Source organism: Vicia villosa, linkage group LG4 (genome assembly GCF_029867415.1).
Source record: "Vicia villosa cultivar HV-30 ecotype Madison, WI linkage group LG4, Vvil1.0, whole genome shotgun sequence".
Lineage (NCBI taxonomy): Eukaryota > Viridiplantae > Streptophyta > Magnoliopsida > Fabales > Fabaceae > Vicia > Vicia villosa.
The window spans coordinates 6,552,324-6,624,412 of NC_081183.1; the positions used below are offsets into that span (position 1 = coordinate 6,552,324).

Consider the following 72,089-nt stretch of genomic DNA (forward strand, 5'->3'; position numbering starts at 1 on the left):
ACTAAATCAATTCTCAAAATCTCTACCAAAGATACTCAACAGACAATTTAAACACACATAAGAAGTAGAAACTAAACCCATAGCAGGTGTATCAATAACCATACTTCCATGCATACCAGATAACATAAGATTCAACCTCTTAGCACAACCCAAAGAAATAAGTGAATACGTTGCACCGATATCAATAATAGCAATCAAAGGTGTACCATTAATAAAGCACGTACCTTGGATTAGCCTATCATCGGTAGAAGCCTCCGCACCAGACAATGCAAACACTTTCCCTTTCGCTTGTTCCTTCTTCTGCTTGTCACACTTGGTACTAATGTGGCCTTGCTCTCCACATTTGTAGCAAGTCACCCTCGAACCCGCTCTACAATTAGTAGCTATGTGGCCTGGCCTGCCACACTTGGAACAAGTAGCAACCTCTTTCTTACACTCAGCAGCACGATGACCTTCAACACCACATCTGAAACACTTAAGTGGAGTAGGAGTCCCTCCCCCACTTAGCTTCTTACCAAAACCAGAAAGTTTCCTCTTGATATCATAAGGTCTACCACTGGATTGTCCTCCTCCTCGTTTCAACTTTAGAAACTCCACTTCTTTCATCCCACGCACATCATCTGGAAAATAGTTTTCCAAAAATGAATCACGAAAAAGAGTCCAAGTGACTTCAATACCTTCTCGTTCAAATCTCCGCACAGTATTACTCCACCAATCATCAGCTCCTTTCGTTAGCATGTGAGTACCCAACTGCACCTTCTGTACATCCGTACAAATCATGATTTGAAAAATCTTTTCCATTTCTCTCATCCGTGCATGTGCTTTGTCCGATCCATACTTTCCTTCAAAAGTCAATGGATTGCACCTTAGGAATTCTCCAAAAGCACAGAACTCATCCTTCCCTCCATAACCGGCATTCTCTTGCGGCACTTGTCCAATCGCACCAGTCCTCCTCATTACCGCCTCAACATTAATGTCAACATTCCTTCCTGCAGCCATTGTCCTAAGACATCCAACGACCGACAAACAAACAGTATCGATCGTGTCAGACACACAAATCCAATACAAAAGGATAGGAAAACATAAATGACCTGGCCAACTGACCGACCGTGCTCTGATACCACTACGTAACACCCCCAACTCTATACTAAACAAATAAGGCATACAATTGCGTAAATCAGAGTAAAGAAGCATGCACCTCACGAGAGCGTTACACATATTACAAAATAAAACAAACATTTTATCTTTAAACATGCAATGGTCATTTCCAAATAACATTGGATTTAAAATAACATGCAAATCACAACGGAATAGTCATCTCATTAAATAAATGGTTAAGTCGGATGATTCTCATACATCATCCACCATGTCTCAACATCTTGGCTCAAGGCCACACATTAACAAAATAATGTATTCAAATACGAAATACAATATGAGTAGACAATTGTCTCATAACGACGAGTTATAAAATATAAACCCAACCCCATGTGTTACATATGACCAGAGCACAGGCGACTACTTAGTCAAGAAATTCTACAAGAGATCTAAATCTCTAAGTTAAGCCTCCTTCGAAGTATCACTATCCGCGAAACCTGCACGTTACCAACAAAGGATAACATTCAAACAGAAGGGTGAGAATTCAAATTCTTATAGATAAACATAATATGGGAAATGTAAAACACAACAAGAATACATTTCAAGAATTCATCACTCTTCACATAAACATGCATCATATGCCATTAATCAAGATTCACATGTTCATGCCATACAACCTAGTTCATTCAATTCCACATAATCATACATGATTACTAAACAATGTACATAATCATATTTCACCAACATCTAGATTCAAAGTACATATAATTTCACATTTACATCACATATGTTTCAATCACATATATCACAATTATAACACAACAATCATTCATATCAAATGAATCACCAAATTCACTTATCACATCTCATACACACATAACAATCACATAATTGCATACGTTCAAACATCACATAACACCAATGTGACTCAATGCAAGACATGTGACTCTATGCATGTGGTACCCAATGTGAACCCAACGTTTCACCGCTTCTGAATCAATATCTAGAATCCAAGTCGCGCTCCCGATCCGGACAAGATCAAAGCCAACACGCCTATTTCCAATTAAGGATCACGTCTGCTACGCCTGTTTCCATTCATGGATCAACGTCTCTTACCATGTGAACCCAAGTTTCACCACTTCCACCATAAAGCCGACCATGCTATGAATGTATGTACAATTACTAAAAATTTATGCAAATAAGATTATCTCATCAATCTTAACTTACCGCATACCACAATAATCCAACTCTATGAATTATCCGCCAATTGTACACAACATTCACAACACAATTAACAATTACAACAAGTCATAAAAACCATCATATATCCAGTCACAATCATCATGAATATATTACCACACATCTTACCAATGGTTGTTATTCATCACACACCAAAATGTAACGCACATAAAAGCATTTACATGTATTCAATCCACATCTCAATACATACACCTTTAAATGATAATTATTTACAAGGCACATTCAAATAATATATATATTCATCCTAACATATTATGGATATCACATCACTTAACACATCTATGAATATTAGTCACAAGTCATTAATTCATCATGTACACATAAGTAAGTTAAATGTTATCCATATATTAACATCAAAATTAAACCATTCAACATCAACCAAATCTATCCTATCCCATAGATATTCTTATTAGCTTCCTAACTCTTCGAACGGCACATAAAACGGAGTTACGGATCAAAAGTTATGGTCTTTACAAAATCTGCTCAAAATTAAACCCCTAGGTCGACGCAAACATCCCCCAGGTCGACGCAAACTCCTTTAGGTCGACTCAAAACTCCTTTAGGTCAACGTAAACTGAAGAAAAATAGATTTTTGGCTTTCTGTGTTGTTTAGGTCAACTCAGATTCTGCATAGGTCGACCCAGGCTGCGTAAAAACTCAGATTTCACCATTTTTCTTCCCTAATCCCCTCATACAACACCCATTAACCCATACACCATCCATACAACATTTGAAAGCAAATTTAGCACACATGTAAGGTTCCTAAACATGTTTATAACCATGGGTCATTCATACAACACATTAAAAATGAACAAACCACAAAATCCAATTGATTTCACATAAACCCTATCATTTTCTAAATTCATGAAATAGAAGAATAGAAAGCATACACAACATTACCCAATCATATAAACCTATAAGAACTTGGATTCAAACCCTTACCTCTATTCAAACTCATTAAATCTTCAAGAATCTCACAATCCTCTTCTCTTCCTCTTCTCCTCTTTCTCTTCTCTTCTCTCTAGCCTCTTTCTCCAAAATGAATATTATGAGAACTAACCTAATTTCTCTCTTACTATCTTTCTCACATAAATGGGCTTAACCCACAATCTATTCTTTCTAACTAAATTAGGCCCATTAACTAATATCTCATAATATTACTAATAATTCAATTAATCCAATTAGCACAAAACTTAACTTAAATAATATCATACTAAATAATTGAATAACATGAATAATTAGTAAAACACCAAATAAAACTAATTAAATAAATACCTAATAAAATTGGGATGTTACAAGGAGTGGTACTTGGACTCCAGTTGTTCAACGCATAAGACGGGAAGGAAAGATTGGTTTGTGCAAATCAATCAAGTGGCAAAAAATAAGGTGAGGTTTGCGGACGATTCCACTCTCATGGCTGAAGGTGTCAGTGATGTGCTGATCGGAAAGAAGAATGGTGGACATTCTATGATCAAAGATGTGCTATATATTCCGGGTAGTAAATTTAATCTTTTGAGTATTGGCCAATTACTTGAGAAAGGTTACAATATTTTTTTAGAAGATAAGATCTTGTGGGTTGTCGATGCTAGTGGTGTGTTGATCCTTAAGGCTCCTATGGCTTCCAATAGGACTTTTAAGGTTGAGCTGAAAGTATTGCGGCATAGGTGCTTAGCTACAGCTGCAAGTAGAGAGGAGTGGTTATGGCACTATCCTCTCAGTCACTTGAATTTTCGTGATCTCAAAGCGTTGCAACAAGATGGTATGATTACCGGGCTCCACACATCAATATTCCAGCTAAGTTGTGTGAGGAATGTGTGAAGGGAAAGCAACACAAAGAGAGTTTTAGCAAGGATGCGGATCATAAGACCAAAGCACATCTTGAGGTGGTGTACTATGACGTTTGTGGGCCTATGCAAGTAGACACATTCGGTGGCAATAGATATTTTGTCACATTCATTGACGATTTTAGTAGGAAGTTGTGGACTTATATCATCAAGAGAAAGGATGAGGTGTTTGATGTATTCAAGAGGTTTAAGTCCATGGCAGAGAGGCAATGTGGTCACAAGTTAAAGATTCTCAAAACGGATGATGGAGGTGAATATACCTCGGTTGCGTTTGGGAAGTATTTTGATGATGAGGGTATAGTGCGTGAGGTTGTACCACCCTATACGCCACATCAAAATGGTATTGCCGAGAGAAAAAATCGCTCTATTATGAACATAGTTCGAAGCATGCTAAGCGGTAAAAATCTACCGAATGAACTATGGGGAGAAGCGGTCACTACAGCCACGTACTTGTTGAATTGATGTCCTATAAAGAAGCTTGAGAAGCTTACACCGAAAGAGGTTTGGTGTGCATTCAAACCGAATCTAAGTCATTTACGAGTTTTTGGTTCGGTGGCTTATAGACATAAGTCGGGTCAACTTAGTGTTGTTGGGGCTCTGTTTTGCTCGCAAATGACCCTAAACCCTAAAACCTAACAGAGCAGAATAGAGCCTGTTCTGCTCGTAAATGGCTTATAGACATGTGTCGGGTCATTTGCGAGCAGAACAGAGCCCCAACAGCACTATTTTTTGATGATCCAGTCACTCCCTAAACGGTTGCGCAGCCCCCGAATGATGTTCAAACTGAGGAAAATCGTAGAAGATCAACAAGGCAAAGGGTGTTACCCTTGAAACTCCAAGAATGCGAGATATTCCAAGATAATGAAGTCAATAATAAAGGTGATTTCGTCAATTTTGCGCTTATGGTTGAATCTGAACCGATGAACAAGGAGGGGGCTCTAAGCGATCCAGAATAGATTTTTGCAATGAAAGAGGAGCTAGAATCAATTGAGAATAATGGCACTTGGAAGTTGGTTGATCTACCTCATGGTAAGAAACCGATTGGTGTGCTTTGTGTCTATAAAGTGAAAGCAAACCCAAAAGGAGAGATAATCAAGTATAAGGCTTTATTGGTAGCGAAGGGGTTCTTGCAACGTGAAGGAATAGACTTTCAGGAGGTGTTTGCACCTGTGGCTAGGCTTGAGACCATCAGTTTGGTTGTTGGTATTGCGAACAACAACAATTGGAGCATTTATCAAATGGACGTCAAATCTGTGTTTTTGAATGGTCCACTTGATGAAGAGGTTTATGTTAGGCAGCCCCCCGGATTTGTATTGAATAATCAAGAGATGCGATACTACAAGTTGCATAAAGCTTTATATGGTTTGAAACAAGCTCCAAGAGCTTGGAACAAGCGCATAGATGTCTTTCTTGTGAATATTGGTTTCAAGCGGTGTGTCCGATAATGGCGTGTATGTGAGATCGGATGCTAATGATGGTACGATAATTCTTTGCTTATATGTGGATGATCTCTTGATTACCGGCATCTGCGAGAAGAGTATCTCAAGGTTCAAGAAGTAACTCATGAATGAGTTTAAGATGACGGACCTTGGGATCATGAGATACTTCTTTGGCATAGAGTTCCAAAGGTCAAAAATGGGACTGCTCATGCACCAAAGGAAGTATGTGTAACACCCCTTACTAACCCCGCGGCAATTTAAAACAATTATTCAGAGTACATGAAATAAGGGTGCCACAATTCATAATAAATAAACATCATTCAGTCATGTCATGCATTCACTGAGGTAATCATCATAATTTAAAACGGTTCATGTTAACACAGCGGAATTTATCAAAAACGGACTAAGTTTAACATCTTCAAAACTTATCCTTCAAAACATCAAAACATAACTAGAGTCATAATCATAAACTCTAAACAATCGCGTCCCCAGTGTTACAACTATCAGAGCATGACACCTGACGCTACTAAAACACTGACTCATGAGCTAATCCTCACCGAGTCGAACAGCCGCTATCCTCAATCTGTAAATGACAACATGTAAGGGTGAGTCTCATCATAATTAACAAATGTTATAAGGTTATAAAGCCATAACACATCACAGTTGTATCATTCACCCAATTGTTTCATAAACATACATTCACAACAAGCAAACCAAAATCAATACATCATTAATATTTACAACACTGGAATACATCCAATCATGTCATAAATTATGCATATGTATGAACTGACACTATGCATGTGGTACCAATCATCATCAAATGGGAATAACCCATGACCGATCCAACATCGTCCAAGATACGGCCCTGCCAGCACAGATTCCACACGATGGGAATCATGCCCTTCACTGATCCAACACACCCTTATGGATACAGTATCATCAATGAACATGAATGAATGCAACATATATAACATACTTATACCATCATCATCATCAATCATCAATATCATCATCATCATTCAAGTATGTTCATATATATTAACATCATTCAATTACAATTCCATAATCATCATACACAAAACATACACGTATTTGCATCAATCTTCATACTCAACAAGAATAGCATACATGTATTTTCATCATTCTAAAAACCAATCAATCATCATCATATAGATTATCCTACAGGGTTCGTTTAGCTCAAAACGGCGCATCAAACGGACCAACGGTTAAAAAGTTATGCATCTTTGAACCCTTTTCAAAATATCTCAAAACACCAACAGCACGCGGCGCCATCACCCGTTCGCGGCGCGCACTGAGCGTCCCAAAATTCATTGACTCTCTGCCAAGCTGTTCGCGGCGCAAACATCCACACGCGGCGCGTAACGAGAAAAAAGTTACGCCTTCGCGGCGCGAACGCAGGTACGCGGCGCGACTTGAGCGTATCACAACTTCCTGGCATTCTGCCCACCTGTTCGCGGCGCCTCCCTGTGCACGCGGCGCAAACCGGTAATTTCAGAAACCCCAACCTGCAGAAAACAGCATTCTATGCATTCCAAACACACCCAAACCATACCAGTACGAACCTAGAGAAATAGAATGCACAAATAACACAAAATACGTCTCATAATACACCATTTACACATCAATTGAGACCATAACGACACAGACATCATAGATTCAAACATAGAGATCAAACATCATACAATTGACTCAATCCCTAAACCTATCATATGACTCAATCGACCCGAATTCCACATCTATTCAGTATTATCAACCCCTAACCCAATAATAGATGATAATCAGATAAGTCCCCCCTTACCTTAGACAAATTCTTGATTCTTGGTCTCTCCCTCTACCGTTCTCCTTCACGTTCCTCGTTCCTCAGACTTCTGTTCTTTCACGTTCTTTCTTTCTTCCCAATTCCAATTATTTTATGAAAATAATAATAATATTAGTAAAGGGCCTTCCTATATCACACCCCCCCCCCTTTTACTATTTCCCACATGGCCCAAATGCCATAAACCATCATTTATTTATTATTTTCACAAAATCCTTAATAATTCTAATTATTAATTCAATATTCTTGATTAAATTAATATTAAAATTATACGGGCGTTACAACTCTCCCCCACTAAAAGAGTTTTCGTCCTCGAAAACATACCTCAGGTAAAGAGCTCTGGATACGAATCCTTCATCTGGCTCTCTAGCTCCCAGGTAACATTTCCTTCAGCTGGTCCTCCCCAAGCTACTCTGACTAAAGCTATTTCCTTGCCCCGAAATTGCTTCAGTCTTCTATCTTCAATCCTCACAGGTAACGTTTCAACCGTTAAGTTGTCTTTCACCTGTACATCATCCACTTGGATCACGTGGGACGGATCCGAAATGTATTTCCTCAATTGAGACACATGAAATACATCATGCAAGTTGGCAAGCATTGGCGGTAACGCACTACGATATGCCACTTCTCCCACTCTTTCTGAAATTTGGAATGGTCCAATAAAACGCGGAGTCAACTTCTTTGACTTCAAAGCTCGACCAATACCCGTCATAGGAGTAACCTTCATAAACACATGATCTCCCTCTTGAAACTCAAGTGTCTTCCTCCTCTTATCATAATAACTCTTTTGACGACTCTGAGAAGCTTTCATCTTCTCTTGAATCATCTTAATCTTCTCCGTAGTCTGTTGTACAATTTCTGGTCCAATCACAGCACTCTCACCAGCTTCGTACCAACACAATGGAGTTCTACACCTCCTACCATACAATGCCTCAAACGGAGCCATACCTATACTCGAATGAAAACTGTTGTTGTAGGTAAATTCAATCAAAGGCAGATAACTATCCCAAGCACCTCCTTTTTCTAATACACAAGCACGTAACAAGTCTTCTAACGACTGAATCGTCCTCTCCGTCTGTCCATCAGTCTGCGGATGATAAGCAGAACTCAGCCTCAGCTTAGTACCCAAAGCTTTCTGCAAACCTTCCCAGAACTTAGACGTAAATCTCGGATCTCTGTCTGACACGATACTCGAAGGAATACCATGCAGACTAACTATCTTCTCAATATATAATTGAGCCAGCTTCTCCATCGGATAATCCATTCTTACCGGTATGAAATGTGCAGACTTTGTCAATCTGTCCACCACAACCCAGATAGCTTCACAATTCTTAACAGTTCTCGGCAAACCCGAAACAAAATCCATCGATATGCTATCCCACTTCCACTCAGGAATAAACATCGGTTGCATAAATCCAAATGGCTTCTGATGTTCAACCTTTGACTTCTGATAAGTCAAACAAGAATACACAAACTCAGCAATTTCTTTCTTCATTCCAGGCCACCAAAATAGCTTTCTCAAATCATGATACATCTTGGTAGCACCAGGATGAATACTTAATCCACTACGGTGTCCTTCTTCTAAAATATTTCTTCGGAGTTCAGCAACATCCGGAACACAAACTCTGTTTCCAAACCTCAGTATACCATTCTCGTCAACTCTGAATTCACCGCTCTTGCCTTGGTTAATCAAAGTCAACTTGTCGACTAATTCGACATCAGCCTTTTGACCCTCTCTGATCTCTTCAAGAATACCACTGGTTAGCTTCAGCATTCCCAACTTAACACTAGTAGGAGTACCTTCACATACCAAACTCAAGTCTCTGAATTGTTCAATCAAATCCAATTCTTTCACCATTAACATAGACATATGCAAAGTCTTCCTACTTAAAGCATCAGCAACTACGTTTGCCTTACCCGGATGGTAATTCAAACTAAAATATTAGTCTTTAAGGAATTCCAACCACCTTCTCTACCTCATATTCAGTTCCTTCTGGTCAAAGAGATATTTCAGACTCTTATGATCACTGAACACTTCAAATCTCGACCCATACAAATAATGTCGCCACAACTTCAAGACAAAAACCACCGCTGCCAACTCCAAATCATGAGTCGAATAATTCCTCTCATGCACTTTGAGTTATCTCGACGCGTACGCGACCACTTGTTGGTTCTGCATCAATACCCCACCTAAACCCATCAGCGAAGCATCACAATAAACCACAAATGATTCTGTCAGATACGGCAAAATCAAAATAGGAGCACTAGTCAACCTCTTCTTCAGCTCTTGGAATCCTTCCTCGCATTTTACATCCCAAATGAAAGCCTAACCCTTTCTGGTTAATTTAGTTAACGGCAATGCTAACTTTGAAAATCCTTCAATGAACTTTCGGTAGTAACCTGCAAGACCAAGAAAACTACGAATCTTTGACACTGACTTCGGAGCTTCCCACTGAGACACAGCTTCTATCTTTGTAGGATCAACAGCAATACCATTCTTAGAAATCACATGTCCCAGAAAACCAACTTCCTCTAACCAGAATTCACACTTCGACAGTTTGGCAAAAAGTTACTTCTCTTTCAACAGCTCTAACACAGTTCTGAGATGTCCTGCATGTTCTTCCTTACTCTTAGAATATATTAGGATATCATCTATAAACACCACCACGAACTTATCGAGATAAGGATGAAATATCCTATTCATATACTCCATAAATACACCAGGTGCGTTAGTAACTCCAAATGGCATTACCGAATACTCGTAATGTCCATACCTTGTCCTGAAAGCGGTCTTCTGAATATCATCGCCTTTCACACGAATCTGGTGATACCCAGACCTCAGATCAATCTTACTAAACACACATGCTCCAACCAACTGATCCATCAAATCATCAATCCTCGACAAGGGATACCGATTCTTGATAGTAACCTTGTTCAATTGTCTGTAATCCACACACAGCCTCATTGAACCCTCCTTCTTCTTCACTAGCAACACAGGTGCACCCCACGGAGAGACACTAGGACGAATGAATTTCTTCTCCAGTAATTCTTCCAACTGCCTCTTCAGTTCTGTCAGCTCAGACGGTGACATACGGTATGGTGCTACTGACACTAGGCTAGTTCCCGGAATTAAATCAATAGAAAACTCCACTTCTCTTTCCGGTGGTAATTCATTCACTTCTTCCGCAAAAACTTCTGGAAATTCACACACCACAGGTAATTCGCTACTCGCCACTTTTTCTTTCACATTCATCAATGCGAACAACATAAACACTGTTGCACCATCCTTGATAGCTTCACCCACTTGTCTAGCCGTCATCTCCAGATCATCAGAATGAACTTCTTCAGGAAAGATTACTGTCTTCGAAAAACAGTTGATGTGAACACGGTTAAATTCTAACCAGTTCATCCCCAGGATTACATCGAGTTGTTTCAATGGAAGGCACACTAAGTCCATCCCGAATTCCCTACCAAAAATATCAACCGGGCAATTCAAGCATGCAGACGAAGTAGTTACTGACCCCGACGCTGGAGTATCAATAACCATACTTCCATTTATTTCAGATATTTCCAAATTCAACCTCTCAGCACAATCCAAAGAAATAAAAGAATGAGTTGCTCCAGTATCAATAATCGCAACTAAAGGTGTGCCATGAATAAAACACGTACCTTTAATTAGTCTATCCTCCGGAGTGGTTTCCGATCCAGACAAAGCAAAGACCTTCCCTCCAGCTTGGTTCTTCTTCGGTTTAGGACACTGTGGGCTAATGTGACCCTCCTCACCACAATTGTAACAAGTCACAATCTTCTTCTTACAATCAGCGGCAACATGCCCCACCTCTTCACACTTGAAGCACTTCTTCTGATTCAGCTTGCACTCATTCCTACGGTGCCTGACCTCACCACAGTTGTAGCACCTGACAAAAGCACTGGAGTCTCCCCCACTAGGCTTCTTCCAACCACCAGTCTTTGGATTACCTCTACCATATGGCTTACCCTTATCCATAGGCTTCTTCCCTTTCCTGTCAACTAACTCGCGAGAGTGAGATGACTTCAGCTTGAGATTATCTTCCTCGAAGATCCTACTACAGTCCACCAAGTCTACAAATCTCCGGATTCTCTGATATCTGATACCCTGCTTAATCTCATCGCGGAGACCGTTCTCGAACTTGACGCACTTCGAGAATTCACTAGCTTCATCATTGTTGTACTGAACGTAGTACTTTGCCAATTCAACGAACTTCGAAGCGTACTCTGGCACTGTCATGCTACCTTGAACTAGTTCCAGAAATTCAATTTCCTTTCGACCCCCTACGTCTTCAGGAAAGTACCTTCTCAAAAACTCTCTCTTGAACACAACCCAAGAAATAGCCACACCATCAGCTTCCAGTTCAGTCCTGGTAGTCAGCCACCAGTCGTCAGCCTCTTCAGACAACATGTGAGTACCATACCTCACTTCCAGATCCTCAGCACAATCGATGACTCTGAAGATTCTCTCGATCTCCTTAAGCCACTTCTGAGCACCTTCAGGATCATGCGATCTCCTTGAGCCGATTGGTGTGCTTTGTGTCTATAAAGTGAAAGCAAACCCAAAAGGAGAGATAATCAAGTATAAGGCTTTATTGGTAGCGAAGGGGTTCTTGCAACGTGAAGGAATAGACTTTCAGGAGGTGTTTGCACCTGTGGCTAGGCTTGAGACCATCAGTTTGGTTGTTGGTATTGCGAACAACAACAATTGGAGCGTTTATCAAATGGACGTCAAATCTGTGTTTTTGAATGGTCCACTTGATGAAGAGGTTTATGTTATGCAGCCCCCCGGATTTGTACTAAATAATCAAGAGATGCGATACTACAAGTTGCATAAAGCTTTATATGGTTTGAAACAAGCTCCAAGAGCTTGGAACAAGCGCATAGATGGCTTTCTTGTGAATATTGGTTTCAAACGGTGTGTCCGATAATGGCGTGTATGTGAGATCGGATGCTAATGATGGTACGATAATTCTTTGCTTATATGTGGATGATCTCTTGATTACCGGCATCTGCGAGAAGAGTATCTCAAGGTTCAAGAAGTAACTCATGAGTGAGTTTGAGATGACGGACCTTGGGATCATGAGATACTTCTTTGGCATAGAGTTCCAAAGGTCAAAAATGGGACTGCTCATGCACCAAAGGAAGTATGTGTAACACCCCTTACTAACCCCGCGGCAATTTAAAACAATTATTCAGAGTACATGAAATAAGGGTGCCACAATTCATAATAAATAAACATCATTCAGTCATGTCATGCATTCACTGAGGTAATCATCATAATTTAAAACGGTTCATGTTAACACAGCGGAATTTATCAAAAACGGACTAAGTTTAACATCTTCAAAACTTATCCTTCAAAACATCAAAACATAACTAGAGTCATAATCATAAACTCTAAACAATCGCGTCCCCAGTGTTACAACTATCAGAGCATGACACCTGACGCTACTAAAACACTGACTCATGAGCTAATCCTCACCGAGTCGAACAGCCGCTATCCTCAATCTGAAAATGACAACATGTAAGGGTGAGTCTCATCATAATTAACAAATGTTATAAGGTTATAAAGCCATAACACATCACAGTTGTATCATTCACCCAATTGTTTCATAAACAGACATTCACAACAAGCAAACCAAAATCAATACATCATTAATATTTACAACACTGGAATACATCCAATCATGTCATAAATTATGCATATGTATGAACTGACACTATGCATGTGGTACCAATCATCATCAAATGGGAATAACCCATGACCGATCCAACATCGTCCAAGATACGGCCCTGCCAGCACAGATTCCACACGATGGGAATCATGCCCTTCACTGATCCAACACACCCTTATGGATACAGTATCATCAATGAACATGAATGAATGCAACATATATAACATACTTATACCATCATCATCATCAATCATCAATATCATCATCATCATTCAAGTATGTTCATATATATTAACATCATTCAATTACAATTCCATAATCATCATACACAAAACATACACGTATTTGCATCAATCTTCATACTCAACAAGAATAGCATACATGTATTTTCATCATTCTAAAAACCAATCAATCATCATCATATAGATTATCCTACAGGGTTCGTTTAGCTCAAAACGGCGCATCAAACGGACCAACGGTTAAAAAGTTATGCATCTTTGAACCCTTTTCAAAATATCTCAAAACACCAACAGCACGCGGCGCCATCACCCGTTCGCGGCGCGCACTGAGCGTCCCAAAATTCATTGACTCTCTGCCAAGCTGTTCGCGGCGCAAACATCCACACGCGGCGCGAAACGAGAAAAAAGTTACGCCTTCGCGGCGCGAACGCAGGTACGCGGCGCGACCTGAGCGTATCATAACTTCCTGGCATTCTGCCCACCTGTTCGCGGCGCCTCCCTGTGCACGCGGCGCGAACCGGTAATTTCAGAAACCCCAACCTGCAGAAAACAGCATTCTATGCATTCCAAACACACCCAAACCATACCAGTACGAACCTAGAGAAATAGAATGCACAAACAACACAAAATACGTCTCATAATACACCATTTACACATCAATTGAGACCATAACGACACAGACATCATAGATTCAAACATAGAGATCAAACATCATACAATTGACTCAATCCCTAAACCTATCATATGACTCAATCGACCCGAATTCCACATCTATTCAGTATTATCAACCCCTAACCCGATAATAGATGATAATCAGATAAGTCCCCCCTTACCTTAGACAAATTCTTGATTCTTGGTCTCTCCCTCTACCGTTCTCCTTCACGTTCCTCGTTCCTCAGACTTCTGTTCTTTCATGTTCTTTCTTTCTTCCCAATTCCAATTATTTTATGAAAATAATAATAATATTAGTAAAGGGCGTTCCTATATCACACCCCCCCCCCCCCCTTTTACTATTTCCCACATGGCCCAAATGCCATAAACCATCATTTATTTATTATTTTCACAAAATCCTTAATAATTCTAATTATTAATTCAATATTCTTGATTAAATTAATATTAAAATTATACGGGCGTTACAGTATGCACTTGAGATCTTAAAGAGGTGTGAAATGGAGCATTGTAATGTTGCCATTACACCATGTGAAGCAAGGCCACAACTGTCCAAGAGTGAGGATGAGCAAGATGTTGATCCAACTCAATATCGGAGATTGATTGGATCAATGCGGTATTTGTGCAATACGCGACCGGACTTGGCATTTAGTGTCGGTATTACGACTATATTCATGGAGAGACCTAAGGTATCTCATATGGCAACAGTCAAGAGGATCCTTAGATATGTTAAAGGAACTCTTGGTTGTGGAATTCTCTTTCCGGCATCAGATACGGGCCGAAAGTGTAATTTACTTGGTTTCACCGATTCCAATTGGTGTGGTGTTAAAGATGATAGAAATTCGACGGCTGGATACATCTTTATGTTTGGTAGGACACCAATCTCTTGGTGTTCGAAAAAGGAACCGGTGGTAGCTGTAACACCCCTCTAATAACCCGCGGCAATTAAACAATTATTAAATCAGAGTAAGCATGCAAGAGGTGTCACAATTCATAAGTAAGGAAAATCACATTGGTATATGTCATGCATTTACTGAAACGTCTGAAATTATAACTCATTAACCAAAGTCATGTTTTGCACAGCAGAATTAATTCATCAAGTCAACATTCATCATTTAATGTATAAGACTTCAAATAACAAAACAAAATAGATTTATAATCCAAAACTCCAAAACAACGCGTTCCCAGTGTTACAACTACCAGAGCATGACACCGACTCGATAACTAATAACCGACTTATGAGCTAATCCTCACCAAGTCATGCCGCTATCCTCAATCTGAAAATGACAACAAGTAAGGATGAGTCTCATCACAGTTAACCAATGTTATTGCATCATAAATAATAACATATCATAGTTATATCATTCACCCAATTGTTTCATATTCAGACAAATCATCATTCACACATCCACAGATAAACAGACAAGTCGTCATATAACATATATCATCATATTAAAACAAGTCATGCACATGTATGAAACTGACACTATGCATGTGGTACCAACATCACCAGTGGAAATCATCCACCGACCGATCTATCATCATCCAGATACGGCCCTGCCAGCACAGATTCCACACAATGGGAATCTTGCCCTTCACTGTATCCTCTCATCATTAAGATACAGCCCTCATCAAATGACTATGAATGCATGCAAACATATATATAACATACTTTCATCATTACCATTCTATGAGTAGCATCATCTATACTCATTTCATCATCATCATCACTAAGCATGTTCATATATACATTAACATCATTCAATACAATCAATCATCAGTAAACCACAAAATCACATCACAGGGTTTACACAGTCTCAAACAGCATACAAAATAGGCCTACAGATCGAAAGTTACACATCATTGAACCTTCCAGAAAAATCACAAAACAGAAATTTCACATACAGAAGCCATACGCGTATCATCAAGTCCATACGCGTCCATACGCGTATCACCATCCCTCATACGCGTATCATACGCATTTCCTCAGAGTCAAAAATGGCCTAAAAACAACCTCATACGCGTATCAGCCTTGCCATACGCGTATCATCAGATCAACTTCCTCTTTTAAAAATTCCATACGCGTATGAGCATCCTCATACGCTCTCATACGCAATTCACCAGCACAAGGTACTTTGGGACAGGGCAGCTGCGTATCATACGCGTATAGCCCTTGGGGAATGTCCCTCATACGCATATGACCTCATCCCATACGCGTATGGAACTGTTTCATACGCGAAACACCAGAAAAATTTGTCCAGAACCTGCAACTTCGTAACAGTCCAAAACCCATTCGTTTTTACTCATACCACTCCACGATTTTGAGTCTAAAAACCAGAAAATTCACATCTAAACAACATACGAATTCATCCACAACCACAGTATATGATTCCATAATCAATTTCATTCATCATACCCTAAATCTATCAGTTATTAGGGATTAACAGTCCAAATTTCAATGATGAACACAAATAACAATTCAGAATATATAATCAATGGATCCAACCATCCTAATCCATACTATCACCTATAATACGATAAAAGAGATTAAACGGAGAGTCTCCCCTTACCTCGGATAAAAGTCTTGGTTCTTGGTCTCTCCCTCTACAGTTCTCCGTCACGTTCCTCGTTCCAACTTCTATTCTTTCACGTTCTTTCTTCCCAATTCCTAATTATTTTATGAAAAATAATAATATTGAGATTAGTGAAAGTTTTACTAAACCACACCCCCATCTTTACTATTTCCTCATATGGCCCAAATGCCATAAACCATTATTTATTCATTATTTTCACAAAATCCCTATAATTCTAATTATTAATTCAATATTCCAATTAAATTAATATTAAAATTATACGGGTGTTACAGTAGCACTCTCGTCTTATGAGGCCGAGTATATTGCAGCGTCGTTGTGTGCTTGTCAAGCCATGTGGCTTATGAATCTATTTAAGGAGCTTAGTAGCAATGAGGGTGAGGCTATTACACTCCTTGTTGGTAATGTTTCTGCGATTAATATTGCGAAGAATCCGATTGCAAACGGAAGGAGCAAGCATATAGAGATGCGGTTTCATTATTTGAGGGAGTTAGTGAGCGATGGAAAGTTACGATTGGGATATTGTCGAAGCGAAGACCAAGTGGCTGATTTGTTGACAAGGGTGTGACAAATGAAGTGTTCAAGAGGTTGAAGATGAGCTTGAGCGTGCTTGACTCTGACCAACTGAAGTGAGGTGGTGTGTTGAAACTGCTGTTCTTTTACACTTCAGTTGGCGTAACCGATTACGCTGTTTGCCGTAACCGGTTACGAACCCGTGAAACAGATTTATTGGTGCTGGTGTAGTAGCGTAACCGGTTACGCTGTTTGCCGTAACCAGATACACTGAAGCTTAGTTGTTTTTCATTTTCTGTTTTGGCGGTTATGTTAGTTCCAATCATTTTGTAACTTTGTACTATATAAGGAGCTCACTACTCCCATTGTGGTTAATGTCAATTTGTCCACTCACCCTCAATTACTCTCTCTCTCTTATTTTCTCTCAATTTCTTTAATCTTCATCTTCTTCAATTGTTCATTTTTTCCATTGATAAACCTTAATTTAATTTGTATGTTCTAACAGACTTGATAGAAAAACATTGAATTATTGGAATGAAATACATAGTTGGCTTTTATAACCAATTGAAATAAATAATTAATATTTATTATGTATATACCATTAATTTTCATGTAAATGTAATGTGTACATGTGTTTTTTTAAAAGATACTACTATGATAAAATAGTGATCTATGAGCATTGATACTTTAGACTTTTAAAGAGACATTCTCAACAAAACACCAAGTCATTCCTTACTTTACTATAGAGCTTAGAACCTCTTCTACTTGTACATAAAAAAAGTATATAAATATTGATCAATAAATAACATTAACAGCACCAAGCATACACACTCATCACTTAGAAAAAAAACTTTACATGGCACACAACACATCATCTGATTCTGATAATGAAATTTCTGCAACAAGAACTAATCTCTTCCAACATGAAAAACCTGTACATGAAATTCTTGGAGGAGGAAAAGGTACCACTAAATTCAACTTCATGCTATGTTATTTATATTATATTGCACATTATCACACTGAATTTTAATTCCATTATGAATTGATTATGATAAATTGGAAACTTCATTTACAGTGGCAGATATATTATTATGGAGGAACAGAAATGAATCTGCTGCACTTTTCCTTGGGATGACAGTTATATGGTTTCTATTCGAGATCCTCGAGTACAATTTTGTGACGGTCATTTCTCGTTTTTCCATCACCATAATGCTTGGACTATTCATTTGGTTCAAAGTTGCTGATATATTAAAATGGTATATATATCTAACTTACAAAATGGTTAAATTATTTCGTTTACGATAAGATAATGTTTTTGATTCTCTTTGAATATATAAATTCAGGAAAGAACCTCAGATACCAGAAATTATTTTGCAAGAGTCTTTCCTAGAGAATCTTGCTTTCAGCCTTGACAAACTATTCAACCAGTTATTACCAATGATTTTCCATATTTCATGTGGAAGAGACCTACCACTCTTTCTTATGGTATAACTATCACCAAACCCTTCATAAAATTTCAATTCTCATAAACCAATAAGTAAATTTCTGAACTAATTTTGCCATAACAATTTCAGATCATTGTTTTCCTCTATATAGTCTCGGTGATCGGAAGCTACTTCAGTTTTATTAATCTTTTATACATTGGTAACCATTTCTTCGGCTTCTTTCTATTCGATTTCACACTAATGATTAAGTTTACTAATTAAATTTTTTTTGTTGTTGATGGTTTATTCATGAATAAGGCTTTGTCTTCTTGCAAACATTGCCGCTTGTGTTTGAACGATACGACGAAGAAATTAACATTCTGTTTGAAGATATCATGTTGGTACTCAAGAAAATTTATAGGAAGTTTGAAAAGAATTATCTTAAGAAAATTCCTAGAGGACCAATGAAGGACAAAAAAGTTCAATGATTTACTTCCAAGAACAAAACTAATAACTGATATGACAGATATGTAGTGAAGGTCATCACCAAGTTTGATTAAGACTTGCAGTATAAGAACTTATCATACAAGTGCTTATGTGTAAGCTATTTTATTTTTTCAATGAAACAGATAAAATAAAATAAAATTGCTTTTATACAATTTATTTTCATTTTTGAAGAATTTATCAAAATAAGCTAAATATAATTTATGAACATATAATAAATTGTTTATGTAAACTCTCCAAATAGTATCTTAAGTATTTATGTCAGTAAAATCCAAACATGCCCTAGTTTTCTTTACAAGAAAAGGAAGTCCTACAATGTAATAATTTTATCTATGAAACATGTATAAGTGTGACTCCAAGGGATTTACATGCAATAAATAGATGACGAGTAACTTTATTTTATACTATCACTTAATTCCATTAGTTCCACATGTTAGTTTTCTTCATCAAATAAATGTAGGTGGAGTATATGACTTCAGAGAATCTGAGGTCATAATGCAGAAAAAAGTGTTTTTTTTTTATAAATTTTATTCATTAAATTTAGCATATTGACTTTGGCTTATACAAGAAGCTAATATATAGAGATAGAGTTAGGTTTGATACCCGCACGAATAACGGAGTTGGAGAAAGAACTATGGATATTTGCATTCGCTGTCGAGACTTAATGTTGTTGTATTAATTAATAGGACGAGAGATCGTCTATTTGATAATACAATTGGTTTTACGTCGTTGAGTTAGTGTATGAGGAAGAAGAGTGAAGTGAAATTGAGTTTGACACTTGTTACCTCAATTTGGCGTCTTTTCTATATATCAAGAGAGGAAAATAAGGAACTTGATATTTCTTAGGAGTGGATTGAGGAGATCTTTTGGATGTACTTGCAGTTGAGATCTTTTGTGATTGACAAGGTGATAATTATCGTTTATTGATAAGATTCTGGAAGGAGTAAGATCTCTTCATGGTGGTCGGTCAGGGTCAATATGACTGGCCCATAACAGTTGGCCCCTAAGCCCCTACATATGTGTAGCAGGGGGGACTTATTATATCATCCTCTGGTGCCGACAGCTCTTTCAATCACCTTCGCACGGGCGATAAAAATGTTTCAATTTCATGGGGATTTTTGCATTTAATGCCCCATGCTTCCAAATGTCTTTTCGGAAGCATAATCATTACGACTCTTGGAAACCAAAACTCTTGAGTATTTCGTGCGAGTGATTTAACATGTTTGGTGGAGTCTTTTTGCATGCTAAATCATAATCTTTGAAGAGTCAATATTATTTTCTTGGAGCCATTCCTTAGTTTAATAACTACCTTCTTCTTTGGCATTTTACTTTCCTGCATCTGAAAAGTTAGCGCATTATAGGCAAGAAATAAAAAAAAGTACTCACGATTCCCAGAAAAATACTTCATCTTCATGGGTGAATGTTGTTTATTCTTCCACTATTTCTGCTTCCACTAAAGTGGGTGGTCTTGACGAATCTTTTACCAAAGTTGGTCCACCTCCCTACTGGGAAATCTTGAATGTACTTTCTCCGTCATGGGCCTTCATCTTCCCTTCATTGCCTTTGAGATAGACGTTCTGAAGCACATGACAATGACTACTTTACAACTTCATCCTACAAGTTAGGAGTATGTAAAGGTATACAAATATTAGTGCAAATATTTGAATGGAAAGCCTTTTACGACCCTTTTCTTTCACCTCTTTAAAAGCCAACGTAGTACTGTGGCTCGGGGGCGTGGCAGAGGGTTAGTTTTCTTAGACCCACCCATGTGTGGCTTAGGGCCTCTTTTTGAGCAATAATGTTTAGAAGATTGATTCTTTCTGGTCGTCCATGTCGACCCTGAAGTTCATACCATGATATGCGTAATTGGAGACAAAGTGAATAGAAGGTGTGATGAGATGTTGCCTAAGTATTGAACTGAGAGTCATTTCCTTTAGGGAAATAATTTTTATATATATAAAGAGGAGGAATTTTGTGATGAAGTTAGGTATCAAAAGAAACAGTTGATGAACTTCATCAGTAGCCTGGGTTAATGTGGAGGAGGTACCCCCGTGGAAGAGGCTGAGAATAAACGCTTGCAGCACCTCATTGATGTACGGTAGCTTATAAAGGCCCGTTCCTAGGAACATATGAAGGTTATTTTTGGTAAGCTTGGGAACTTTAGAGCACTTTGTTTTTAATTCAACTGTTCCTGGTGTATTTGCTTTACTAATAATTATGTGCAAATCATATGAAAGATGAAGTGGAACTCCAACTTATAAGACGGAGAATACAGCCAGTCGAGAGTGATGGAGTTTTGGAGGCCTCGACGACTTTCACCAGTATCCCAAGTCTGACTATCCTTCCACTGTTGATGACGTCTAGTTCTTGTTCTGATGAAGGTTGTCGAATCCCTCCTTTAGAAGAAGGCAACTCTTATTTGGATCATCTGCCCAGACCTGCTTTGGAGGAAGAACTAGCTACTTTGGCGTGGTATACCTAGCGTGCCTCTGCTGCTTTGGTTCTTGGTGGAGCTAGCCACTAGTAAGCCTTTTGGTATGATAAGCACCATGTTGAAAATCAATAGCTGGAGGAGAGTGTTTGCGACCTGAAGCTTCGGCGGAATGAATGTTTGCAGGATATAAAGAAGGCTTTTACCTCTCTTACTAGGGTGAGGAATGTTTTGCTTCCTCTGAATCTTAATGGTCCTCTCTCTGACCAAGTGACTCATCTGGTGAATACCTTGGCGAAGAAGGACCATACTTTGACTTCTATTTAGGGTAGTTTGTCATACACTCAGGGTAGATGCACCAGTGAGTCGACGACATCCATCAAGGCTGCAAAAGGTCTTCCTAAGATGTAGTTGTAGACGCTCTTGTAAGGGACAATAAGGAATTAGGAATTTACCTTTAAGGTGTCTTTCTCGTCGTCCATAGAGACGACCAAGTCAACATAACTCCAAGGAAGGGTAGTTGTTCCATTTAACACCTGGAGGTCAGAGCCTTCGTACAACCATAAGCTGCTTCTATCAAGGTCCTTCTTCTCTAACAATTCTGAGTATATCATGTCGTAGGAGCTACCGACATCGATGAGGATTCAGGAGACTTAAAACTGACCGACTCTAGTCATGATTACCAAGGGGAAGATTTTGTTGGGGGCACCTTTGGCCTTCTCTGAGTACCAGAACCCCAACATGGGCCGATCACGAACCATGGTCGATGTGTTTGCATCCTTCATGTAGACAACCATCATCTCGGCGATGTTCCTCTTCATAGTCCCTTTGAAAGGAGATTTTCTAGAGACGCACCTCCAGTAATTGCATTAATGTGCTAGAACTTTCCCTTGCTAGCTTCTTTGCTTTCGCAGCTAGTCCCGACATCTACAGTCTTCAAGGGCATTTGTCTTTAGGCGATTATTCCGAATCTCTTTTATGGACCTTAACGAATTTAGTCAGTCAGACCTATTTAATCACCCTCAGAATGGCATCCTTCAGTTGGATGCAATCATCAGTGTTATGGTCGTAACTCTTGTGGAAATAGCAGTATTTCGATTTATCCGTGCGAGATGTCTCCTGGATGAGATAAGGATGTTGGATTCCTACCTTATGAGTGTGGGTGCAATCCTGATAAATCTTCTCCCGAGAAATAGTCAAGGGGTGTAGCTATCGTACCTTCTCTATATACCCCAATCAAGCTGGGAAACTAGAGTGAGTTTCGACTTATGCAACATTTCCAATCCATTTATTTTAAAATTCAATGGTTCTGATTTATTCTCACATTCTCATATAAAGATGTCATTCTCATATGATATGTCATATATATATATATATATATATATATATATATATATATATATATATATATATATATATATATATATATATATATATATATATATAAATATATATATATATATATATATATATATATATATATAAAATAAATGACTAAACACAAAATTATATTATGTTGTACACTATATATAACTCAATAATTTAAAAAAAAAAAAAATCGAATCAACCAAACCAACACAAACCAAATTGGTTTGGTTTGATTCAATTTTATTTCTAAAAACTAACCGAATTAAACTGAATCGCACATTTTTTCTTACGATTCGAATGATTTTTAACATCAAAACCGCTCGAACCGCACCGCAAACATCCCCCTCCTCGTAACCGCTTTTTTATAAAGTATGTTTTGCATTAAAAATCCACAAAATTAGTTACTGAGACGGAGTGAGTAAGATAAAAGACTAGTCTATGAGTATTGATACTTTATACTTTTAAAGAGGCATCCTCAACAAAACACCAAGTCATTCCTTACTTTACTGCACAGCATAGAACCTCTTCTTCTTGTACATAAAAATATTTATCAATAAATGCCACCACCAAGCAAAAAACACTCAAAAAACTTTACATGGCACCTACAACAATTACACTCTTTGAACATGATAAATCTGTACATGAAAATCTTGGAGGAGGAAAAGGTACCACTAAATTCAATTTCATGCATTAACACATTGAATTTTCCATTATGAATTGATTATGATAAATTGGAAACTTCATTTACAGTGGCAGATATATTATTATGGAGGAACAGAAAGGAATCTGCTGCACTTTTTCTTTGGATGACAGTGATATGGTTTCTATTCGAGATCCTCGAGTACAATTTAGTAACAATCATTTCTCGTTTTTTCATCGCCGTCATGCTTGTGCTATACATATGGTTCCTAGTTGCAAATATATTTGAATGGTATATGACTATATATCTAACATGTACTTAAATTAACCCTACACAATGGTTACATTTAATTTCATTTTCTATAAGGTAATGTTTTTGATTCTCTTTGAACATATATATTCAGGAAAAATCCTCATGTACCGGAAATCATTTTACAAGAGTCTTTCTTCAATGATCTTGCTTTCATCATCTACCGAAGATTCAACTCGATATTACCAACACTTTTCTTGCTTACGTGTATACCGGATCTACCATACTTTTTTATGGTATCACCAATATTATTTAACACTGCATAAGATTTCAGTTTTCATGAACCCTAATTAAATTTCTGAACTAATTTGTCATAACAAGTTCAGATCATTGTTTTCCTGCTCTATGTAGTCTCGGTGATTGGAAGTTACTTCAGCTTTATTAATCTTCTATACATTGGTAACAATTTCATTATTTTTTTCTCGAGTCGATTTAAGACTAAAGATTAAGTGTACTAATCAAGTTATATTGGCTTGTTAAATGAACAAGGCTATATCTGCATGCAAACATTGGCACTTATGTTTGAACGGTACGGCGAAGAAATTAACAATCTGTTTGGAGATATCATGCTGGTAATCAAGAAAATGTATAGGAAGTTTGACGAAAATTATCTCAGAAAAATTCTTAGAGGACCATTGAAGGAAAAAAAAGGTGAATGATTTACTAGTTTGAAGAAAACTAGTAACTGATATGACAGATATATAGTGAAGGGCATCAACAAAAAAACACAAAGACTAATATGAGAAGTTTGATAAAGACTTACAATATAAGCACTTATCATACAAGTGCTTATGTATGAATTATTTTTAACAAAAATAAAATGAAATATCTTTTCTACAAATTATTTTCATATAGTGAACAAATCAAACTGAACTCAAGTTCTTGAGCTCATTCAGTTGCAGCCTACTTATTCATAGCAAAAACTGAAACTGAACTCTATCAACTTTGTTTTCTGAAACACATACATTAAACACAAACCTGAGTTTAATTGAAATCTTAATCACGGTCCGAAAATGAAGAATAATCTGCAAACACCTTATTTTTCCGTCCATAACAAGACCACCGCCACCCTCGCCTCAGCGTTTGATGACAGATTCTATAAGATGGTTTGATGAAACAACATAGTGGACAACACACACATAGCAAGCAACAACTACAAAGGAACTCAATCAATTTTTCCTTTCTTTTGTTTGGACCTTGAATTTGAGATGAATTTACCATCTTATATGTATTTGTTGAAGATGAAAAATACTTGCAATACTAATAACGACTTATAGGATTGGTATGATGCAGTATTAAAATGTTTCTTTTTCTCCTATATTGCATCATTCTTTAGTTTTGGGCATTTAGCTATCTAGGAATTTTGTAGTTGCAATTGCAAAGGGTGCTTTTCACATTCTAGATTCGGAAATATGGTAAAGAGAATGTTTGCTATTGGTGACACTAGAGGCAAGTGCAATAGAACTTGCCTAAAGTTATTCTTCCAATATTAATGTATCCAATGTTTTGCATTTTTCTTTCTAAAAGTCGGGACCATAACTTTGAAGGATATTATTGGCAGAGACCTCATGTTTTCAACCAAAATGCAAATTGGCCATTTTTTTTCCTTAGCATCCGACTAGTGTTATTGTGTGATTATATCGTGGTGGACAATCTAATACATTCACGCGGTCGATATATTAGTGACAGTCGAATCAATATTAACTAACAGTTTAATTTCGATCAAGCGAACACTAACGAGATGACTTGCAAAGCAATCACATTGACTTGCTTCCATACTTATTCAACTCTAGACAATATAATAGGTTTCTTTAATCTATGCTACAAATACATTTGGCAGATGCAAGTTCGTTCGTTCTTTCATCACTTCACCTTAGTCTTTCCTTCATTGGCTCCAATCTTTGATTTAACACCTAGATTTAAATCTTCTTCCTCTTCAAAATCAGTTTCACTCGTTCCCTCCAAATCAGAATCAGAATCGAACTCATCTTCGTCTTCCTCATCGTCATCTTTTGCCACTGTCCCCTTCCCTAGAATCTCCCTCATCAAATCTTGGTCAGCATCTATAGGTTTCCCTGTCAAATATCTTTGCAATACTGCCTCAAACACAGCTGGAATCGCGTCATCATCACCTTCCTTAAGCCTAGCAACACGCCTCTTCAATTCTTTAACATGAACACACAAAAATCAAAATTAAAACTTCACATCAATTTTATAAAACCCAAAAAGGATAATGCAGTATATTTGAATACTTGAAATGGTTTTTTTAAGACATTGCTTAAAAACTGAAGCCACACAAGCAACTGCGGATAGTGAAAATTGAACCTGCATCTTCTCCTTGGCAAAGAGAAATTTTACCATTCAACTATATTCACATTTGTTTTTTTATTGTTGTGAAAATCACAGAAGCATTATACCAAAGTAGTCCTCTTCAACATGAACTCAAAGTAAATCTCAAAACATAACCAATTTTAAAAACACAGAAACTTATTCAATATATTAGCGAGTATTTGGTGAAGAAAATTGATTTTAAGTGAATTAATTCTACAAAATTGATTTTGTCTAAAAGTTTGTCGAAAGTAAAGTGATTCATATTTGGATAAATTACTGCAAAAGTGAGCTGAACACTAAATTTCAGTATAAAAATCACGTTTAGACTCAAAATTTACTAATTCTAGCTTCAAGGATAGTCGATTCTGGAAAGCATAATCAACTATACTTGAGAGCAATCAAAAACAAATTAAAATCAATTCTATGTATCGAGAATCAACTTTTGGTGCTCCAAAATCCAAACATAAAACCAAACATATGCTTAGAATATTCCAATTGGGGTTTCAAAATATTGCTTTATAAACCAAGTTAAGTTGTGAAATTATGCCTCTTCAACACGAACACAGAAAGTAAAAATAAAAAACAAAACTTTCACACCAATTATGAAAATCCCGAAGAGGCTACTTCAATATATTAAACTATGACATAAGGCATAGTGCAAGTTCAAAACAGGGTTTTAAAACCAATGCTTGAAAACCAAGTTATGGATGAAAATTCAGAGAAGCATTACATCAAACAGGTGGAGGACACACAAAAATTAGAAGAATAAAGAACCAAATCACAATAAGGAATTTGTAGTTTTACCTTCGTTGCTTATTTCTTCTATATCTAGTGGTTTTTGCTGTTTGTTGTCATGGGTACTTGGGATATAAGGAGGTGGGTCAGTATCACTGCGAGAAGAGAAGAACGAGGTGGGTTGGGAAAGAGAGAGAATGGAAGGTGAAGATTTGTAGGGATAAGAGAGACGAATACGGCGTGCGTGGTATGAGATGTTTCTTAGGAGAATTGTGTTCATTGTGTTTGTTTCAAAGAGGTTGTTATTGTTGTTTCTGCTACGTTGTATGATCACGAAAACGGTAACCACGGTGTCTAGAAAGTAGAAACACAGTTTACTTACTACAGAGAATTTTTTAAGTGAAAAAAATATAATAAAAAGTTAATTTCGTTTTAAATTTTGAAAATAAAATGGGATAATTTACTTTATACTTTTATTATAATTCCTTTTTAAGTTCGAACTGTTTGTAATACCCAATCACAGTCCAATACGAAGGACGTATGAAAAAAAAAATTAGTGAGACTCAGTCAAACATAAAGTATGTGATCTTGACATTTGGTCTATCTTCTATAATCAGATCTAACTGAACGACGATCCACACAATACATTGGATTAAACAATAGTCGTTTGACCATTCACCCTATATACGATTCACATGTACAAGTTTCAAATATCATTTTTAATTTCACTCTATAAGTTGCTTCTCGAATATTTCATTGATCTGGGCATTGGAGTATTAATCTTGCATGGTCATCCCACTTCGATGTATCGGAAGCATTCATTGTCGTACCGGAAGATCTCGTTATGATCTCATTCCATATTATTGGTTCTATAACATGAAATTGGAGTTGTCTTGGGAAACATCTAATTCCCTCGAACCTCCACATGAAATCACAATTTTCTATCACAATTTAGAGAAAATTGATCTTTCTATTCGAACAATCGATCAGTCTCGTGAAATTCATGGCAACATCGAAATATACTTAATTAGCTACCTAACACAACATTGTCGCTGAAGCTTTCAAAACAGATAACACTCATGATCTCGAGATCGAGGTTCCAATTCCTTCTATAGTCGAGGACGATTTGGTCCTTGTTACTTCTCTTTTTGCTCCTACCCCCTCTAATCCAGTTCCTTCGACGACCGAACATGCACGTTTCAAGTTCTACCAGCCTTTAAGTCTTCCCAATAACTGCCCCAAACCAAACCTCAAAGCCTCCAAAAACAGTAAGACTACTTACACATGAAAGGGACTAAAGATCTATTCATCATTGTTTACAACTTGGTGCAACGGGAGAATCTATGCTTCTTGACCGAGAGACTGCTCCACACTGAAGAAAACCTATAGTACGCTCCATCTATCGACCATTCCATACATGAAGCATATAGTTGAACCAAAACCAATCTATGTTGTTAACATTTCCTTGCATGAAGGAGCCCCTAGATCATTAGATCGTATCAAGCATTGAGAACACCAAACTCTTCCACATGATTTCGCATGGAAATACAGTAGTCACATTCAACTGGGGAGTCTTCTCCCCTACGGGTCATTGTCACACCAAAGTATAAGTCTTGTTTAGAGGAAGATCTCGCTCTTTGGACGAATCCTCAACAATAGAATCCTAAAGTTCCTCGAGAAACCTCCAAAGTTGGACAACTACAATGGAACGGGAGATCCCAATGAACACATTGAACACTTAGATACCATGCTTGACTACCCTGCCCATGGAGCTGTAAATTGTAAGTTGTATATATTGACTCTTAAAAGAGTTGTTATGATGTGGCTTAAGACCTTGTCTAACAGTTTCATAGGTTCCTGGAAGAAGCTTTGTGACTCCTTTACTTCCCAGTTCACTTCTCAAAAGTGGCAACCCACTTTAATATTCTAACTTAGTGGGATCCAACAAAAGAAAGAAGAAACATTGCTTTAAAAATCACATATCTTTACAGGGTGCGCCAAAGTGTTGATATCTACATTCAACAAACCTTGTATCAGCCTGATTATTATGATGGTGCTATTGATAATGTTGATGAGGGGCATGTTGATATTGTAGATGAGGTGGAAGAGTTTCTTAATAAACTGCATGTTGACATTGTAGATAAATGGAATGATGCTAATGTTGAAGCAAAGGATGTTAATATTGGATTGAAGGATGGCAATGTTGGAGTGAACTCAGCCAATGTTAGAGTGAAGGTTGTCAATGTTGGAGTGGAATCAGACAATGTTAGAGTGAAGGATGTCAATGTTGGAGTGGAATCAGATAATGTTGGAGTGAAGGATATCAATGTTGGAGTGGAATCATACAATGTTAGTGAGGTGCATGATGAGTATAGTTTTGATGACAGTGAGGATGACAACTACAAGTATAATTATGCTCTTGAAGTAGCTTTTGACAATTTTCAGATTACACTAATCTCCTTTTTAATCCGAAAATCTAATTCTCTTTAATTGATTATCACTATTATGCACTCACTCAACTCTATATTCTTCATAACACACTTATCAACTCTAATTCTATTTATTTTATTTTTTATTCTAATAATTCAACTTCCCACAAATTACTACTATTTTCCTTATTTTCTCATTATTCTCTACAACTCTATTTTCCATTCAACCAATATTTTTCTTATTTATTTTAATAATTCCACTCAACTTAAAATTAATTAAAAATCTACGTTATTTCTATCATTTTTCATAACTCCCACCAACAGCCGCCAAAACACGTATATTCATCGAATAATTTAGATAAAACATATAATTACTTAATTAATTAAATAAACATACAACTAAATTTAATTGAATTCGAGGTGTTACAAAATGTCTCAAAGAAGTTTGGATGATAAAAATGTGCTGGTGAACAAGAATCTAAAAGTAGTTGTTGCAAACCAGACTCTCTTTTCCACTTAACAAACGATTCATTTACAGATGGTGAGTTTAATCAATCTCGAACGCTTGTTTAATCGAACTGTGTGATCCAAAGTTAAAGAAATGATCTGTAACTGGATAGATTTAAAGATTGTGGCTCCTGAACTCACTTCTCATTTGTGGAATAAATTTGCTTAGTTGTTATTGAAAAAAATTACAAGTGTAAGTAGTGTAGGGGGAGTCCCACATTGGTTAGAAATATGAAGACTTGAACATTTATAAGTGGGAGAACTCACACATTTATCATCTTAATGTTTTAGGTGAGTATGTGGTGTGTCTCTCACAAAAGTGTGTTGTACAAAAGGAAATGCTCCAAAGTGTAAAATTGCTCCCTCGTTTTGACACCCCCAATTGTCCAAACAAATAGTATCAGAGTCTGGTTTTGAGTGAAGGAACCGACTTACTTGTATCGGAAGTACTTTCCATATGGTAGTGGGTAAGAGGTGTCCCGTTGAAATGTGTCAACGATAATACAACTGTATGTGAAGGAAAGATTTTCTACTTGAAGGGGAGCATTGTGGATAGACTCACACTTGAGAGGGAGTATTAAAAAATAATTACAAGTGTGAGTAGTAAGAATGTGGAGACTTACAAGTGTGAGTAGTAAGAATGTGGAGACTTGTGGTGTGTCTCTCACAAAAGTGTGTAGCTCAAAAAAAAAATGCTTCATCGTATTTACCCCGTGAGTTAAACCAACAGTTGTTTGAATTAAATAATAGGATTGGTATTGGTTTCTAATTTTTCTATGTTTATTGATGTCCATATCTTGGTTGACATAGTTATTATTTTTGTTTTTAGAATATAGATGGAAAATGTCCTAACAAAATGTTTTTCACTATGCTTGAAACTTTTTTTTTATCTAATGATTGGTGTTACAATAAAGCCCATATAAATTAATGGAGCTAATAAGTTGTATTAAAGCTTCAAAGTATTCAATAACACATATTTTTAACATACTTTTTATTTATTAACAAATTCAAGTAAGCTCCACTAATTTATTTTTTTAGAATCCACATTATTTAGTAAAATATATCAAAGCTCTAGCAAAAAAAGAAAGACACTTTAGAAAATGTAAAATTTAATCAAGTGCATGAAACTTAGAGCAACATTCCTTTACTTAGAAGGCTCTTTTGACATCAAAATTCAAGACACACCACATGATAACATCAACAATTTATGTTGAGGAGCTGGTAAATAAATGATGACCATGATGTTATAGTACACAATGCATTTATGACTTTTGACCTCGTGATATCTATGTGGCACCATTTTCAAATATGTTCCACTCTAACTTCGAAGTTTGAAAATTTCTTTACCCACCTCCCTATGGGGTCACCCCCAGCGAAAATTCCATTTTACTCCGCTTCGAAAATGTATTTCCGAAATATTTTTTTTTTAAATTTTTCCAGACTTCGGAAGTGTATTTCCAAAAAAATCCCAAAATTTGAGATTTTGACTAATTCGGAGATGCATCTCCGAAAAAAAAAAATTAAAAAAATCCCAAAAATTAATTTTAGGATATTAATTAATTCACATATCATAAATTTGATATGATTTATGAGTAATGAATAATAATAATTATTTATTTTGATATAATTTATGAGTTATGAATAATAGTTATTATATATTTCTATCCTGATTCATATTTTAAAATTTAAAATAATTTTAATTTAAAAAATTAAAATAATTTCACTTACAAAATAAGTTATAATTTTTTATTTATATATTCATAATAATTATTATATATTTATAAAAAAATTAAAAAAATGAGTGTTTTAATTTATATATTTATATAATAATTATAATAATTATTATATATTTATAAAAATTATTATATATTTATATAATAATTATAAAAAAAAATGAGTGTTTTAATTTATAATAATAATTATATATTTATATATTTATATATTTCACTTATAAAATTAATAATTATGATTATATATTTATATATTTCTATTCTGATTCATAATTAAAAATTAAAAATGACTTATAATTTTTTATTTAGTTTAAAAAAATTAAAAAAAGATTTTGTCTTAATTTTATTTAATGAATAAATTTTATATTTAATTTTATATAATTCAAAATTTACTTATGAAATTAAGATGTTTTTGATTTATATAAGTTAGTAAAATAATTTTTAACTTTTAAAATTGTTTAGGAAATTTTGATTCACCTTGATTTTATTGATTCACCTTCATTTTATTGATTCACTTTCATTTTATACCTATTAATTGTATTGATTCACCTTGATTTTAATTTTTTTAATAATTATTGAATTCTTTCGGAAGTGTATACCCGAAACATTTCAATACCAATTTGGTCTTGGAATATTTCGGATATGCATCTCCGAAAACACCCCCTCTCCCAAAAAGGGTGTTTTCGGAAATGCATCTCCGAAAACTCAAAAGGTGGTGTTTTCGGAAATGCATCTCCGAAAACACCTTTTTTTTCGTGTTTTCGGAAGTGCATTTCCGAAAACACTTTTTTTTCAATAAAAGTACGTTTTCGGAAATATATTTCCGAAACAAGGGGTATTTTGGTAAATTCGCCAGAGGTGACTAAGAAGGTTAGGAGGTGGGTAAAGAAATTCTCCCAAGTTTTTACTTTTTAATTAAGTAATTGAAGTTAATAAACTTTCATTAAAAACAAATTACTTAAAAAATTATAGTTAAAATTCACACTAAAATAATCTTTTGAGTGAAGTTTTTTTCTCATAAATATTTTGGAATGTTAAAAAAAATTAAAATTACTCTTCGGATTTCTATTATAAATTTTTTTAAAAAGCTTAATAAATAATTAAATAATAAATTATATACATTAAATATTCAATAATTTTTAAAAATATTTTTTTTCTTATAATCGAAACTAGAAAAAATATATTTAATTTGTCACATAAGACTAATGAAGTTATTAAATGGATTTAAATAAGATTATTATTTTTTTACAATCTCTTATATATAATCCTCATAAAAATAATTGTCCTTTTTTTAATATTCTTTTTGTATTTTTAATTTAATTGATTATCCATTTATCAACTTACCCTTATTTATTTTATAGTATTTTTTTTACAACAACAATAAATATTTTCATAAAAATTTGAACTAGCTCTCTTTCTTAACAAACTTGTAAAGACAAAATTTATCACCAAAAAATCTAATAACAACTTCAACTTTTTAAATTCGGATAATTTAAATGAGTTTTAGAAAATAATATTATAAACTAATGCGGCTTCTAAAATATCTATAAAAAAAAGCCAAAAATGAATTTTACCACAATTTATTTATATCAATCATATTTTAGATTATTTATCTGAAATATGTATAGTGTTAAAAACACTAAAGCAAATTTTTTACAATTTTTTTTGCTAAAAATAAACACATTTTTTTTAATATTTACTTAGGTGTATTTATCAAGTAAAATACAAGTGTGGTTTTTACTTTAAACATTAATTTCATATAAAGTGACGAAACTCGCCTATGTTTTATCCAATTAAAATAAGTGTTACTAGTGAAAGTGTCTTAAAAAGAGTGTTTTTAAGGCTCCTTAACAAAAAAATTAAGACAAAACATACTATGACTTTTGTTTTATATTAACTTAATTGATTACATGACCCTTGCATTATCCCTCCTACTACCTCTTTTCAACCTCACTTAAAGCCACAATCCAAACCACAAAACTCCAAGGACACAATGAAAGAGAGTTTTCAAAATTTATTATGATAGGTAGCATCCAATTTTTAGGGTTATAAAAAAGCACAAAAAGAAGCAAAAGTTAGTCACAAGATTCCATTGCTATTGATTGGAATTAAATAGCAATATATGCCCACAATTCCAACAACATGACAAATTAGAGCCCACCTAACAAACAACCCTCTATGGAAAGCAACCTCTCAATATTTTAAATTTATTCTTTCAAAACTAATCAAATCATATTCTCAACTTTCACCAAAAAAGAATGCACTCACTTAAAGAAAAATTAACATCTCTCCATTCTTGTTAAAACCATTCATTTAACATACCAATATTTTGAATATTGGACCTAAAAAATTTAACATGAAATTATGTAGCTCAACTAATTCAATCATAGTTGAATTAAATGATAAATAAATCAAAATAGCCAAAAAAAAAATTTAAAAAAGAAGTAAGAATGGATTGAACCAACTCGTTTAATAATGATTTAACCTAATTCAAATCCAATAAATTAAAATTTAATTGAAATAAAATCAAATTGATAAATTTCCTAACCTCCATTTCTTTGCGTTCAATTGATTAATTTATTATTATTTTTAACATATTATAATTTTATGGTGCTGTCAACCAATCGTCCGTATATCTCTATTAAAAATATATTGTTTTTTTAATCTAATGCACAATAATCAATTATACTATAAGGTTGAAAATAGAAAGTTCTATTAAAAAATCGTATTGTCCGAAAAACAAAAACAAAAAATAATAATATATTTTTTTACTTATAGACGCTCGATCACATATAAAAATATGATTAATTCAATTAAATACATGTTTAGTTTAATTTATAATAAAAATTAAATAAATGTAGCATATCAATTAGTTAAATAAGTGTAAATATGTGATCTGGCGACAATATTTATGTATTAAGGTAAATAAATATTAAATAAATGGTTAACATTTATAAGTCATTAATTTTTTTAGCATATATTAAATTAATTATCTATTAAAAATTTTCAATTTAATTGAACTAATTACAAATATCTACTAATGTAAAAAAAAAAAAATAGCTTAATTATATTCCTTCCTTTCTACAACTAAAGTTTCATTCTTGTTTTTTCAATATCTTACTAACAGTTAATAAATTCTCCATATATCTCTCTCACACTTACAGTCTTTCTCTCTCTAAAATCTAAACCATGCCTGTTCTCACAAGACGCATGAAATGGAGAACAACCATTTCAGAAACTGATCCAACTTCACAAATTTCTCCCATAATCCAATCCATTTCTTGCAAATCCACAATCTGCACCCTCTTTTCCACTATCTCCAACAATGAAACCACACATGACAGTAACAAAAACAAGACAAAAAACAACAAGAAAAACAGCAACAATGTTAATAACACCAGTACAAAGTTTTCTGCAGCATCGACCCTCAGAGGACTCGGTTGCACCGCCGGTGCATCGCAACAGGTGTCTGTACCGGCGGTGATTCGGTCCTCTGAAGATTGGCAGAAGAATAGAAAAAAGAAGAAAACAAGGAACAGTAACAGTAACATTAACAGAAACAAAACATGTCATGGTGTTGTTGTTGTTGATGATGATGTTCCTTTTCAGGAAGTTTGGTGTGGACCTGGAATTGGGTTCTCATCTGATGCTGCTGTTGTTTCTGTTTCTGAAGATAGTGTTGTGACAACAAGAAAGAATGTTTCTTCAAGAGGAAAACTTGATAATGGGGAAAGAATATTACATAGAGAGGTATATTTGTCATTTCTTACTTACCATGATCCTTTCTATTTTTCATTTTAATTTGTTGAAACTTGAAAAGTTTTTTTTTTTTTTTTATAAATGTGTCTAATTTTGTAAACTTAGAAAGTTTGATTAATTGATTCTTTATGCATTATAGGTCATATGTTGCAATCAATAGTAATAAGCATTTCAATTTTTTTTGTTTATAAATTTGAGTGGATGTGTCATCTTTGTAGGGAAAGTCTAATGTAGATGTGACGATTCAAATAGGTGAATGAATGCATTGAATTCAAATCAGAAAAGAAAGAAAAATAATTTTTTTATTCAATTTAAGTTTTATTTTGTGTTTTTCCGATTGAATTATTTGAATTTATTTAAGGAAATAAATATTTGTGCAACTTTTAGAAATTAAAACGACTTTGGCCCGTCTCATATTTTGCGAACACATGCATCAACATGAAGTTTCACAACTTCTAAATTTTATGAGTGCAATTTAAAGTCAATCGAGCCCACCTCACCTTCATTTTTTGGCGGAATAGACTAAGGTTTTAGTTGCATATCGTCTATTAAGTTTTTCTGTTTTACTTTTTTCGGGTTTTTACAAGACAACATTTTTGTCAACCCTAACTCTAGCATTAATAGAATTTCTGCAAATAGACGTTAAAGTTCATCTCTCAAATTAGTATGTTTGAATAGCCGAAGGAAAAAAAAAACTAGTGTGATAAGGTGTGTACTTTTATTAACATAGAGAATTTGGATCCCTAGGAGAGTTTATATATAAAAAATTACTAAGATATATTTATAAGCTCTCAAACAACTTGTGTAAAAATTGTTTTCTATATAAGCTCTCAAACAATTTGTGTAAAAATTGCTTTCTATATAAAAAAAACTTATATGTTATTAGTTTATCCTTATAGTTATTAAATGTTTTGTTGTGATCAACATCATCATATATATTACAATCTCCTTATGCGTCACGCTTTCAATTTCTAAATGTTGAGTATTTTCTTAATTAATTTATTGTGGACCCCTTGAAAATAAGTCTAGTGTAGTGATCAAAGACTTTGAAATAAAGGATGTCGACACACATGACAATGTATCACTATAGCTTTTTGTTTTATTATACAAGACATATACATGTTAATGATAACTTATAGTTTTCTAATCATTTATGTTTATGTTTAAGTTTCGTGATTGTTTTGGTTACTTCTTGTTCTTATATATGTTCTAACTATATAGTATATTTATTAGCAGCGTTCTTCTTATTTTGGAAGACACAGTTTAAATCAAGAAACTTTATCATATTTGAATGATGATGATGATAATTCTGATGTTTTCACAACACGTCATGGATTAGAGTCTTTTGGTAATGGTAGATTCTATCGAAATTCCGAGGTTGGTTCTTCTGAGTCTTGTCTCATTTTCATGTTCGTTTGTTTGAGACATTTTCATGTTCATGTGCATGTTCTGTTGTTGTTTCTTTGAAGATAATGATAATTCAAGGAAAACGATTCATGGGAGGACGAATGAACTCGCGCGACCAATTTAGAGATTGGAGACTCGATGTTGATAATATGTCGTACGAGGTTTGTTCTTTTCTATTAATGTTGCAATGATTATTATTGAGGTGAGTTCTTTTTCGATAATATTTATTCGGTTTTTTTTTTGTTTTACAGCAATTGCTTGAGCTCGGAGAAAGAATCGGCTATGTGAAAACTGGACTTAAAGAAGATGAGATGAGACATAACATAAAGAAAATTAAGGTTTTGGTTTCGAATGATATATCAAAGAATCAAATAGACAAAAAGTGCACCATTTGTCAAGTAAGTTTATAAAATTTAAATTAGGTTTCATATTTGATTAACATCATTAACACTTGATGTATCTAATGTCTCTGCACAACTATCATTTGAGTTGGTTTAACGAAATTTAACACTTCATGTATTTGATGTCTCTACACAACTATCAATTGAGCTGGTTTAACGAAATTTAACGCTTCATGTATCTGATGTCTCTGCACAATTATCAATTGAGCTGGTTTAACGAAATTTAACACTTCATGTATCTGATGTCTCTGCACAACTATCAATTGAGTTGATTTAACGAAATTTAACACTTGTTGTATCTGATGTCTCTGCACAACTATCAACTGAGTTGCTTTAACGAAATTTAACACTTGATGTATAATATGATGTTAATGCATGAATCTTTTTCATGTTTTCAGGAAGAATATGAATTAGATGATGAATTGGGGATGTTAAATTGTGAACACTGCTATCACTTTCAGTGTATAAAACAATGGCTTGTGCATAAAAATTTCTGTCCGATTTGTAAGCAAGAAGTCGCGGTTCGACATTGACTCTAGTGGCGCGAATCCATTGTTTATTTTCTTTTGAAATTGATGTATATAGTTTTTCATATGCAATCTTTTATTAAATCTTTTGAAACCTTTGGTTTTATAGTGAAGAATTGAAACACATGTGTTATATTTGGTAATGATCTTGCTTGTGAGAAAATTATTCTTTTCTTTCTTCTTTTACTTTTTGTCATGAAATTGGTGTTTGAATGCTCTTCAATGTGTTTTTCTACTTTATTTCATGCTTTGTTTTGAAATTTGAGTAAAGGGGAAAATAAAGGAGCACTTGATAATATATTCCTTTTTCACTTTGCACTTCTAGTTACAACTTTTATATTTTTAATGGGAACATTCATGCATCTAATTTGAGACAACAACAACAAAAGTAATAAAAGCATTGCTCTACTTTAAAGTAGGGTTAACAAATTATTCTTTAACAAAGATTGGTGGCTCGACTCAAGTGGTCTGATAGCAGGTGGCGTGACTCAAATAATCTGTTAGGAGATTGTCTGATGATCTCAGATAGACTTTAATATTATCTTAAAATTTGAATTGATTCTATAAAACCAATTTTAAAGTGAATATTTCTTCCATTTATAAACTGGAACTCTTAACAATATTAATAAAAAAATATATTTAAATGATAAGTAAATAATTGGTGTATTCTATAAAACTAACAAATGAGTAAATAAAACAAATTTGATTACAACATCACTTCCTACTAAGTTTGCAAAAAGTCTTGCAATTTATTTACAAACAGAGGCTAATTCCTAATACATGCTTTCTTAGCACTATAGTAAAAATCAGGATAATTTAGTATAGCTATCAAAGAATCTGTGCAGAATACTTGAGATAACTGTGACCTTGTATATTCTATTTACAGTTACATGAGTAAATGGATTAAACCATGTCATGACGAATGAGGAATTCGGTTATACATGGATACAGTTGATCTGCAGCCTGCAATTGGAAGGTAAAAGTAATAAGTTACGAAAACGCATTTGCTTATCTAGATGATATTTTTATTTCAAGAGATGACCATGATGGTATCCAAAATCTCCAACAGAATTTGTTTCGACATTTTCAAACTATATGTTGACCACTTGCTTCGTCAATTTAAATAATCAAATGACAGAAGCCTCTATTATTCATCGAGAGGTCCTCGAATCAATCAATCAATCATATATATATATATAGTATATTTTCTCAGGAGCAGAATAATTGAAAAAAAACATACCGATCGGCCACCCACTAAGTCATAGTGGGCATAGTGTGGACCTCCAAACTCCCCGAAGACTTTGTATGTAACCAGTTCCTCGGGAATAAGCTTCACCGTTTCTGCTTAAAATTTATGATTATGTTATGGTCATCATAAAAAAGTAATTTTTGTTTTAAATTTATAAAATAAAAAAGAGATTTGAGCATTTAATGGATTAGTTAGTTAAGTTTTAATACCGTATACAGCTTCTGGGGGGCAGATTAAGTCCTGGTCACCAGCAATCGCTAAAACAGGAACTTTACTTTTGCAGAGATGATCCTTGTAGAAGAACGTTCCACTCCTGTCGCGTAAACCGCCGTTCTGTAACACTGTTTTTAACTGCAAGAGAAGCTTAGAAGGCACAGTACCTGCCAATCACGGTCCAGTCGTCAATCACGAATCAATCAATAGTTGAGAAGAGAAATGTTTTGCGAGTAATTGCAAGACTTAAACCAAGTTAACTTGTTAGAGTCTGTTTGAATTGATTTATTTGAACTGTTTTCATAAGCTGTATTTTTTAGCTTAGATAGGTTATGAAAACAGCTTATAGTTTATGTGAGAATATTCACTTTAATTTGTCTTTGTTATAGAAATAGCTTATGCATAAGCTTTTTAAGCACTTACAGAAGTTATTCAAAACAAGTTTCTCAAACAATTTTTGATCCATCATGTCTTGAGCTGAAATCTGAGAATTTAGCCAAGATAAAACATACGGAGGATTTATCGCAAGAGGGTATGCAGAAGCAATTAGTGGTCCAACTGGAATAACCGGTACGTTTAATGCCTGAACAGGTTCTACCTGCAAACAAACAAGTAGACAGCATATATCACCGCACGCACGGAATAAAATAAATAACTTTTTCTTTTCCAAATCAGTTCTTATAATCACTTGCCAGTGGTAAGAGCCATTTGAGTGATGATCTTGAAGGTGTATAGTCGAGCGATGATGCCAACGTAACAACTGATGCGAATGAAGAATCCTTTTCATCAAAACCTGTCATAGAATTTATAGAGAATAATATGAAATATCGTTCATGAAATGATACTGAAATACATAAGCATTGATGATCGAAGTTGTAAACAAGCCTCGTGAACTCGGAAGTTGTAGAAGGAATAAATAACATATTACTTGGACTTACAACACCGTGAGAGCATTGCATACAACAAGATACCGCCCATTGAGTGGCCAATCGCCAGCAATTTTCCATCCCTTGGTTGGCATTGAGCCTTTATATATTCCATCTAATGTACAAAGGTTTAACAAAATAATTCAGAAACAAATTTAATGATATGAATTTGAAATTCATTTACCGATACTCTTCAAGAACGTCCACCTCACCGCAGCAGGTACATCCTCTTCGAGATAATGATCAAAGTCCCAATCATATTTGACAATCAACTCAACCTGTTTCTGAAATTCTTCTAAAGTCGTATTAAAACGGTCTGGCAACTCTAAAATCTGCGGTGGGAAAATTTGTTGACCTTTGATTAGAGTTTGAAGTCTCCGATGGAAATCCTTGATCTGACTAACAATTGCAGAGTTGTGTCTCCCTTCCGACAAATCTTAAAAAAAACATCTTTTACTTTGTTAGTGTATATATAATGATAATGATACTCCTACATTGTAAAAAATGACAAGCTCTCGAGTTTAGTAGCTAACCGTTACCGAGAAAGCTTAAAAGCCTTTCAGACATCCCTGTAAGAACCTCCATCAACCTCACCGTTGGCCGTGATTCCTCAAATTTTGCTTCTGATTCAAAGGAAGCACCCAGGTTCTTAAATTCCAATGCTCTTTCAAAATCACTACTTTTACTGTCATTAATTGCAGAATCTATCTCAGGCGAATTCGTGAGACATTCCTCGTCTTTCTCCAAGCTGTCTCCATACGTGCTCAACCCTGCACCTCGAACCTCAAGAGTCCATGTATCAAATCCTTGTGCCGACATGTACCGAGCAAATGAAGACTGAACACAAACAACATACAATTAACAACATCGATCCCATAAACAACATGCAGTTAGCAACATCGATCATAGATAAAACTAGACTATTGTCAACGATAAACATGCTTCAGAGTTATGAATGCAGCATCAAAGTTTTTGAAGTGCCACTGCATTGGCTGCTTTCGTCCATAATTTTCTTATGTGTCATGGATCAGGAAGTAACGTAACCGCGAAGTCTATGCTACTGCATTGCAATTTAAAATGAAAGTAGGATACTATGGTTATGCTAAACTCACAACAACCCAAACAAGAACTTAGCATGTGTTTGGTTCTGCGGTGAAGAAAATTGATTGAGTAATTTGTTTCTATAAAATTGATTTGGAATAAGAGTGAGTTGAAGGTTAAGTGATTTATGTTTGGATAAATTTCTGCAAAAATGAGTGGAACCCGAAATTTCAAAATCATGTATAGACTTAGTCTATGTTTGGTTTCACGTTTGAGATATCCATAACTGATTCTGGACGTCTAGACATGATTTTGACGTGTTTGGTCGATCTCGAGCAAAATTGATTATGCTTTCAAGAATTGATTCTACCTGAAGCTAGGATTTGTAGCTTTTGATCAAACGTGATTTTTACACTAGAATTTATTGTTCAACTCACTTTTCCAAGAATTTCTCCAAGCATAAATCACTTTACCTTCAAATCACTTCCACCGCAGAACGAAACACACGCTACAAATTCTAGCTTCAAGGAGAATCAATTCTAAAAAGTATAATCAATTCTACTCGAGAGCAACCAAACGTGTCAAATCTACACACATCAATTTTGGATGCTCCAAACTTGAAACCAAACATCTATCTCTAATGATCAAGAAAATCACGGCAAGAACTCAAAGTCAACAAGAAGCTACACTTTGTAACTTCTCAAAATCACGGAAGAAATGACTTTAAACACACGGTAGTGGCGGGCCACCGAGTTACCAAAATCTTAGTCATTCTCAAAAAAATAACAACAAAAGTTATATTGCTTTTTCAATGAAAGAAACACAGTGATCTCACCTCAGGAGAGAGATCATAACCAATAGCATTGGTAGCCACCCCTGACAACAACAAAAGCGGATGATTCCTCAAAGGAGCCTGCACAACATACATAACACAAAAGATTACAACTTTAACAAAAACCTTAACACATTCACCTTAGAATTTCAAAATGCATAACGCAATATTGCAACAAAAAAACACTATTTTTATATGAAATACTATGTGAACAACGAAATTGAAAAAAACCCAGAAGATATATCATTGCATTGTCAAAAGGGTATCCAAAAAAACCGTAAAGTTGAAAGCTTTGAGAACCTTGGGAGAAGGAAGGTAGCGCCAGAGAGCAAGTTTCCAATCGGAGTTTGGAACAGTGACACGGTGAAGCTCATCGGCGGTGCATATTGATTGTCGCTTCACGTTTCTCTTCTCCCAATGTAGCTTCGCCGGAGACGGTGGAGGATCACGCCGGCAATGAAAGATGAATCGGGTTTTATGTTTCGGGTCGGGTCGTGGTGGTTGGATGCAACAGAATGATGATGCACCAATGTTGTTGAGAAGCATTTTTTTTTTTCAATTTATTTTTTATTTTCAATTTTCTTTGAAGAGGGTGTTATGTACTTATGTTACGTAGGTTGTTTAGCTATTTCTGTTAAACAATTTAATTACAATTTTGTTATATAAGAAATTTTAGATTAAGGAGACACGTTTATTTTTCCAAAATTTTAGAATAAGATATTTAATTAAAGTTGGTTAAACATTTAGAAATTGTTTTGTGAGAAATTAACATTTCTTGTCGTGAGAAAATCATTCACATCATTTTTCCAATCTTCAAATACACCTTGTCAAACACATCCAATTTAAAATTATTTACTTCCTCCGTTTCATAATAAGTGTCTCATTTGCATTTTTTTCTTGTCTCAAATTAATTGTTCATTTACAATTCCAATGCATCAATCATTATTATTTTTCCACTATTATACCGCTATTTATTAACTTTCACGTTATTCAACTACTATTAATAGGGGTATTCTAGTAAATGATATTAACTTTTTTACTAAAACCAACACATCCAATAATTTTTTTAAAAACCGCGGATTGCTCAAATAAGATATTTATTATGAGACGGAGGGAGTATAATCGTACGAGAGTTTGTTATCAGATGATTCATCATATTTATTTCTACAATTTAAATATTCAATTCTAAGATACCGTTTGATTGAATTTTTTTTATTGTAAAAATTATTTTTAAGTTGAAATTGAAAATAAGATTTTTATAAATAACGTTAAAGTTGTATGATAATATTTATAATTTTTTAATTTAAAAAATATAGATGAAATAATTTAAAAAGTGAGAAAATGAATAGTTTATCCTATATATGCGTGAATAAATGTATACTCTACTTGATGATAGGAAGAACAAGACGTACACAAAATGAGTATACAAAACAATTTTGATAAGCATTTTCTTTTATAGAAGAGAGATTTATCACTTTAACTTTTAAATTAAAAGTTTTATTTAGTAGATAAACTCGTTTAAAATTGTATGTGAGTATGTGGATGCCCGTAAACATACCGTATACGTACGTTTAAAAGAAAGATGTGTGTCATTAGGTATTGAAAATTTAAAATGGAGCATTCAAATGTGAATATTCTTACATACTTATTAGGTTTTAAAATTTATGTTCAATTTGGTAATAGCTTTCATAAGTGATTTATTTCAAATAATTACATAGCTTTAAAAGAAATATTATTTTATACTTTAAAAATAAATTGTAAGAGATTTTTTAAAAATAATAGAAGGTTTTTAAACTCATTTTTTTTATTAATTAAAAGAGTGATTTTAGTATTAATTAAGTTAAATATTTATCATTAAATTTTTTAATATAAGCAAAATCATGTATATTTCAAAATTAATTTTTCTTTTACGAAAAACTATTCAAGATAAATTTGAATTTAAGTAAATAATTCTTTATTCTAATTTATCATATGAATTGCTCTTGATTCTTTATATTTATATCATTACATCTTATTAGTATTGAAAATCACTTCGACTTGCCAAAACCTACACTTTTTATATTAGCAATATAAACATTCTTGAGCAAAGTCACCTCACAACCCCAATGTCCTGGGTGGAGTTCGAACCGGCAAAGGTTTCAACGACTTTTTTTTTTTTTTTTGACAAAAACAAACTTAACGACTTTCATTCCTCAAACAAAGTTCAATACAAGGAGTATATTTTACAACTAAGTATATTTTATATTTAGCAATATAAACAATCTTTCAATAACATTTATTTCAATTGTATTATTTATCATTAGTTCTCAAACACAATCTAAATCGACTCACTCAAATTTATAAATAAGCAAAAATCATTATACATAAATAATAAATAATAATAAAAAATGTTTATCACTAAAATGAATGAGTCGATTTAGATTGTCATCAGCATATATTTGTTTCTAAGATCCTAAAACCTTCTTCGAGTCCATAGTTGGAAGAATGACGTATGTGGTCTGACATCACCGACCCGACGTCACAAAGAGATTCTTATTTTTCATCGAACAATCCTCAATCTTCATGACAAAAAAAAAGTAATATGGTTTATCTGTTATGGGTCAACTAATTTGTAAGATCATAAAATACGGGGGCTAGTCCACCTTATATGCTCTCCTCCACCATAATAAAAATTCATAATTGTCCCTAGCGTTCGTAGATGCATCTTCGGACACACTTTTTTCATACACCTTAGATGAAATTGATGAGAAACTCTTATTCTGTTAAAATTTAGTCTGGAGATACATCTCTATATGCTTTAAAGGTTAATCCGGAGATGAATCTCTGTAACCCCTTAGTTCAATGTTCAGTGAGTTTTTCGGAGATGTAACTCTAGAATATGCTATGTTAGTTCAAACTAGAAACAAGAAGGAACAATGGCAGAATAGAAAAACAACGTAAATTAACATAAAAAATAAACATTACATAGATAATTGTCAATGTTAACATGAATTTAATATTACATGTCATTACAAATGAGTGGTTCATGATGTTGCAACATCCTTATAATATATTCAGTTGATCATACAATCGTCGCATCCACTTCAATCAGACCATTTGTCGAGTAACGATAAAAGATATTTCACATAACCTTTAAATCATCGTTTGTCTTCAGTTCAAGCATGATGAACCATATCTTCTTTTCATTGTTAATCGAGGGTGAATGATACTCGAATTTGACAATTCTCTGATTTTTTAGATATCGCAAGAGTATTTAGTTTAGATATAGAGTGGTGACTACATTGGATTTAATTCCCATGTAGACGTGCTGTAATGGAAGGAATTTTTTAAAAAAGTTTTTTATTACATTTTCCTTTTTATTTTTACAAGAAAAAAATTGTATTTTTAAATATATTTGTATGATTTTTTAAACAATTTTAGTATTATTTATTTTATTAATTATTATGTACATATTAAATATAATCTAATATAACATTAATTTATTAAATTAATAAATATCGCATCATATTTAAATATTTAAATATGACACAACGGTAATTTTAAAATATAAAATTTACTTTTAAAAATTGATAAAGTAGGAGAACAAAAATCTAAAAATTAATTAAAAATAAAAAGATAAAAGTTACGAATTTGAAAATAGAAAGACCTAATTTTATAAATTGGTAAATACCTAAAATTATAGTTAAACCAATATTCTTTCATGTCATATTTCATAATGACTAAACATTGATTTTTATAAATTTATTTTTAAATACATTTTGATTATTTCTAACTTTCTAATTATTTGATCAATGCAAAAGAACAAGTTTTTAATTAGTTTTAGATAAAATGGCTAGAAAAGACAAAATGTCTTCGCACTTAAGAAATGTGGTTGGGCCTAACTCAACCCTACAAAACCGGCTTGTAGGGTGAGGATTGCCCCCACTTATAAGGACATGTTCAAGCCATATATTGTCCGATGTAGGACTCTTAACACACCCCCTCGTGAACATATATTGTCCGATGTAGGACTCTTAACACACCCCCTCACGCCCAGGACTAGACAACTGGAGCGTGGAAATAAATGTAGGACTCTTAACACACCCCCTCACGCCCAGGACTAGACAACTGGAGCGTGGAAATAAATGGCATGTGGCCCGATAGCGGAAACCATAGAAGGTGGCCCACCGGATCTTAAACCAGGCTCTGATACCATTTTAAGAAATGTGGTTGGGCCTAACTCAACCCTACAAAACCGGCTTGTAGGGTGAGGATTGCCCCCACTTATAAGGACATGTTCAAGCCATATATTGTCCGATGTGGGACTCTTAACACACACTTTTAAGAAATGTGAGTGAAAGTTGCACGTTTTAATCTGTAGATGTTAGATATTCTTAATATTCGGCCAGATCAAAGACACACTCCATCCATGTTCATTGATTCCATTTTGTTTTGTATACTACTTCTAAACTTGATAAATCATGCTTCTAGAAAATAGAGAAAATCTTAATTTCAATTCTACATCAATTGAACAATGAAAAAATAAAACCAAATAAAATGTCTTTACATAAGGCTAATGGCAACAACTTGTTTTATTCAAAATATGATCTTACATGTCATTCATCTTCATAAGTTCATATAAACAAAAATAAAATTAAACTATGCTTATTTTTCATGTAGAAAACTAGGCTCCAAATTTGTGACTGCAGTGAATCAAGATCCGATTTAAACCGGCTGCGAAGTTCTATTTGATTGCTGAACATTATCTGCAGGAAACTGATTTGAAGCATCAGATAATGCTGCAGCAGCAGCTGCAGGGGTCATGGATTGGTACTGAGTAACCAAAGGAGCATTAGTTGTTTGTTGAGTATAGTACACTTGACCTTCCACATTGCCACCATACTCATAACCATAGTTAGTACCACTAGAAGGAGCTACATTGATTGGATGTTGTGGTTGATGATGGAATTGAGGCAAACCAACAAATTGTTGTTGAAATTGATTTGAAGGAACTTGAACAAATGTTGAATTGGATGGCACATTAGGGTTAGGTGATTTATTAGGGTAAATTGGTGGAGTTCCACTTTGAGGTATTAGTGGCCTAATAGAGGTCACAACATTAGGGTCACTTAGAGAATGTTGCAATGTCATGTTGTATGGTTGTTGTTGTGTGGTTCCAATTGGCATTACATAGATTGGATATTGTTGTTGAGCAATTGGATTGTGAAGCTGTTGTTGTTGTGATTGTGGGGGATAGACTTGGTAGTATGATGGGATTGGAACTTGATTTGTGGATGTAGGGTGGTGGATATAGTGAGTGTTGGAATGAACAAATTGTTGTTGTTGTTGTGGTGGTTGGAGTTGTTGGTTTTGATCCACTTGTTGAGGTAACATGTAACTAGAATCTTGAGGTTGAGGTTTGGTGTCTATGTTTGTAGGTTGGATTTGGACTTGTTCTTGATGATAAATGATTTTGGAGAAAGAATTTGTAGATGCAATACTACTAGTATCACTGAAAAAATACATTAACCACAAAAATTTGTAAGTACTTTTTTATTTCAATATATCCAGATTTCAATAATGAAAAACACATATTGTACGAATCTCGTTCGGATGTCAAAGTCAGATGCAGAGATGCACTAGAGCAGTGTTTGAAAATGTGCAAGATGGATTACCGTACAGAGTCTCAAATTTGTCTGGTTAAACTATAGTTAAATAAATTAGGTTAAATCATGAATAAATAAGACTTTTATCTGTATTGCCGTAGTTAAACGGTGGTTAATCTACTTAATCTGGACATGATCTCTAAAAATTTGATACGCTATCAGATGCGTAAAACTTTGAAACAAAAGCAAAAGAAGTAGGAAAGAACTATGACATGAAAAATGAACCAAAGAAAAAGGGCAATATAGCAAGCACAATTCATAATAATACCTTGTGACTGAATCTGGTGATGGAAGACTCAAACCACCACTAGTCCTCGGCTGAACAAGCTGCAACGGTAAAGGCGGTTTTCGAGCTCCAATGACTCCTCCATACTCTAATCTCTCATCATCAGAAACAACCCTATTCACATTAACATCACTAGTAACAGCAGTAGTAACAACACCAGCTGAAGCCATAGTCAATGTTGCAGGAATTGCAGCCATAGCCACATTAGCAGAAGATACAACAAATCCATCATCTTGCTTCATTGCAACTTTATTCTCTTGTTGAAGCCTACTACCAACGGTTTCGTCAACACGGACACGAATCGGAGGCAAATTCGCCATTGAAGTAGACAGAGAAGATGAAGATGGACTATTTTCCAGCATTGGTGAACCAGGTGTTGAGTTCACAACATTAACAACATCAAAAACATTCTTAACATTGTTGTTGCTGCTGCTGCTGTTTTCGAGAAGGTTCAATGTCTCTACTGCTGTTCCAACACCTTGTGCTTCCAAGTTATTGCTTGAATCGCTAGCAGGAACATTATCAAGATTCACGAAAGAATCTCCTGCTGAATCCGAGACACCCCTCGAGAGAATCCCCGAGTTGTTGAGTGCATCAACAAACCATGTCTCGGATTTCGCATCATCAAGGAGTGATCCCATTGAGAGTGTTGACTCTGGTTTTGTGAAGAACAGAAACACTCTGAGTCTCGAAGAAGATTTCATGGTCGAAGATGAAGATGATATTCGATCATACTCTTCGATCATGTTGTCGAGATCTTCATCTGTCGTGACAGTGATGAGGCTGTCAAGGTCTTCATTTGGAAGCTGGTACTTGAGAGTAAAAGGTCTTCCATTAAGAATTGTCCGCGAAAGGCGCGAACATAGGTCTTTCAACGAAGAGCTACGGTCGATCACCACTATTCGAGTATCACCACCAACATAAAGTAGGGATTTATCGTGAGGACGCGGCATTATATGGCCTCCGTAGCTGCACATAAGACGAAGCTTGGCGTTTGGGACATTAGCTAGAGGCTCATCGTTCATCGGTTCTCGTGATCGTGGTGGTGGTTGTGATCGTGGTGATAAAGACTCTAACGAGTCAGGATAATTCGGTTGGATGAAATTCGATGCGGATATGGAGATAAGTGGTGGATCCATTAGAATCGTGGTTTTTGAAATGAAATAGAACGGAGCAGAATGAAGCGGAACAGAGGTTTCTGGCCACTCTGCTTAATTTGGTGCAGAGTTAAAACAGAGGAGAAACAGAGGGAAATAAGGAGAAAAACAGAGTGAAAACAGAGAAGAAACAGAGTTAGTGGAAATTGCAAGTGGGAGTTATATTCCTCTTTTTCTCTATTGATTGTGGCTTTATTACCTTTGAAAAGAAATGAAAATGAGATACATTATAAGGAGATAAAGATTCTCTCAATTTGTTACAACTTGTTTGTGGCTGTATTTGGCACTATCCAGCTTTTGTCTTAGTTTACCAATACAAGTTTTAAAGGATAAAAAGAAAAGAAAAGAAAAAAATCAGATTGAGACTCAAATAAGTAAAGTGACTCAAGATTATTTTAATTCAACTTTTACATTCCCAATGCTGAAATTTTGGTTTTGGAGTATTGTGTCATTATTTTATTTCATGATTACATGGATGAATGTTAGGTTTTCTTAAGAAGGGATGAAAGTTAGTTGATGAAATAAGTAGCTTAAATTGAGGCTTGTGGAGATTATTTAATTAATTAGTTTGTCATGGAGTGAATAGTCCAATATTGGGAAAATAACACTTGTGGGTTTTAAATACTAAATCAACTCTTATAATAATTTTTAAATATATGCATTCGTTTGTTTAATATTTCTTGTAATACATATGTGTATCTGAGTGTGAATAAGATCTAATTTGGGTTAATTTTAAGAAAAATCTTACAAATGTTTACAGATTTTTAATATATTTATTTTAGACACTAATACTTTTACTTTTTTGACTTTTAATATATTTTTTTCTAAAACTATTTTGATTAATGAAATATTAAAACTTGATTAATACGGTTTAAAGTTTGGTTAATATATACGATATCGATTTTGATTAATCGTATTTATAAAATTGATTAATACAGTTTATAACTTGATTAATGAGTTCTAAATATAAAAGAATATTAAATCGTAAAATAAAATTGATTAATGGAGTGTAAATATTGGTTATAGTATGTATTTTATTGGTTAATGAAGTAGTGAAAGTGGTTAATAAATTATAAGTAAAATAATTAATTAATAATTTATATTTTTATGGTTAATATAGTTGTGAAATTGGTTAATGACACAATCTTATATTTATATTAAAAATAAATTTTAAAAATAAATATTTTTTAAAAAAATAATATTATTCTATTAAAAAACATTGTTCACCACCACCGTATAAATACGGTGAATAATATATACTGTAATATTGGTATACAAGTTAATAATTATTGTTCAGTGTTTAGATAACTTTTCTTTCCTCATAAAAAAAATGATAATTAAATCAACACTCAATATGTCAACCAAAATAAAAACTACAAGTATTAGCACAAATTATTAAAAGAAAAATAATTTTCACTGAAAAATGAAAATGACAACTTGATGCATACTGCCATCATATAATATATTTATAAACAATAATGTACTCCCTCCGTCCCAAAATATAAGAGAAAAAAATGCATTTTTCTTGTCCCAAAATATAAGAGAAGAAATCATCTTTTATTTCTTTCAAGGTAAAATTAAATGCAAATTGTATTTAACTTACATTCTCTCTCATCATTTCTATAACCAACAACCAATTAGAATTTTTTTTACATTTTTCAAAACAATTTATTTCAAGAAAACCATAAATTAAATGATTGTGTTTTTACTTTTCTTATTAAACATGATTTTGTTTTTTCCTCTTATAATTTAGGACGGAGGGAGTACATAACTATACACGATGCTTTTAAAAAGAGAGTTCAATAGTTTCTCATAATTAAAACATTAGTTATAACAAATGGTAGAGACAAGAATTTAACTTAAAGGTTGACCTTAAGTCTTACTCAAAAGTGGTATAGTTACATAAATCAATTTTTGTCCTAATGTATCAAAGATTATCCTTCTAATATAAATAGTTAATCTCTAGATTTTTTTTAATAAATTTTTTATATGGTCTCCAACTTCCATTTCTAAGTTAGAAATGTTTTTTTTAACTTACATTTCATATTTTTCGTCTTATTTTTCTTAGGCAAAAGCCATGCATTTTTAAAATTCGTCTCCATCTCTAATCTCTCATTTAAATTTTTCTTTGATTCTCCAAAAATATATTCTTAAAGTATTCAAAATACAATTATATAAGTGTGTGTTTAGATTGACGATAGACAGAATTGAGTTTGGTAAAATTGATTTTAATAGAATTGAGTTTAGCATAATTGATTTAAGTTTTGATACATTTATGTAACAGTGAGTTGAACAACAAATTTCGATGTAAAAATCACGTTTAAACTCAAAAGCTACAAATTTTAACTTTAAGTAGAATTAATTACAGAAGCAGAATCAATTCTATTTTAAAAGAATCAAACACTTCAAAATCACTTCAGAATCAATTATACACGTTTAAAATTGTTTTCTCTTATACAAGATTAGATTGAGTCTTCCTTACAATACTATGTGGAATCCTTGAAAAAACGACGAAACAACGAGTCCCTCTAATGAGACTAAGTTGAGTCCCTCAAACAAGACTAAATTAAGTCTCTTAGACAAAACTATATCAAATCTCCTTAACGAAGTTGTGTTGAGTTCCTCAAACAAGAATATCTCGAATCTTCTTGACGAAAAAATGTTTAGTCCTTCAAACAAAATTATATTGAATCCTTCACTATGTGTTTTTTATGTTGCTTTATCTTTGAAAAAACATGAAAATAAAATATATTATAAATAAATAAAAATATCTCAGTTTATTTCAAATTGTTGTGGCTGTATTTAGTACACCCTCCGGTCACTATTATAAGCAAAAAAAATGGTCTAATTCTTGGTCACTATTATAAGCAAAAATCAATTATTACTAAATCATTTAATGCTGTAATTCCTAAGATACCCCTATATTTCATTTTCCAATACTTCATTAAATTTAATAAAGAGGATATTATAGTAAATTTAATCAATGTTTTCTCCAAAATCTAAAAAGTTAACTACACTTAATTGAATTTCTTAATAATCGTAAAAATCATTTTTTTTGCTTATAAATGTGACCGGAGGGTGTACTATCCAACATTTGTCTATTTTTTGGATCAATTATTTAGATGTTGTCTTAGTTTACCAATAGAGGTTTTAAAGGACAAAAAAATGTGAAAAAATTAATGGAAGAAAATATTTAATAAGCTTGAGACTCAAAGAAGTAAAGTGACTCTAGATTACTTGAATTCAACTTTTGGCTTGGATTTAAGGGATAGAGTTCTTCATTTACATTTTCAATGCTGAAATTTTGGTTTTGGACTATTGTAGTATTAATTTTTTTATTAGATGGATGAAAGTTAATCTCTGTTTATCGAAAGGATGAAAGTTAGTTGATGTATTAATTAACACAAATTGAAATTTTATTGACAATATTTAATTGATGCATGTCTGGTTTCACGTTTGATATTCATAATTAATTCTAAAATTTTATAATGAATTTTGGTTTTTAGATTTGATTTTATTTAAAATTAGAATTTGTATTGTTTGAATTTCAATATAATTTTGACACTAAAATTTAATGTCAAATTACTTTTAAAAGAATTTATCCATATATAAATTACTTTGCTTTTAAATTACTTTTAATTAGAATCAATTTTTCTAAAAATCAATTTACTTAAAATCAATTTACCGCATAAACAAATACCCCTTTAATTGGTTTGTGGTGAAGTGATGAATATTAGTTTATCACCTTCAATAAGAAGTAAGGACTTAGAAAAAAGAACACTAGTGAATTATATTGCCTTCATTTGATAGGAATTTATGGCTTAAAGCCTTAAATTTAAGTCAACTTTGATAATAATTTTCAAATTCATTTATTTATTATTTAATATAATAGTCATAGATGCATTTGAGTGTGAATGAGATCTAATTTAATTTGTTATCCATTTCTCTAGATTTTTAGATAACTTTTATTTCACTCATCATAAAAACTTATAATTAAAACAACACTCAATATGTCAACCAAAATAAAAACTACAAATATTAGCACAAATTATTAAAAGAAAAATAATTTTCACTAAAAGATAATCCTTCATATTCTATGAATTGGATACTCCAAATACCACACCGATACTGATATGCAGCGATATTGATAATAATTTTAAAAATAAATAAATTAAATATAATTATAAATATAATCTCTGACACTAACACTTCTTTTTTTTAAAATGTCTATACATATCATATTAACCTGTAAATATTAATCATCAAAAAAGTATATGAATAATTTGGCTCAATAACATGGTTAACCAAAAAATCATAGTTGTAATTCATTTTCTGACTCTCATTCATGACAATAGTTGTCTCCTTATACTCTTATTACAGTTTTGCTTATTTGGATATTCCATTTTTTGATGTAGTAAGAGAATTGAACCAGCTAGCACATGCATATGTCGTTTGTTCTATTGGTACTTGTGCATACACTGCATATTTACAGCTTGAATTGGCTGGTTTATAAACGCAATACAAAGTGTTATTGGAGTTGTTGACTTGTTGTCCTTTTGAGTTGGCATACCCTCATGCACGAGGGGGTGCTTAAGATGAGCACAACCCAAGAGAGCAACTATAGGAAAGTAACATGGTCAAGTCAACACAAAACTAGCCTTTTTGATAGCATTAGTGCGTCCTTTTTATATTTATTTAAATTTAAATTAGTACTATCCCACTTAATTAAAGATGATTGAACAAATCAAATACTCTCTCATTGACAAAATACTCTTACATATATGATAATACGTGAATGTCTTGTTTTGTTTTATAAAATGATTATAGTAAAATGTTGAATATTTTGATTAAAAATAAATTATGTTATTATGAAAATAAAAATAAAAGGAGGTAATTGATATCACTACGGCTGTGATAATCAATCGTAGTAAAAATACATATATTTTTAATTTAAAAATAAATAAAAGAAGAAATGTGCCATTATAATATTAAAGAAATGTTAGAAAATATAAGTTTCAATCGAATGGACCGAGGCTGAAATCGTGAATGAAATCACTTTCTTTATAATATTTCAAGCACTTTCGAATGTCTTAGAGTTTCGATGCAGGAATACCCAGGATAATTCAGCCTTATCGAGTTTGCGCAAGACCGGCGAAAACTCGAAATGCAGTGAAGAATGCTCTGGAATTTTTAGAGGAATTTCGGTTTGGTGATGTGACATTTTGAATCCGGAATCATGTTTTTATAGGCCAAAATAATATTTTCATAAGGTTGCGACCCTTAGTGAAACAATATAATTTTCAAAAGTTATGACTGTTGGCACTTACACTGATTCATGTACCATTTGCATGGTTTCACTTCTGCATTATTTCGTGAACAGTTGCCAACTTTCTGAATTCAAAATTCAAATCACGGACACAGAGCAAAATGTAACAGGCCGGTCGTCGCCTGCCGGAGCTGCCTCATTAACGTAGCCCGATCGCTCCGATGCAGGTGCTCAAGTGTCGTCTCATGCCCACGGATCCGGAGTCGGAGCCGGAGCCGATGTCGCCGATGGCGACACCGGCGAGTCGTTGTAGGATTGGGACAAGTGGCATAATATTTGGGACCACCACATTTGTCAATGTGGCACTTTATCCGCTTTTGTCCTTTTGTTCAATTAATGGTATTAACTCTTTATAAAGACTTTCAAAGTGAGTGAATCTTCCAATATGAGACTTTATTACATGCATTTATTAGCATTTACTCACTTTCACCATTTTGTCATTTTAGAACACAACTTATAATTTTCATTGAATTAATTACAACAAGAAATCCTAAAATCGTTGCACTAAAATTTGAATACATGTAATTTAGGAATTTTTACCATAGTTGTATCATTTAACCATGGTAATATGTAAACTATTTTTATTTAAAAAATAAATAAAAATGATGGCGCCTGATCGTAAAGATGATATCATTAGGGGTATTCAAAACTGAACCGGCCCAATAAAAAACTACAAAATCGAACCGAACTAAAACGAAACTACAAAAAATTGCATTTGGTTCAGATGTGTTTGGTCCATTTTCTAACAAAACCGTATGGTTCAGTTAGGTTTGCGTTTGTTTTTTTGAAACCAAATCAAACCAAACCAAACTGCATTATGTTACAAAATCTTACTAACCAATATATATTTCTTTATTCTTTAGAGAAATCAACAAGTATTGTGTGTATATTTTATCATATTATTTGTAAGACATTTATTTTTATTTATATATCAACATACAAAAACTAAAATTATAACAACAATTATTCATTTATAAATACTTGACTATATATATATATATATATATATATATATATATATATATATATATATATATATATATATATTATTGTATTCCTTGGATAATATTTATTTAAGAATGCAATTTCATGTATATAATCATTTAAACTTAAGATAAACTTGTAAGACACAATTTTATATATCAAATTTTAAATTTATTTCGACAATTATAAGTTTTTTTATCGAAATGTATGAATGATAAAACACCAAATTATATTTTTTATATGTGTATGTATAGCTCAATATTTTTTTTTTAAAAACCGAACAAATCCAAATTGCATTAGCTTGGTTTGGTTTTATTTTTAAAAGTCAACCGAACCAAACAAAACCTCACGTTGTTTTTTGCGGTTCAGATAATTTTTAACGTCAAAACTGCATCGCAAACACACCGAGTCACCGTGGTAGTGACATAACCATTAATTCATTGTTCGACTATTTCTTCTTATGCAAGTTGTATGAAATATTGAAAGCCCGTACTCGTGGAAAGAAGCTTAAAATGTAGAGCATTAGAAAGGACTCAGACTCAGACATATTTAGCTTGGTTTGATTTTATTTTTAAAAGTCAACCGAACCAAATCAAATCCCAGGTTTTTTTTTGCGGTTCAGATAATTTTTAACGTCAAAACTGCATCGCAAACACCCCTAGTCACCGTGGTAGTGACATAACCATTAATTCATTGTTCGACTATTTCTCCTTATGCAAGTTGTATGAAATATTGAAAGCCCGTACTCATGAAAAGAAGCTTAAAATGTAGAGCATTAGAAAGGACTCAAACTCAGACATATGAACCTCAAGTTGCTCTCTATAGCCTTTTAAGAAATGGCAAATTGTTCGTCAATAAATTTCAACAAATAACCCACATTCTCATGCTAATTGACATAACCACATGATAATCAAGTTGTTATCTTATTTTTTAGGAAGATCACACTAAGCATGTTAGATCTCTCACCATTGATATAGTACAAATGCAACTTGAGTATTTTTATCTCATCCAAACTCAATAATGTCACATCAGATATTAGAAAAATCAGGAGGCTAAGAAATAGTAAAGATCAAAGCCATGAGTTAAATTCAAGACATTTCTTAACTAAAGTTTATGTATTAGGGATGTTCAAAATCAAACCAGCCCAATAGAAAACTACAAAATCAAACCAAACCAAATCGAAATCGCAAAAAATTACATTTGGTTCAGATGTGTTTGAGCCATTTTTAACAAACCGCGCCGTTCGATTCGGTTTGCGTTTTGTATTTTACAAACCGAACCAAACCGCATTATGTTACAACCCCTCAAACTTCAATTAACTTATATCTAATCCAAACTCAAATCTATTGTGCTTTAGTCTTACGATTACAATGATTTTCTCTTCCTCACACTTAAGATTTCAGTTTAAGTCTTCTCAAATTTCTCCTAACGGTATTGCACCTTCTTCTCATCGTCTTTTCCAAATACATATCACATATTCTTTTCTATTATTTCATCTCTTAAGATCTTTCTTTTTCATCTTATTATTTTTATTCTATTGTTCTCTCTTTCAATTACGTTTTAATGTCCCTCTTCTTATCTAATCACATCTCTTCAGCTATTTCTTTTTCATCTTCTCTAATATTTCATCTCCTCTATTTTGCTATTTATAATGTTTTTGATATTATTTTATGCTACTATTTTATGTTTTTATTCTACTTTTATCTAATATTATTTTTGTATATTAAATGAAAAGTTGTTATTCAAATATGATGAATTTTATTGTTATTTGATAACGCATAAATGACTAAATACAAAGTTATGTTGTCATCAATATGTGTATGTATGGCTCAATAAATTTTTGTAAGAAAAAAAATCGAACTAACGGAACTAATCCAAATCGCTTTGGTTTGGTTTGGTTCGGTTTTATTTCTAAAAGTCAACCGAACCAAATGGAACCGCACACTTTTTCTTCTTGCGATTCAGATGATTTTTTACGTCAAAACCGCACCGCAAATACCCCTATTATATATTACCAATGTAAACATACTGCAACATAAATCTTATAACATAAAATCGAATGTGGGCTAAATTTCAATGTAATACGACTTGTTTAAATTTTGCGATAGATTTTTACAATTACATATCCAATTTCATATTTTATTCATTTAAAATAATTTATTTTTCTATTGAAAAATTTTATTTTATGGTAAAACTATTAAATTTACACTAATTCATAATTTTTTTCAGCAAACTATTAAAATAATTTGATATTATATCCTAATTAATTATACAAATATAATAAAAACTACAATAGGATATAACTCATATACCACATACAATTAATCATAACAAATTTATAGAGTTATTTGTGGAAAGGGAAAATAATTATTAAAATAAAGGACAATTTTGTAAGTTAAAGTTGTTTGTGGAAGATATAAGTCTAATGGAGGGGTATGAAGTTAATTGTTTTAAAACAAAACTGGAATGATTGTTTAAGATGGCTTAGTGATAAAATGGGCTAGTTGGGTCTACAACAATAAGTAAGCCTCAAAAAAATTTCGAACTATCCCAAACAAATTTGATTGGCCAATGTTTCATATAGGTATATTTAGTCACGAAGTTACTTAATTTAATTTAATGTTCCCTTTGAATTAATTAAAAAAAACTACAAGTCAATCCTTTAACTTCACTTTGGTTATCTTATTTTGGTTACGTCCGTCAATTTATAAAAAAAAAAGGTTAAGTTCGGGTAATGTGAATGTATAACAAAACTCGAAGTCCAAATGTGACTCATTACTTGTACTATAAAGTAGGATTTCCACTTATTAAGTGCCATAAAGATGGTCACAATAAGGCTACATTAAATAGAAACCCTATTTTATAGTACAAGTGATGAGTCGTATTTGGACTTTGAGCCTAACTGTATATCTACGGCACCAGAACATAACACTTGTTTTTTTTCAAGAAATTGATGGAAAAGACCAAATAAAATAGTAGAAGTGAAGTTAAGGGATTAACATGCAACATTTTTTAATTAAAAAACTAAAACGGAATATTAAATTAAATTAAGAGATATATTTTAGCCTTCCATATCATTGTATCTTATAAAACGAGAATTTTTTGTCTAGAATACATATAAAATCATGATTTTAATATTTAGTAGACAACAATCATATTAATAATAAGTTTTTCCGATATCTAATTTTTATGGACAAATAAATATTAGTTTCACTATATTTTGATCTATTTTAAAAAAATCTCTAAATATTTTATCTTGATTTTATAATGTTTATCTCAATATATTAAATTAATTAACCACACCGCAAGATTTTGTGTGGTTGTACAAATATTATTTGTTCTTATAAAATATAGTAGTTTAATATTGTATATATGGTGATGTTCCCCTGCCAAATTGTTTTGAGTTGTAGATATTTTTCGTTTGTGTTTTGGGCGGAGTTCCGTTGTCTATTTAAAAATAAATAAATAAATAAATAAATAAAGTTTAGAGAGAGAATGAATCCAAATTTTTGAACTAAACTTATTTTCAATTGACATTAATGGTGTCATCAATATTTCTGCCATCCTTTACAAAACCAATATTGTGAAACCATACTCACCATGTAAACATATCCCCTCCTGCTTTTTCACCATACATTCCACTCATACTATCAAAACCAACCTTAATCGGACCACAAAAAACCACCAACAAATCAACCTTCGTTTGTGTCTCAAACATCCATAACAAACATGCAGGTTTTAACTTTTGAGAATTTCTTCACCCACCTCCCAACCTTCTTGGCCACCTCCGGTGAATTTACCACAATACCCCTTGTTTCGGAAGTTCATTTCCGAAACTGTACTTTTTTTCTTGAAAAAGGTGTTTTCGGAAATGAACTTCCGAAAACGTGTTTTTTTTAATATAAAATATTGATTTCGGAGATGCATCTCCGAAATAAAGTGACTTTTTCAGAAAATGTGGTGTTTCGGAAGTTCATCTCCGAACGCACCCCCCTGGGGAATTCGGAAATGAACTTCCGAAAATATGTCTGGACAGAATAAAATGAAAAACAACAACAATTCGCTTTATTTAATCGGGTGAAGATTACAACGATAATATTACATAAAATTAAAGTTACATATTGTTCAACACAGGTAAGTGGGGATGAGAGAGTGGTGGGGAGAAAAAAAGACTTCCAACGAAAATTAAAGTTACAATTCGCTTTATTTAATCGGGTGAAGATTACAACGATAATATTATCATCTTAGTTTTTGGAAGTGGTAACCCGGGCCGGAACATATGACGGAGGAGGTGGATGTCCGGAGGAAGAAGAACCGGAGGTACGTCCACTGCGACACAAAGGAGCCAATCAATGTAAGCTATAGTTTATCATTATCATCAGGGGACGTCATTACAAAAAATTGGGAAAAAAATCTTATTATTTTTAATCTTGATTTTTTAGAAATGACGTCCCCAGATGATAATGATAAACTATAGCTTACATTGATTGGCTCATTTGTCTCGCGGTGGACGTACCTCCGGTTCTTCTTCCTCCGGACATCCACCTCCTCCGTCATATGTTCCAGCCCCGGTTACCACTTCCAAAAACTAAGATGATAAATCCAATACAAAAACATTATTCGATACAATCCGAAATCAGAACAAAACAAGACACGTCAAACAAGACAAAAGCATGTTATTCTGCCCGACGAGCGTTACAAAATGCACATCAAACAAAATAAAAACACGTTATTCTTCCCGACGAGCGAACTCCTCCGAATGAAGATAATTATACCAATCCTCATCCCACTCAGTATCAGAACCATCAGCGTTGATCACGCCTGAAGGCTGCGAAGCAGAACCAGTCAAAAGCTTCTTCTTCTCCTTCTTCTCCTTCACCTCCTTCACCTCCTTCACCTCTTTCACCTCTTTCACCTCTTTCACCTCCTTCTTTGAAGAACCCTTTCTTCCCTTAGCGTCAGTCCTGCGTGATGGTTGGTTGCCTGACATGTTCCTGTAAACAATTGAAATTGATTAATATGAGAGACAAAATAAAAAACAAAAAAATTTGAACTTCTGATACATTTTGGAAGTTCATTTCCGAAAACTGGGATGGAGGTGTTTTCGGAAATGAACTTCCGAAACACCCCTGCGATGGAATTTTCTGCAACTTCCATGGCAGACCCCTAAACCAAACTTCACAACCTAAATACTACTAACAACCTAACCATATATCATTTATACAATTAAAACCCTAAATAACATGCATTTGAATAATAGATCTAAAAATTTCAAAACTTACAAAGTGTTAGGATTGAGGGCTTTTGAATGTTGTTTAGCAGTGTGATTGGAGCCTTGATGGAGCTTTGGAATTATGTTTGCACAAATTTTCGCTTTTGCCACTTTTTGTTTTGATTTAGGGTAAATGATTGGGGGAGGGGGGTGTTTTGATAAATCTGCAGAAATCACAGTATTTCGGAAGTGCACTTCCGAAATGCTGTTTTCGAAAATGAACTTCCGAATTAAGGAAATTTTTTTAAAAAAAAAGCGCTTCGGAAGTTCATTTCCGAAGCAGGGGTATTTTGGGATTTTCGCTGGGGTGACCTCCATAGGGAGGTGGCTAAAGAAATTTTCTTAACTTTTTGGGAGAGTTCAATATAACATTTATGAGTAATTAATTACATTATGGTTTATTTAGAGAGCAATGTTAGATTGAAATCACTTACAGATAATTTGTCACACTTTTTGATACTTGAAAAGTTCAATGTAGAATTCAATTTTTAGATTTATGGCTTTTTCAAAAGTATACTAATATACAAGCTGTCACCTACGGTTAATTTAATGAACTTTTATTGAAATGTATGTAACACAAAGTAATGTAGTACATGTGTAAGTAGTTGGAAATGGCTGGAAAAGGAAACATAAATGATTCCATTTAATTAATTATCATGCAGCGTATGGCATAGGTCTTTACTTAAATGCCAACTAACCTTCTGCTGTGGTAGTTAGATTCACCAAAACTAAAATTTCTGTCTTTCAATATAAATATTATTTTCAAAAATATTTTTAGATATATGTTGTTTTCAAAACTATTATATGTATATATCGGGTTCTTTTTATAAAAATATATAGAAAATGTAGTTTTTTTTTCCTTTCATTGTTTAGCTAAAATAGTAGCATTATTCAATAGGTTTCGGGTCATCTCAAACAATTTAAAGAATTTTAATTTTAAGATTTAGGTACTAATAAAATGAAGCACAAAATATTTAAATTTCAAATGACATTGAAAAATTTTGCGGTGTGGTTTGAATTTTTTTCGTGTTAGAATTAGAATTGTGTTTGATTTGTGATGATGGATTCTGGATGCAATGATGTTGATCTTCAATGCGGCGGTGTAGGATGGACATGCAATGTTAACACTTCAACGTCCGAGTTAATTACAAAGTTCAAAATGAATGAAGTGAAATTATGAGATCAAGAAAAATGTGCCTTAGGTCTCAGGTGTGCCATTTATATATGATGAATAATTCTATGTGGACTTTTGATTGTTGTGTTGGATGTTTGGACTTGATTCGTATTGGACCTTTGGCCGACCCATAACACTTGCCTCCAAGGCTTGCGGAGTGTTTTATCAGCCGAGAAGTCTTTTAGAAGGTACGACTGACATCTTATTACCAAAGTTGATTATCAAAAGAAGTGGGAAAACCATGAGACAACTAAAGAAGTAGTGGGAAAAAAGCTCATTAAATACATCTCCTATCATTGAGACGTTTTTCCTACTTTTCAAGCACATGGCCTTAGGTTCGCAGCAAAGGGTGTGGAGCCGATCCCTAAGGCCTTCGAGTGCACTTGAGTTCGTTTGTGTTCTCAAGAAATGATCGAATTGTCACTCTTTGTCTTCTCATTTTCTTATAATCTGGACAGCTGGTAGTGATTCGTTCTACTATTAAGTGGCGGATTAGTTTTCACATGTTCTTTTAGCTTCATTTGCCACTTGAAATCCGTCTTTTTATTTGAGCTCGTTCTCTGTTTGCGAGTTCCTGTGATTCTAACCACTTAATATTATAGAGAGAGAGAGAGGTTTAAATGAGAAAAGAATGATAGAAGTTTAAATTTTGATGTGAATAAGAGTGAGAAGGCGCCCTATGTATATAGAAGAAATTGTCGCTAACAAAGGAAAATGATTTGTGGTCCTTTTAATGCTCATGATTGATTATATCATAGGGATAATCAAATATAATCCCTAATAATCGATTATGAGGCGTTACAATTGAGATAATTAACTAGACCTAATGGATAAGTGCTAAAATTACATAAAAGACATAGACACGTATTAACTTATTTTAAAATTCATCAATAGAAAAACCCTCATTTATCAATGAAAACTTATAGAACACCTGTTTTGACATTTTAACAGCATATCAACCAAAAATAAGTAAAATGACTGAGAAACCACCAGAAAACACACAAAGACCTTTCTAAGACATTTTCTTACAAGCAAGAATCGTTAAGCCAAGATCATAGGCGCACTTAGCAAGCACAAATGACCAAGAAGACTTGATGGCTAAGTAACCTCAAGGTTAAGTAATTAGCCTCGCTAAGCCTAAAGCACACGTGGGTTTAGCGAGCAAAGGCAGTTCATGATTTCAAGGCTAAATTACTTCAAGGTGAAGGAAGGGTTTGTGTGCTAGTGTTAGTTACCAATTTGTGTAAATATCTTAGGTAATTTTTGGTAACTCTCAAGTCTTTTTGTGGTTAATAAGTAGTATTTTATTGTCATTTGGTATATATTTATTCTTATATTTATATTATTGTTGAATAGTTCTTATCTTTGCAATCTATGTTGGATTTTGTAGTTTTTATAGATAATTGGAAGCTTGGACCATGGAAAAAGCACTTTGAAGATGTTCCAAGACCAAAGCCAAGGATTGCTGAAAAGAGGTAGCGCGCTAAGCGAGGTTGAGCCCGCTAAGCGCGCTTTTGAAGAAAAGTAGGAAGTTCTGGCAGAGAGTTCCGCGCTAAGCGAGGTCTGGAGCCCGCTTAGCGCGATTGGGCGGTTTGAGCAATTATTGATAGCGCGCTTAGCGGGCTGCACCGCGCTAAGCGCGGTCTGCGAAACTTTGTTTATTTGTTTATGGGCCAGATCACTTTTTAAGGGTGTGGGAGATATTTTAGAGAGAAACAAGAGCAATATACACTGTAGCAAACCAAGAGCTGAAGATTGAAAGCCTTGATCGTCGATTAATCGCCATTTGATGCTTGTTGATCTTCATCCTTACCTTCTTGTGCAAGCTACCATTCTCATGGATAGCTAAACCCCTTTTGTATCAAGATAAGATGTAATCTTCCTAGCCTTTTGTATGTTTTTCTTGTGAATATATGTGTATGAACAAGTGATGATCAATATAGATGGTTTAGTTTGTTTATTAAAGCTTTTCCTTTGGTATAAATGTTTGAGACATCAATGTTTGTATCTAGACCTAACTAATCATCTTTCAAACTATAAGTTGCAGACATGGATTTAGAGTTTGATGTTTACTAAGTATCGGTTCTTAAAACGTTATTTGTCTTGTTTGAACGGTGGAGAAATCGTCGGTTAAACAATACGGTAAATCTAACTATATCGTTGCGGACACGGACGATATAGGTGTCGATACGTAATTATATTGATCGTTAGCAAGTTCATAAGCATCTATTTATAAGGAAACATACAAATTTAGGTCGATGAAATCGAATCTTGATACATTTTCTTTAACTTAGAACTTTCATTAATTTACTCTTTGCTACTAAAAGAATTAAATGATCTTTTGCAAACCTAAAACTAAAGTAACATTAACTCAAGACAAAATAGGCTATAGAACGGCGGTGATATCGCAATAATCCCTGTGGATACGATATAAACGAAAAGTACACCACAATACTCTTTCAACAAAATGGCGCCGTTGCCGGGGATTGTTGTTTAGATATTGCAAGCATTGCAATAGTTTGTTTTGTATTGAGTCTTATAATTAATATCTTGTTTCTAAATTTATTTTCCTTGTGTTTGTTAATTTGCTTGGTTAGTTTTTCAGATTACAGTTTATGCGAGGACGTGTACCTGCAGATCAACTCCTTTTTGATCCTGAGATTGAGAGGACTGCTCGTAGAGAGAATAGCAAAACTCGTAGGAGGAGACAACTAGCTAGGGAAAGAAGACAGCAACAAGAGGCATCTTCTTCTTCAACTCCTGTTGAAAACTTGGTTGAGGAAGAAATGGCTGCGGATCCTCCAGCTCGAGGGCCATGTGTTAACAGCCCTCGTCTCAATGCACAATTTGCTCGTGATCAGGCCAATGGAAGAAACTCCGAAATGAAGACGGGGTTACTTCAATTATTATACCAAAATCCGTTCACAGGGGCAGATCACGAGGATCCATTTACTCATCTAACAAAGTTCTACGAGATCGCCGGAACAATTGGTGCTCCGGAAGACCAAGAAGAACAGGTGTTCAGGAGACTTTTTCCTCATTCCTTAATTGGAAAAGCTAAGGAATGGTACCTTGATCAACCTAATAATGTCATGACAAATTGGAACGAGTTAGAAGAGAAGTTCTTGGATCGGTTCTTTCCTCACAATAGGTTCATGGAAGCGAAAACTTCTATTGCGGTGTTCTCTCAAGGTTCGAATGAATCTCTCAATGAAGCATGGGAGAGGTTCAAGTCCATGGTTAGAAAGTGCAAAGGTCATGGGTTTGATGAATTGTCTCAAATCCATATCTTTAGAAATGGACTCCAACCTCAACCAAAAACTCTTTTAGATGCTACCGCGGGTGGTTCGTTGATGTCAAAAACTGCTGCAGAAGCGATTGCTATCATTGATAGAATGGCTTTGAACGATCATCAAGGGCAACACAACCGTAGTGCATTGCAAAGAAAACCGGGAGTTCTTGAATTGAATACTAGTGATGCAATACTTGCTCAAAACAAGTTATTGACACAACAAGTAGAATTGCTCACTCAACAAATGTCAAAACTCCCTCAACAAATCAAAGAGATAAATGGGAGCCCTTCTAAAAATCAACATGTGATGTGTTGTGAATTGTGTAGGGGTGACCATCAAACTGGTTTTTGTCCTCCACCGGGTGAAGAGGTGAATTATGTGTCTAATCCTAATCAAGGATATGGTGGAAGACAACAACAACAACCTTACAACAATAACCAAGGTTACCAACAAAGAGGTAATCAAGGTTATCAACAAGGATGGAGGCCGGAAGCGGGCCCATCGAATCGTCAAAATCCTTATCAAGGCGGTTACAATCAACAACCTCAACAAACAAAGCTTTCTATCGAGGACACTCTTAGCCAATTCATGCAATTGCAAATTGCAAGCCAAAAGAGTACGGATGCCGCAATTAAGAACCTTGAAACTCAAGTCGGGCAATTGTCAAAGCAACTTGCCGATCAAAACAAAGGTCCTTTTCCGGCTACTACACAAGAAAATCCTCGTGAGCATTGTAAGTCAATTCTAACTCGTAGCGGTAGAAATATTGATATGGGTGTAGGAGAAATAGTTGAGGAGGAAATTGTTGAGAGTGAAAAAGATAGGGTGATTGAAGTAGAAAAAAATGTTGAGGGTGATTTAGTTGAAAATGAGAAAGAGAAAGAATTAGTGGAAAAAGAAACTCTTGAGAAAGTTGTAGAAAAAGAGAGAAAAAAATTGAGTGTGAGTGAAAAGGGAAAGAAGAAGGTGGATGATTCTATACAAGTGAAGAAATTACCTTACCCTCCCGGTCCGTCAAAGAAAGAAGATGCAAAGCACTATGCTCGGTTCTTGGACATTTTTAGCAAGTTGCAAATCAATGTTCCTTTTTCCGAAGCATTAGAGCAAATGCCGATGTATGCAAAATTCATCAAAGACATCATCACTAAGAAGAGAAGATTCTTGGATCCGGAGGTAGTAACGGTGAGCTCTTGTTGTAATGCGTTAATTCAACGCACTACTCCGATAAAATCAAATGATCCTGGGCGGGTAACCTTACCGGTGTCTATTGGAAATGTCCACATAGGCAAAGGTTTGGTAGATACCGGTTCTAGCATTAATTTGATCCCTTTGTCAATGGTGAGAAGATTAGGAATCAATGATTTGAAACCGACAAGAATGACGTTATCATTAGCAGATAAATCCACAGCTCATCCTCATGGAGTTGCGGAAGACTTGCTTGTCAAGGTTGACAAATTTTGGTATCCTGTTGATTTTATCGTCATAGACATGGAAGAAGATCCTGAGATTCCATTGATCTTAGGAAGGCCTTTTATGAAGACGGCCCGAATGATGATAGATATTGATGATGGCTTAATGAAATTAAGGTACCAAGATGAAGAATTATGTCTTGATCTCTTTGAAGCCATCAAGCATCCTAATGATGAGGATGATTGTTTTAGAATCGATGCTACCGAAAGAGCTATTATGAAAGTGGAGAATCAAATGCACTTGTCAAATCCTCTTGAGAAGACTTTAATGGAAGCTCTCGAAGTTCTCACCAAAGATCAAGAGAAGGAAATTGAAGATTGCTTGAGAAATTTAGAGGCTTGTGAGGAGATGAATCCATTTGAAACTCAAATTGAAGAGTTGAAGGATGAACCTAAAGTTGAAGAGCAAAAGGTGGAGTTGAATGTGTTACCGTCTCACTTGAAATACGTGTTTCTCGGTGACAATTCTACTAAGCCGGTTATCATTAATAGTGGTTTGTCTAACAAGGAAGAGCATCGATTGAAGGAAGTGTTGACAAAGAATCAAGAAGCAATAGGATGGGTTTTATCCGACTTGAAGGGTATTAGTCCGGCCTATTGTATGCATAAGATTATGTTAGAAGATGATTTTCGGCCCGTGGCACAACCTCAAAGGCGATTGAATCCAACCATGAAAGAAGTTGTTAGAAAAGAGGTTGTGAAGTTATTAGAGGCGGGGATGATTTATCCCATCTCCGATAGCGAATGGGTGAGCCCGGTGCATGTGGTTCCTAAGAAGGGTGGATTGACAGTTGTGAGAAATGAGAAAAACGAGTTGATTCCTTCGAGAGCGGTGACCGGGTGGCGAATGTGTATTGATTATAGGAGGTTGAACCAAGCAACAAGAAAAGATCACTTTCCATTACCTTTTATGGATCAAATGTTAGAGAGGTTAGCCGGAAGAAATTTCTATTGTTTCTTGGATGGTTATTCGGGATACAATCAAATATCAGTGAATCCGGCGGACCACGAGAAAACTGCTTTTACATGTCCTTTTGGCGTTTTTGCATACCGAAGAATGCCATTTGGACTATGTAATGCTCCTGCAACATTTCAAAGGTGCATGCAAGCTATCTTCTCAGATTTGATCGAAAAAAGCATTGAGGTGTTCATGGATGATTTTTCTGTGTACGGGTCATCATTTGACTTGTGCTTGAAGAACCTTGATGTGGTGATGGAGAGATGCATTGAAACAAATTTGGTTCTCAACTGGGAGAAATGCACTTTCATGGTGACGGATGGGATTGTTCTTGGCCACAAGGTTTCTTCAAAGGGGCTTGAGGTCGATCCGGCAAAAATTGAAGTTATTGAAAAGCTTCCCCCTCCGGTGAATGTGAAAGGCATAAGGAGCTTCTTGGGACATGCTGGGTTCTATAGAAGATTCATCAAGGATTTCTCCAAGGTTGCAAAGCCTTTGAGTAATTTGCTCAACAAAGGTATGGAATTTAATTTTGATGAATCATGTCTAAAAGCTTTCCTAGAACTTAAAGCAAATTTGACCACCACACCCATAATTGTCGCTCCTAATTGGTCGCTTGAGTTTGAACTCATGTGCGATGCGAGTGACTATGCGGTTGGTGCGGTCTTAGGCCAAAGGAAGAACAAACAATTCCATGCTATACATTATGCGAGCAAAGTTTTAAATGAGGCACAGGTTAACTATGCCACCACAGAAAAAGAATTGCTCGCAATTGTATTTGCATTGGAAAAGTTTCGTCCTTACCTCATTGGTTCTAAAGTTGTGTGTTATACTGATCATGCCGCAATCAAATATCTTCTCACCAAGCCTGATTCAAAACAGAGGCTTATTCGGTGGATTCTTTTGCTTCAAGAATTCGATCTTGAAGTGAAAGATAAGAAAGGTACAGAAAATTTGATTGCGGATCATTTGTCTCGGTTAGTGAATACCGAGGTGACAAACAATGAAAAAGAGGTGAGGGAAGAATTCCCCGATGAAAAACTGTACATGGTACAAGAAGTTAGACCCTGGTTCGCAGATATGGCTAATCACAAAGCATCTGGCTGGATACCGGAGGATCTAACTTGGAATCAAAGAAAAAAGTTTTTAAACGATGCTAATTTTTATGTTTGGGACGATCCTCACTTGTTTAAGTTGAGTAGTGACAATCTTTTGAGAAGATGTGTCGCAGATGAGGAGACAAAAAGCATTTTGTGGCATTGCCACAATTCGCCTTATGGTGGTCATTTTAATGGTTTGCGTACGGCCACAAAAGTCCTTCAATCGGGATTTTGGTGGCCAACTTTGTTCAAAGATGCTTACCACCATGTTGCCTCATGCGACAGTTGTCAAAGAACTGGTGGAATAGGGAAAAGAGAGGAAATGCCCCTCCAAAGTATTGTAGAAGTTGAGGTATTTGATTGTTGGGGTATTGACTTTGTTGGACCATTCCCTTCCTCAATGTCAAATGAATACATCTTGGTAGCTGTGGATTACGTGTCTAAGTGGGTGGAAGCGATTGCTTCACCCAAAGCGGATGGTAAGACCGTGATAAAGTTTTTGAAGAAAAATATATTTTCGCGGTTTGGCTCGCCAAGAGTATTAATTAGTGATGGTGGATCTCATTTTTGTAATGCCCCGCTTGAGAAAGTGTTGGAGCAATATGGAGTAAAGCACAAGGTGGCTACTCCATATCATCCACAAACTAATGGGCAAGTTGAGAGGACCAATCGAGAGATTAAGAGAATTCTTGAGAAAACTGTGTCTAGTTCTAGGAAGGATTGGTCAATGAAGCTTGATGAAACCTTGTGGGCTTATCGGACCGCTTTCAAAGCACCGATCGGTCTTACACCATTCCAAATGGTGTATGGTAAAAGCTGTCACCTTCCCGTAGAACTAGAACATAAGGCATATTGGGCCTTGAAGCTTTTGAATTTTGACCCCAAGTTGTGTGGAGAGAGAAGAAAAATCCAACTTAATGAGTTGGAAGAGATGAGATTGCATGCCTATAAGTCTAATTCGATTTACAAGGAAAAGACCAAATTCTATCATGATAGTAAGGTTAGAATGAAGGACTTTAAGGTAGGGCAATTAGTTTTACTTTTCAATTCCCGGTTAAGACTTTTTCCGGGAAAGTTGAAGTCTAAATGGTCCGGACCGTTTTTGGTCAAAGAGGTTAGAAGCCATGGGGCTATTGTGATAGAGGACCAAAAATCAAAGCAAGAATGGGTAGTTAATGGTCAGAGGTTGAAGGTTTATCGAGGATGCGATTTTAATCGTGAAACTTGTGTTTTATCGTTTGGTGATCCTTGATTGCCTTTGACCGTCGAGCTGACCGACGTTAAACAAAGCGCTTATTGGGAGGCACCCGAATTTGTAAATATTCAGCTTGTTTTATGTGTTTTTTACCGTTTTTGTTTTTTGCGTTCTGGTCGAGCCAAAATCAGTCTACCGGTAAAGTTACACTTGCTGGTAGAAGAAATTTTTTTCTGTGTTCTGTCAAGCCCGCTTAGCGCGCTCTAGCCCGCTTAGCGCGCTTTGAAGATTTTTGAACCCTTAGTTCCAGAGAGGAGCCCGCTTAGCGCGCTCCTAAGCCCGCTTAGCGCGGGTCAGTTTTCAGAAAAAAAAAAAAAATAATATAATAATTTTTCGTGGGCCTCTTTTGTGTTAGACCCGGCCCAGAACGAGAGTGAGGAGATTTAGTTAGGGTTATGAGTGCCTTTGCCTCATTTTGACCACTTTCTTCTCAAATCATTCTCCTCTTTTCCTTTGCTTGTTGTTTGCTATTGTTTTTGGTTTCACTCAAGGTTATCTCCTTCTATTGTTCAAGGTAAGCATCTTCATCTTCTCCATTCTTACCTTATCTTCCTATTATATAGTTTTCAAATTTAATTTAGGAATAAATCCATGTGGTTAGGGTTTTATGTGTTGAAAACATAGGATAGAACATGTTTCCTGTGCATTTTATTGTGTTTAATTGAATTTGGGTGCTGGAAGTTTGTGGATGAAACCCTGGTTCGCAGGGGATTTTTTCTGCAAATCGCAGAGCCCGCTTAGCGCGGTAGGCGCGCTTAGCGCGGTCTGGGGATTTCAGAAAAATCCCCTCTTCTGCCTGTTTTTGTTTGATGCAGGGAGGAGTGGAATTGTCTTTGTTTTTTTTTTCTTGGGCTGTTTATTTTTTTTTTTTTTTGTGTTAACATGTTGGTTTGTGGTGCCGTGTTCCTAATTATTTCAGATGGGACCGAAATTCCTGGGCTCTAAGAAAAGAAAGACCGGAACCGAAGGTGGCAGTTCTTCTCAAGCACCTAGGGCTATTCCGTTTAATCAAAACCGTTTTAAGAGTCATGTTCAGGAGGAGAGGTATAAGAAGTTAGAGGTTAGGACATGGTGGCCAGAGCGAATTGTGAGGATCAATCCTGAGGGAACCTATGGGTGGTGTCATCGCACCATTGAGGAGTATGGTTGGCTTAGACTTTGTGAGCCTGCACCTAAGTTTCATTTGGAGATTGTAAGAGAGTTCTATGCTAATGCCGTTCCAAATGAAGAATTTCCGGTTGAAGGTGTTCCCTTTGAGTTCAAAACTTGGGTGCGTGGTAAGGAAATTGATTTTTCTCGTCAGGCTATCCGTGAGTTTCTTGGAACTCAATTACCCTTTGAGGATGGTGAGCTGTGTGGGTATCATGTGCAATTAGCAAGGGGTAATTTCGATTGGGAGCATCTGAAGGAGGTCTTGTGTTCGGTTGGGCAGTCTTATGATCTTAATCCTTCACAACAGCCCCAGAAATTCTCTAGGAAGTCGTTGTCTACTAATGCTCAGATTCTCATGTCTGTGGTCCTTCATAATTTGAGGCCTAGGAGTCACACTTCTTCTTTACCTGCTGAGTCTGCTGCTTTGGTTGCTCGTATGATTGAGCATGAGCCGATTGATATTACTCGCATTATTGCGAATGAGCTGAAGAGGGTTGCTTTGAGTGGAACTCGCCATGGTGATCGTGCTCCCTGCAAGTTGATATTCCCGGGTTTGATCATGAATCTGTGCAGGAAAGCTAGAGTGCAGATTCCTTCTGAGGGGCTTATGTCCATTGACACTTTTATTGATGATACTTTTATTGAGCGTTATTGTTTATCCAGGTTAACTGCTGTTCCTGTTGCTGCTGCTCGCCCTGCTCGCCGCCGTAGTGATCCTGATAGAGAGGAGAACTTGGCATTTCATATGGCACATCAGAGAGCATTCATGTTTATGCATGACGCTATGTCTCAGCTGAGGTTGCAGATGATGGAGCCCCATGTGGCTCATCCGTGGAGTTCTCGCCAAGATTTGGTGGATTATGCTAATTGGCCTGAGGTCAGTCCATTTCCTGAGGAGGAGGGAGATGGTGGCGAGAATGAGAATGTGGAAGATGATGATGAGGATGAGTAGTTCTTTTTAGTTGATACTTAGTATGTTTAGTTAGTATGTTTAGTGCTAGTTTTTTTTTATTTTTGACTTAAGCTTTGTAGTTTTTGTTCCGTCCTTTTATAGGATGAGGTA

The 72,089-nt window shown here is 34.5% G+C and overlaps 7 protein-coding genes across 8 annotated transcripts; 4 read left to right on the top strand and 3 right to left on the bottom strand.

The window, feature by feature from the left end:
• The first annotated feature begins 14,588 nt into the window (after window positions 1-14,588).
• LOC131596727 (secreted RxLR effector protein 161-like) lies at window positions 14,589-17,247 on the top strand. Its single transcript, XM_058869471.1, has 2 exons — window positions 14,589-14,958; window positions 16,955-17,247. The coding sequence occupies exons 1-2, from the start codon at window positions 14,589-14,591 to the stop codon at window positions 17,245-17,247; spliced, it is 663 nt and encodes a 220-aa protein (XP_058725454.1).
• A 773-nt stretch (window positions 17,248-18,020) lies between these two features.
• On the top strand, window positions 18,021-19,166 carry LOC131598748 (reticulon-like protein B9). Its single transcript, XM_058871322.1, has 5 exons — window positions 18,021-18,154; window positions 18,268-18,448; window positions 18,536-18,677; window positions 18,767-18,836; window positions 18,935-19,166. The coding sequence occupies exons 1-5, from the start codon at window positions 18,049-18,051 to the stop codon at window positions 19,102-19,104; spliced, it is 669 nt and encodes a 222-aa protein (XP_058727305.1). The 5' UTR covers window positions 18,021-18,048; the 3' UTR covers window positions 19,105-19,166.
• Window positions 19,167-23,500: 4,334 nt separating this feature from the next.
• Window positions 23,501-25,424, top strand: LOC131596728 (reticulon-like protein B9). The gene is made up of 5 exons (XM_058869472.1): window positions 23,501-23,584; window positions 23,670-23,850; window positions 23,963-24,104; window positions 24,195-24,267; window positions 24,358-25,424. Exons 1-5 carry the CDS (start codon window positions 23,515-23,517, stop codon window positions 24,525-24,527), a joined length of 636 nt encoding a protein of 211 aa, XP_058725455.1. The 5' UTR covers window positions 23,501-23,514; the 3' UTR covers window positions 24,528-25,424.
• Window positions 25,425-25,568: 144 nt separating this feature from the next.
• LOC131594385 (uncharacterized) lies at window positions 25,569-27,310 on the bottom strand. Its single transcript, XM_058866502.1, has 2 exons — window positions 27,004-27,310; window positions 25,569-26,033 (listed from the first exon to the last, which is right to left on the bottom strand). Exons 1-2 carry the CDS (start codon window positions 27,212-27,214, stop codon window positions 25,732-25,734), a joined length of 513 nt encoding a protein of 170 aa, XP_058722485.1. The 5' UTR covers window positions 27,215-27,310; the 3' UTR covers window positions 25,569-25,731.
• Window positions 27,311-34,716: 7,406 nt separating this feature from the next.
• On the top strand, window positions 34,717-37,857 carry LOC131594387 (E3 ubiquitin-protein ligase MBR2-like). The gene is made up of 5 exons (XM_058866505.1): window positions 34,717-35,350; window positions 36,596-36,736; window positions 36,829-36,927; window positions 37,018-37,164; window positions 37,566-37,857. Exons 1-5 carry the CDS (start codon window positions 34,790-34,792, stop codon window positions 37,698-37,700), a joined length of 1,083 nt encoding a protein of 360 aa, XP_058722488.1. The 5' UTR covers window positions 34,717-34,789; the 3' UTR covers window positions 37,701-37,857.
• A 481-nt stretch (window positions 37,858-38,338) lies between these two features.
• LOC131594386 (uncharacterized) lies at window positions 38,339-42,589 on the bottom strand. Of its 2 annotated transcripts, none has more exons than XM_058866504.1 (10): window positions 42,256-42,589; window positions 41,959-42,036; window positions 40,622-40,919; window positions 40,295-40,518; window positions 40,095-40,197; window positions 39,849-39,949; window positions 39,580-39,754; window positions 39,153-39,323; window positions 38,935-39,035; window positions 38,339-38,657 (listed from the first exon to the last, which is right to left on the bottom strand). In XM_058866504.1, the coding sequence occupies exons 1-10, from the start codon at window positions 42,499-42,501 to the stop codon at window positions 38,598-38,600; spliced, it is 1,557 nt and encodes a 518-aa protein (XP_058722487.1). In that variant the 5' UTR covers window positions 42,502-42,589; the 3' UTR covers window positions 38,339-38,597. The 2 variants fall into 2 exon arrangements, with proteins under 2 accessions (XP_058722487.1, XP_058722486.1); XM_058866503.1 differs by having other exon boundaries at window positions 40,616-40,919; window positions 42,256-42,588.
• A 3,913-nt stretch (window positions 42,590-46,502) lies between these two features.
• LOC131594388 (uncharacterized) lies at window positions 46,503-49,363 on the bottom strand. The gene is made up of 2 exons (XM_058866506.1): window positions 47,869-49,363; window positions 46,503-47,446 (listed from the first exon to the last, which is right to left on the bottom strand). Exons 1-2 carry the CDS (start codon window positions 49,023-49,025, stop codon window positions 46,660-46,662), a joined length of 1,944 nt encoding a protein of 647 aa, XP_058722489.1. The 5' UTR covers window positions 49,026-49,363; the 3' UTR covers window positions 46,503-46,659.
• Window positions 49,364-72,089: the final 22,726 nt, after the last annotated feature.

Bases quoted from the DNA above. Each gene is read 5' to 3' on its own strand.
- LOC131596727 (XM_058869471.1), top strand. From the start codon at position 14,589: ATGGAGCATTGTAATGTTGCCATTACACCATGTGAAGCAAGGCCACAA. The intron at 14,959-16,954 runs GTAGGACACCAA...CGGGTGTTACAG, and splicing joins TGGATACATCTTTATGTTTG to TAGCACTCTCGTCTTATGAG.
- LOC131598748 (XM_058871322.1), top strand. From the start codon at position 18,049: ATGGCACACAACACATCATCTGATTCTGATAATGAAATTTCTGCAACA. The intron at 18,449-18,535 runs GTATATATATCT...ATATAAATTCAG, and splicing joins GTTGCTGATATATTAAAATG to GAAAGAACCTCAGATACCAG. The intron at 18,837-18,934 runs GTAACCATTTCT...TTCATGAATAAG, and splicing joins TATTAATCTTTTATACATTG to GCTTTGTCTTCTTGCAAACA.
- LOC131596728 (XM_058869472.1), top strand. From the start codon at position 23,515: ATGGCACCTACAACAATTACACTCTTTGAACATGATAAATCTGTACAT. The intron at 24,105-24,194 runs GTATCACCAATA...TAACAAGTTCAG, and splicing joins ATCTACCATACTTTTTTATG to ATCATTGTTTTCCTGCTCTA. The intron at 24,268-24,357 runs GTAACAATTTCA...TAAATGAACAAG, and splicing joins TATTAATCTTCTATACATTG to GCTATATCTGCATGCAAACA.
- LOC131594385 (XM_058866502.1), bottom strand. From the start codon at position 27,214: ATGAACACAATTCTCCTAAGAAACATCTCATACCACGCACGCCGTATT. The intron at 26,034-27,003 runs GTAAAACTACAA...TTCATGTTAAAG, and splicing joins AGAAGAAATAAGCAACGAAG to AATTGAAGAGGCGTGTTGCT.
- LOC131594387 (XM_058866505.1), top strand. From the start codon at position 34,790: ATGCCTGTTCTCACAAGACGCATGAAATGGAGAACAACCATTTCAGAA. The intron at 35,351-36,595 runs GTATATTTGTCA...ATTTATTAGCAG, and splicing joins AAAGAATATTACATAGAGAG to CGTTCTTCTTATTTTGGAAG. The intron at 36,737-36,828 runs GTTGGTTCTTCT...GTTTCTTTGAAG, and splicing joins GATTCTATCGAAATTCCGAG to ATAATGATAATTCAAGGAAA.
- LOC131594386 (XM_058866503.1), bottom strand. From the start codon at position 42,501: ATGCTTCTCAACAACATTGGTGCATCATCATTCTGTTGCATCCAACCA. The intron at 39,755-39,848 runs GCAAGTGATTAT...GTTTGTTTGCAG, and splicing joins TCAAATGGCTCTTACCACTG to GTAGAACCTGTTCAGGCATT. The intron at 39,036-39,152 runs GTATTAAAACTT...AATTTTAAGCAG, and splicing joins CCCCCCAGAAGCTGTATACG to AAACGGTGAAGCTTATTCCC.
- LOC131594388 (XM_058866506.1), bottom strand. From the start codon at position 49,025: ATGGATCCACCACTTATCTCCATATCCGCATCGAATTTCATCCAACCG. The intron at 47,447-47,868 runs GTATTATTATGA...GTATTTTTTCAG, and splicing joins TCACCAGATTCAGTCACAAG to TGATACTAGTAGTATTGCAT.